This window comes from Ceratotherium simum, chromosome 22 (genome assembly GCF_057802395.1).
Source record: "Ceratotherium simum simum isolate JZ-2026a chromosome 22, ASM5780239v1, whole genome shotgun sequence".
In the NCBI taxonomy this organism is placed as follows: domain Eukaryota; kingdom Metazoa; phylum Chordata; class Mammalia; order Perissodactyla; family Rhinocerotidae; genus Ceratotherium; species Ceratotherium simum.
The window spans coordinates 1-53,362 of NC_141921.1; the positions used below are offsets into that span (position 1 = coordinate 1).

Consider the following 53,362-nt stretch of genomic DNA (forward strand, 5'->3'; position numbering starts at 1 on the left):
AGAGCAACCGGGACTGACAAGAAGAAAACTCTTCTTGACTGCGTTCCTGAGTTTTCTCCAATTCTATAGTCTTACTTATTTCTCTCACTCCTCTGACTACACAGAAACTTTCTGTCTCTTCTGGTTGCTAAATATCCTTTTCATACCATTGTACTGTCTACCTCAACCTCTTCCTCTGAGAAACAGTGAATAGTTTGTTTACTTATTACTACTGTATGAGCACTTAATCATTTCATTGCAAACCAATGACAGATACAAGAGGACCACATCTTGTTCACTGCTATATCTCTAGTGCCTGGGTTCACTAGATGGAGCCTGGTACTGATAGGTGCTCATAGGGCCTCAACACATATTTGTTGGATGGATGAATATGTGAATAAATGGTAGGACCCTGATTTTTATATTCCTTGTACCTTGATTGTGTACCTGTATGCATAATGCATGATACTGAATGGTGAGTACTCCAGGAAAAGAACTGATCTCTATTCTGGAGTTACTCCTCATTTCCATTGCCAATTGCCTTCCTCTGGTTCTGCCTGGCTCTCAGAGTAGCAGTCTCCCCCTTCCAGGGAAGGGTTCTTCCCTAATACCCCTCAGCTGTCCTCACTGTCCCCAACATCAATTAGACAATGCCTGATAACTTCACCTGGCATGCTGCCACACGTTGGCATCTGGATTTTCCACCCCTAACAGATACCCATGTATCCTCTCAGATGTGCTGCTGTTAAGCACCAGCTGACGAGTGCCCAGATAGAAACCATCTGCTGAGTTGTTAAGGAAAGTTCAGTAAGCAAAGGAACTCCAGGAAGTTTAGCAAAAAAGAGCACCATACTCATAGAGAGTGAGCGACCAGTTGGCCCCTCTGACACAAGGCTCATTATGGCTATGTTAAGCATGCTTCACTCGCGATTACTAAGCGCTTATTGTTTCATGGGAGGCCCTTCTGGTAAAGCCTGCCCTACGTGCTTCTCCCTAGTGCAAAGGTAGCCCCAGAGCACTTCATTATATCCTACTGTCACATTCACTCTGTCTGAACCACAGTCTCATTAGGGACCGGAGGTGTGATCAGTTGAGAGCACCAGTTCAGTTCAATCTGTATAATACTTTTTGAACTTTGTATTGGGTGATAGTCAGTCAATGGTGAGCAAAACAGACACTGTCTCTGTTCTTATGGATTTTATAATGGATTAGGCAAGCAGCCCATGGTCTGGTTGACAAGAGATGGGGAAGCCAAGTGGGAGATCCAATCCAAAGTAGTTTTCAAGAGGGCAATAGCAGTCAAAGCAAGAATATCAAAACCAACACTTAAAACGGGAGCCAAAGCCTGCTGATACTAAGACAAGCGCTGGAAGTTAAGCTGGACATGGGATGGGAAGAGAGCAAGGTCAGGAGAGAAGCCAAGGAAGTCCTGAGTGACTAATAAGAGTGAGGCTGAGGCTTTGAGAGCTTGCCTTAAAAGCCATACATTTCTGGTGCACAGAGGCGTCAGAGATAGTTTTTGAAGAAAGAGGCAGGTGGGATCTTTCACATGTTTATTCATTCATTCAGTATTTGTTAATTTAACTACTACAGCACTAGACCTTATGCTATCACGATCCAAGGAGATACATGTAAGTGGGCTCTAAGCCCAGAGTACAGGAGTTATACGCAGACTCTAAGAAAAGAAAGATAAAGACCTCATACACCAACACTAAAATATTAAGACACTCAGAGAAGCTTCCTGATTTAGTTATCTGAAATAGATATGATTTTTTTGCTTTATTTTCTAATCTTGATAGGACCTTAAGAGAAATTCTATGGAAGGTTAAGTTGGAGGGACTATGGTTTTTTCAAGCTTAGAATAATGCAGGGAAGGTAGCATTTTTGTTCCTGGCCCATGAAAGCCACTTACCACAAATTAGACATACAAACATTACTCAGGAAAAGCTTTAGAGATAAATAAAAAAAGAAGGTTTGGTAAAGGCAGTATCGTATAGTGGTAAAGAACACAAAAATAGGAGTAAAATTGATCCGAGTCAATATGCTTGGTCTTGCTAAGCAGGCATGCATCGCTTAACAATGGGGACATGTTCTGAGAAATGTGTGTTTAAGAGTGATTTTGTCATTGTGTGAACACCACAGAGTGTAGGCTTATACAAACCTAGATGGTATAGCTAACTACACACCTAGGCTATGTAATGGTACTAATCTTAAGGGACCACCATACGATCTCATTGATCCGTCATTGACTGGAAATGTTGTTATCAGTGCATGACTGTATTGAGCAGTTGAGTGACCTTGGGCAAGTTACTTAACCTCTCCATGCCTCAGCGTTTCCTTAGCTGGTGTGGAGACTGTTTTCAAAAGTGGCTGCAGTGTTCCCTCTACACACTCTTTACAAAGTGACTTTTTGCCACTCCCTGCCTTCTGCATAAGGAGGATTCTAGTTCCTCTCCCTTCAGGTTTGGGCTGGTTACTTAAGCTTTTACCAATGAGAGATGTGGTGAAAAAGTGATGCTTTGCCTTAATCAAGAGAGCTTACAGGCCTTAGAGGCTTGCAGCTTCTGCTTTCACCCACTTGATGTTAGCCACCATGGCAAAGAAACTCCAAGCTAGATTGCTTTATATGGTGAGAGGCTATGTGAGAGAAAGAGGCCATGTGGAGGAGAATCAAGGTGCCCCAGCAGACAGCCAGCATCAAGGCCTCAGATGTTAACTGAAACCATCTTGGATCTCCCAGTCTCAATCAAGCCACTGCAGGCAGCACCACATGTAACTCAGATGAACATCCTTGCTGAGCTCTGGAAGTCCAAAGTCCTGACCCGTTGAATTGGGAGCAACGAAACGGCTGTTGTTCTCAGCCCCTGTGGTTTCGGAATGATTTAGGTACCTGCTACAGCTGGTAAATAACACAACTGTCTAATTCATTCTATATACCTCACTACCACAAGAGGTGGCAGAGTTGGGTTAGCAAAACAGACACAACTCCATGTACTCCAGGTATAAGGAGTTCGATATAGAAGTTAAGAACTTACACATCCATTGGAATAGCTGGGAGAGCAAATGTCAGGGAAGTCAACATCTGAAGAGTCAGCCTGAGGAACTGAAGTGGGTGGTTCTAAAGAGCTTACCAGAAAGTTGATGAAGATATTTAAGAAGCTCCCTTAGATTGTGTCAACCTGTAGCAGCAAAGAAAATGGTCTCAAGAGCTTGTAGGAAAACCTCTGAGAATCCCTTATCTGACCCTGCTATGGCTGCAGCTGGCTCTGGAGAACAATAGCTTCTCCTCCCCTTCCACTTTCCAAATCTCCTGCTAGTTCTGCTCATTGGCCAGCTCTAACCTGAAACCCCATGGGAAGGGGATTCTGGTATATGGAGTCCATAGCTTCTTAGAGTCCTTAGGTGGAGTGCTAGCGACATCAAGTTGACAACAGAACATTGAACCCAAGGTGCAATTCATTAATTGTTAGGAAGTCTTGATTCTTCTGTTCAGTTTCTTGAATTGGACCATGCCCCTCCCCTCCCTTCCCCCTCAAAATCTAGTCAGGTCAGATGATAGAGAACAACGTAAAAAGAAAACCTGGGTATCCGAGAATGTTCGTGAGATAGTCCCCTCTTTCTCCCTTGAGTGGTAGCCGGGTAGAAGGGTAGGTTGGGTCAGGCCCTAAAGACTCCTGATGCCATTTTGGAGTGTTTGGATCCTGTTCTTTAAGTCAGTACTTTCCAAAGTAAGTTAGCATTTGAACCAAGGGTTGCACAAGACGCTCCATTGGGATGCTGAAAAAAATTTTGAACCGCTATTATTATTGCTACAACAGCCATTAAATGAAGTACCAAAATAAACTGAAATAGAGGAAGACAGTTTTGAAAAAAGATTTTCAAAAATAGTCAAGTACATCCAATCACATTGCTTTCACCATAGAATATGATTAGTAGGGTAATGAGATTTTTTATACTGTTAATAAAAATATTGTAGTATTGTTTTTATTTTTAATTCTTTAATTTTTATTTTTATGTGTATATAACATACATAATTTATGACCATAGTACTACATATGTATGGTTTATAAATACCTAAATAAATCCATGTTGTGGGTGCATGCTGAAAAGTATTTTACTAATAGATGTGCATAATCAAAATATTTGAAGGTCAGTCTGCAAGTAATGGAAAGCCATTAGAGAGTTTTATGTGAAATAGCAGCCTATTAATGTTGATTTATCACTGTGGCAACTGTTTGGAGAACAGTTGAAGGAGAAAAAGAATGGAGACAGGGAAAACATTTAAGAGGATGTTTCAGTAGTCAGGATGGGAAATAAGGGTGGCTGAACTAGTTGCTTTCTATTGTTTATAACTTTTGGGGGGCTGGCCCTGTGGCTTGGTGTCTTGACATGAGTACAGCTATGTTTGGCCGCTCCATTGACCTATAGCCACCAGCACACAAAGAAATAAAAGCTGCTTTCTGTGTGGTGGGAACTGGCCTTTTCCCGGGAACTGGCCTTTCTCCCACGGAGAGAGTTGCAAGTTGTAACATTTCAAGGCTCTTGGAGCGTCGTAGCGCGGGATGGACTGGCCATCTGTGCCGGGCTAAGACGATAACCAAAGAGAACAATGCACGTACACAACTACTGGGCTGGGACGTTAGCCAAGGGGCTCAGTGCACGTACGCCACTGATAACCATTTTGTGCATGGGAACACTAGATGCTTGCTCTGTAAACTCTGTAACTGCTTATATAAACTGCTGGAAACTGAGACCTGCTGAGAGGTCCACCTGTGGAAGGGACACCTTGCCCAGGACGTGTGATCCTTGCCCAGCCGCGTCGATTAACAGGGCTCTCCCGGCAGTGGGGGGTGGATGTTGTGAGTAATTGATTTGATATGAAGTAATTGATTTGATGTGTTCTCTTTTCTGTCAACCTGGTGTTTCTCTTTCCGGTTGATTTGTGTCATTTCTCTTCAGCCGATGTGGATGTTTTCCCTTTCCAGTCGGGCTGATGTTTTTTCCCTCTTAATATTTGACCTATTCGGATCTGTTTGCAGACTATCGCCTTTACTATCCTCTATATAATAAAATATACCTTCAGTCCATTTGTTTGGAGTGGAAAGTGTCTTTTACATCTCCGATCGAATCCCTGAACCTCTCATAACACTTGGCAGTTAAGTGCACGTGCTCCGCTACTGGTGGCCTGGGTTTGGATCCTGGGCGCGCACCGACGCACCGCTTCCCCAGCCATGCTGAGGCCACGTCCCACATACAGCAACTAGCAGGATGTGCAACTATGACATACAACTATCTACTGGGGCTTTGGGGAGAAAAAGGGGAAAAAAAGGAGGAGGATTGGCAATAGCTGTTAGCTCAGGACCCGTCTTCCTCAGCAAAAGGAGGAGGATTAGCATGCATGTTAGCTCGGGGCTGATCTTCCTCACCAAAAAAAAAAAAAAAAACAAAAAACTTGAGATAAAATGTAATTAAGAATATTGGAAAGCAAGGGATACCAGCTTTCTAGTGGGTTGCAAGTCTTAGGGTCTGGGATGCTTCAAAAGAAGCACCGCTTTCCTCCCCAAATAACTCAGGCTCTTGGTGGCAAGGACACTGGGGTCACACAAAAATTTTTAGCTGTGTTTTCAAAGATTATTGGGATTTCTTCTGGTAGAAAGGGAGGCAAAGGGTATTCTAGGCCATGGGATCATACATGCAGAAGCCCAGGGTGAGGAGTGTGCAGGGAATAGAGAGATGCCCTAAGAACCCAGGATGAAAAGGTTAGCTGGCCCCAGATTACAAAGGGCTAGGAACGCCATGCTCCCTAAGGAATTTTTATCCTGTGATCAGTTTACACAATGGATATTCTCTAGAAAAATACTGGCAAGGCGAGAGTCTCATCAGTGGCCTTAGATCTGGGGACATAGTGATTGGAAGGAAACAAGGATATAGCAGAGTTCTCCCAGTAACTACGAGGTGGGGCTTGCTTCTGTAATTTCACTTTATGACCACATGGACGGTCTCAACCCATAGCATCCCAGAAGCTCTCTGGCTCAGCTCAGAGATTTCAGTGAAATCAAATTTCACCTGAGCTTTCCAAATAATTGCACTCTCAGGTGCTGTTCTGCATTGCCTGTCTTTGGGACAATGCACTTTTCAAAATTATGTGTTTTATGAGTTTTCATTAAATAGGGCTTGGGATTCCCCAGGTCAAATTCTAATCTGTTCTTTAGTTTTGAAACTGCACAGACGACATTCCATAGAACCTGGTACTGCAGCCACTCACAGACCTTGTAAACATCATTTGTTTACAAAATTCAGCACACCGTGAAGTCTAACCCCATGCCCTCATTTTTATAGATAAGAAAAATAAGTCCCAAGGAGGGGCGTGGCCAGAGGAAACAGTACCACTGGGAAATCAAAGTAGCTAGAGAGCTAGAATGGGTGTGGTGAGGAGGGCAGATTGCTTGAGTCTGAATCCTGTCTTCACCTTAATGGATGACTAACTTCAGGCAAGGTCTTTCTCCTCCATGCCTCGGTTTTCCCATCTCACCTTCCTCAGATTAAATTAGTTTCTAAAAATGTTTTTTAAATGCTTCAAATGTTGCCAGTACTTAAGAAGTACCACATACTTTAGGTGTTATCATTATAATTTCAAAGATTATATTTTCACATTTAGAAATTCTATTAGTACTAATGTAAATATAACAGTTTTTTATGTGTAAAATATCCCATTTTTACCTTTTGAAATCTAATCTTTTCATTATCTTTTTAAATATTTGATCTACTTACCTTATGACTCTTTCAGATTGCTTTATATTTTGTATTTCCTAGAATATGAATTTTTCTTCTTTTCTTTTTTTTTGCATCTGCTGACACAGTCAGTCAACAAATATTTATTGAACATCTATTCTGTGCTAGTCATTGGTGACATCGCAGCAAACAGAAAAGATTAAAATCTGTGTGCTCGTGGAGCTTACATTCTAGTGGGGAACAGAAAGAGAGAGAATAAACAAAAATCAGAGCATGTACTATGCTAAATGAGAATTCGTGCTGTAAAGAAAAATAAAACAGGAAGGGGAGGGAATTGCAGTTTTGCACAAGGTGGTCAGAAAAATCCTTCTTGAGAATGATGATTTCTGAGTGAGACCAGGAGGAGGTTAGGGAGAGAGCCGTGCAGATATCTAGGGGAAGAACTTTGCAGGGAGAGAAAAGAGCAGGTGCAAAGGTTCTGAGTCAGGAGGGTGCGTGGCATGTTCAAGGAAGGTAGCACGACCTCAGTAGACTGAAAAAGGGGGAGAAGAACTGATAAGGTCAGAGAGATTACAAGAGCCAAGATGATATAGGGCCTTTCAGGACATCATGAGGATTAAAGCCATTAGACAGCCATTTTGAGGAGTTGAATGATATGATCTGATTTTTTTTTTTTTTTTTGGTGAGGAAGATCAGCCCTATGCTAACATCATAGGATCTGCCAATCCTCCTCTTTTATTTTTGCTGAGGAAGACTGGCCCTGGGCTAACGTCCATGTCCACCTTCCTCCACTTTATATGGGACACCGCCACAGCATGGCTTGCCAAGTGGTGCGTCTGTGCGCGCCTGGGATCCGAACCAGCGAACGCCGGGCCGCTGCAGCGGAGCACGCCAAGCACTCAACTGCTTGCGCCACCGGCCGGCCCCTGATATTGTTTTTTAATGAATTGTCTGGTATGAATGTGCATAAATGTTCAAAAGGCAACCACAGAAGCAGGAAGACTGGGCTTTTGCAATAATCCACATGACAGGTGAGGATGACTTGTGGAAGGATGTTAGCAGTGGAGGTGGTGAGAAATGATTGGATTCCAGATATGTTTTGAATACAGACTCAGTTAGATTTGCTGATTTACATTTGAAGTATAAGAAAGAGAGGAAATGAGTATGATTCAACAGTTCTTTGGCTGAGAAGCTAGAAGGATGGACTTCTCATTTCTGAGATCTGGAAGACTGTGAGAGGAATGGGTTTTATACAATCCTAATCCAGTTAACACCAAGATTTTCCTTGTAATTGGCTAGACGAGCTGGTTCCCTAGTTTATAATGAAAATCAAACTTAAAAGATTAGCCAGAAAAATACGAAACAAAAGAAAGTTGTGGACTAAGACTAAAAATTTATCGAAGAAAATAATTAAGCTTCTGTAATTTCAGAAAAGGCTTGTATTAGCACATGGATAGATAAAAAGATCAACAGAACCAATGGAGGGCCCAAATAGTCTTAGATAGATCAGTTGAAGGGATAGATGATAGACAAATAAAAGAGAGAAAGAGAAAGAGGATTTTACTTTCTAAAAAAATAAAAATAGCATTTTAAATCAGTAGGAAGAAGATAGATGAGTTAGCAAGTTGGATAGCCATAGGGGGACATGAAGTTAGATCTATACCTCCTTCTCATAGCAAAATAAGTGTCAGATGGTCAAAAATATTAAAGTAAAAATTAAATCATATATGAATTCAAAGAAAATGTGGGGAAATTATATTATATTATATTATTGCAGTTGAGATGGTTTTTCTAAGCATGACACAAAGCAATAAAGCCCTGAAAGAAAGGTTGATAATCCTGCCTCCGTTAAAAACAACACTTCTATATGGTAAAATCACTATAATCAAAGTAAAGACTAGGAAAAATGTGAGGAAAATATTAACAACATAAATAATAGATAAAAGTCTAGTTGCCTTAAAATACTATGGTACATACAAATCAGTAAGAAAACAATCAACTAATAGAAAAAAAAAACTCGGTGAAGGTCATAATTTTAGAGAAAAATAAATGCAAATGGCTTCTACAAAAATATGCACAACATCACTTCTGAGCTTAAAAATAATAAATAGTAACATTGAAATCAAATGCAATCATTTTTTATTTATCCAATTGGCAAATAATCATTAGTTCTAAGTTGGCAAGCATGTGGAGTAGCAGACACCCTCGTACCTAGGTGATGAGACTGCAGAAAATCCAGTTACATTTATCAGTATTTAAATGAGCATAGCCTTTGATCCAATTGTTCTACTTTCATGAATTTATCCTGTAGACACACTCACACAAGAACTTAAAAATGCAACCACAAACGTCCTCCCTGAAGCATTGTTTATCATATTAAATGGCTAGAAACAACATCAATATTCATCGTAGAGGCATTATATGCAGCCATTTTTTTAAACTGCATAGATCTGTACCTACGTTTAGTGATTGCTGAGACATTTTGTTAAGTGCAAATTGCAAGGTTTAGGATCATATCTATAGTAAGCAATGATTTATACATGAAAGGATGACTCAGAAAACAGACGCATATACACAGGCAGCTGCATTCTGAACACTGTCTCCCCTTCAGCTCCGGTGCCTTCCGCGCACCACAACCAAGCTTTCTCTCTCACCACTCACCTGGGATACTCTGAAATCACCACTGGTTTCCATATCGACAACTCCAAGTGTCACTACTCTGTTCTTATCTTACCTTGTCTCCACACATTCAACACACTGACTATTCCTTCCTTCTTGAAAATCTTTTCTCTTATGTCCTCTGTGATGCCAGAGTCTCCTTTTTCTCCTCCTGTCTCCTATACAGGCTGATGATCTTTCCTGCAACGCCTTTGCAAGATCCTGCAAGCTTCTGCCGCTAAACCTGAAATCGTGGAATGTACTTGTCCAGACTTGCTGACTTGCCTGTTTCCTCGCTAAACTTCAGCTTCTGAATGTGTTTCCAGACTTGTTTACCCTTAGGCTCTCTACTTCTGAGAACAATTTTCTGACCTCTGCGTTGCTCCAACCACATATTCCTCTTCCTCCATCCCTGTTTTCTCATGACCAGTCTATATGCCTGTAAAACTTTTGCTAACTATCATCTGCACTTTCAGACTCTCTCTCATGGGGGTAATTATGAAAGGCTTTTTCTCTGTTTCTCCATTTGGCTGATCTTTATTTCAGGACTCTTGTTGGTTCCTTCTCTTTTCCACTGCTAAGTGTTGTCATTCCCAAGAGTCTCTCCCGGGACCTCTTTATTCCTCCATGCATACTATTCCTAGGTGACATCATCCAATCCCATGATTTAAAAATATTTCTTCTGAACACCAGACCTCCACTTTCCACTGTCCACTTTACATGTCCACTTGGATATCGAATAAATATATCAAATTTAACATAGCCAAAGGAGAATTCTTTATATCCCTACCCAAACCTGTCCTTCTTTCAGTTTTCCCCATCTCAACAAACAGCACCACCACCTACAATCAAAACATTAACCTAGTTTTGCTTAATTGTTAAAAAGCAGATAATTTACCTTTCTGTGCCTCCATTTCTTCATTTATAAAATGGGGTTCATAACAGTACCTACTTGAGTGTGGTTACTATAAAGCTACAGTAATCAAGACAGTGTTGTGTTGGCAAAAGAATAGACAAATAGATCAGTGGAGCATACAGACAGCCCAGAAATAGACTCACCCAAATATTGTCCACTCATCTTTGACAAAGGAGCAAAGGCAATTCAATGGAGAAAGGGTAGTCTTTTTAACAAGTGGTGCTGGAACAACTGGACATCCACATGCAAAAAAAAAAATGAATCTAGACACTGACCTTACACCTTTCATAAAAATTAACTCAAAATGAACCATAGATCTAAATGTAAAATTCAAAACTATAAAACTTCTAGAAAATAATATAGGAGAAAATCTAGGTGACCTTCGATTTGGCAATGAGTTTTTAGATACAATGGCAGAAGCACAATCCATGAAAGAAAAAATTGCATATATCAGTTGAATGTATTTGTGTGAGTCTATTTCTGGGGTCTCTATTCTGTTCCAGATCTATTTGTCTATTCTTTTGTTAACAGCACACAGTCTTGATTATTGTAGCTTTATAGTCAGTCTTGAAGTCAGGTAGTGTCAGTCCTCCAACTTGTTTCTTCTCCTTTAATATTGTGTTTGCTACTCTCAGTCTTTTGCCTTTCTATATAAACTTTAGAATCAGTTTGTTGATTTTTTTACAGACTTACAGAAAAATTGAGTGGAAAGTATAGAGAGTTCCTATATACCCCTTCACTGCTCTACAAACACATTTTCACTTATTATGAATATTTTACATTTGTTGCAATTGATGAGCTAATACGGATATACTATTATTAACTAAAACATTAGGCTTGATTCTTTGTGCTGTAGATACTAAGGGTCTTTTGCCTTTCCGTAATCTTCAGAATCAATTTGTCAATATCTACAGAATAACTTGCTGGGATTTTGATTGGGATTTCATTGAAAAAAAATATATATATACACACATGTATACATATAATGTGTATAGTTGTACATATATTTGGGAAGAACTGACATCTTGACAGTACTGTCTCCTTATCCATGACCATGGAACATCTCTCCACTTATTTATATGTTCTTTGATTTCTTTCATCAGAGTTTTGTAGTTTTCCTCATATACATATTTTATGTATTTTGTTAGATATACACCTAAGGATTTCTTTCTTTTGTTTTTGTTTGCTTTGGTGCGTAAATGGTATTGAGTCTTTAATTTCAAACTCCAATTGTTCATTGCTGGTATTTAAGAAAGAAATTGACTTTGTATATTAATCTTGTATCCTGCAACCTTGCTATAATTGCTACTAGTTCCAGGAGACACTTTGTTAATTCTTTGGGATTTTCTACATAGACAAATGTGGCATCTGTAAACTCAGATAGTTTTGTTTCTTCCTTTGCAATCTATATGCCTTTTATTGCATTAGCTAGGACTTCCAGCACAATGTTGAATAAGGTGGTGAAAGAGGACATTCATACCTTGTTTCTGATTTTGTGGAGAAAACATCTAGTTTTTCACCATTAAGTATGATGTTAGCTATAAGGTGTTTGTAGATGTTCTCTGTCAAGTTGATGACATTTCCTCTATTCCTCATTTGCTGAAAGTTTTATCATGAATGGGTGTTAGAATTGGTTAAATGCTTTTTCTGCATCTATTGATATGATGGCTATATTAATTGATTTTCAAGTATTGAATTAACTTTGCATACTTGGAATAAATCCCACTTGGTCATGGTGTATAATTCTGTTTATACATCACTGGATTTGATTTGCTGATAATTTGTTGAAGATATTGGCATCTATGTTCATGAGAGATATTGGATTTCCTTTCTTGTAATGTCTTGTCTGGTTTTGTTATTAGGTTAATGCCAACCTCATAGGATGAGTTAGAAAATATGCCCTCTGCTTTTATAATCTGGAAGAGATTGTAGAGAATTGATATACTTTCTTCCTTAAAATTTTGGTAGAATTCATCAGTGAAACAATCTGCGTCTAGTGCTTTCTTTTTTGAAAAGTTATTAATTACTGATTCAATCTGTTTAATAGAGACAAGCCTATTGAAATGTCTATTCCTCCTTGTATGAGTCTTGGTAGAATGTCTCTTTCAAGGAATTGGTCCATTTTGTCTAGGTTATCAAATTTGTGGGCATAGAATTGTTCACACACTGGTGCTGTACCAGTACCATAAACTACTTCCCTTATTATACTTTTAATGCCCATGACATCCGTGGCTATGGCCCCTTGTTCATTTATGACAGTAATTTGTATCTTCTCTCTTTTTTTCTTAGTTAACTTGGCTAGAGGTTTATCACTTTTATTGATTGTTTCAAAGAACCAGCTTTTGGTTTCTTTAATTTTCTCTATTTGTTTTTCTTTGTTCTCAATTTCATTGGTTGTTGCTCTAATTTTTATTATTTATTTTCTTCTGCTATCTTTGTATTTCATTTTCCCCTTCTTTTTCTAATACCCTAAGGTAGGAGCTGATAGTGTTTATTTTAGATCTTTCTTCTTTTCTAATATATGCATTCAATGCTATATATTTCCCTCTAAGCCTTTCTTTCACTGCATCCCCAAAATTTTGATGTTATATTTTCATTTTCATTCCATTCAAAATGTTTTTTGATTTTTCTAGAGATTCTTCTTTGAGCCACGTTTATCTTAGCGGTGTGGTGTTTCATGTCCAAGTATTTTGAGGTTTTTCACCTATCTTTCTGTTATTGATTTGTAGTTTAATTCCACTGTAGTATGAGAACATACTTTGTATGATTTCTATTTTTTATATTTGTTAAAGTGTGTTTGATAGCCCAAAGTGTGATCTATTTTTGATGAATGTTTCACATGAGCTTGACAAGAATGTGTATGCTGCTCTTGTTGGGTGAAATATTCTATAACTGTCAGTTAGATCCGGTTGATTGATGGTGCTGTTCAGTACCATGAACTATATGTATATAGTCAACTATATGTTGTATATGTCAAATATACTTCAATAAAAAAAGATATTTCCAGGACTATCATAAAAAAATTGCTGACAAAGTGGTATTGCAGTCTCTACTATAAGAGTGGATTCATCTATTTTTCTTTCAATTTCATCAGTTTTGCCTCAAGTATTTTGAAGATATGCTTTTGCGTGAATACATGTTATGGATTGTTATATCTGCTTGCAGAATTGACCTTTTATCATCATGTAATGCCTTTTTTTATCCATGATAATTTTCCTTGCCCAAAAGATATCACTTTTGTCTGCAATTAACATAGCTACTCCAGCTTTCCTTTTATTGATGTTAGCATGGTATATTTTTCTCCTTTCCTTTGATTTCAATCTATCTGTGTCTTTACATTTAAAGTGGGTCTCTTGTAGAAAACATACAGTTAGGCCTTGTGGGGTTTTTTTTATTGTGGTAAAAACACCATGAGATCTACCTCCTTTACAAAGTTTTTAAGTGTACACTATAGTATTGTTAACTATAAGTACAATGTTGTACAGAGATCTCTTGTACTTTTTCATCTTGCATAGCTGAAACTCTGTGCCCATTGAACAGAAATTTCCCCATTTTTTCCTCCCTCCCGCCCCTGGCAACCACCATTCTACTTTCTTCTATGAGTTGACTATTTTAGACATCTCATATAAGTGGAATCATGCAATATTTGTCCTTTGTGATTGGTTTATTTCACTTAGCTTAATGTCCTCAAGGTTCATTCATGGTGTAGCATATGACAGGATTTCTTTCTCTTTTTTATGGCTGAAGAATATTCCATTGTATGTATAACCCACAATTTCATTATCCATTCATCCATTAATGGACATTTAGTTTCTTTCCACATCTTGGCTATTGTGAATAATGCTGCCATGAGCAAGGAAATGCAAGTATTTCTTTAAGATCCTGATTTCAGTTCTTTTGGCTAAATACCCAGAAGTGGGATTTCAGAATCATATGAAAGATCTATTTTAAACTTTTTAAGGAAACTCACACTGTATATCATAATGGCCATGCCATTTTACATTCCCACCTACGGTGCACAAGGCATCCAATTTCTCCACTTTCTCGCCGCTGTTTATTATTTTCTGTTGTGTGTGTGTTTGTGTTTTTAAATTATGGCCATCTTAACAGGTGTGAAATGATACCTCATTGTGGTTTTGATATGCATGTCCCTATGATTAGTGATGTTGAGCATCTTTTCATGTACCTGTTGACCATTTGTAAGTGTTTTTTTACATTTTACAAATGTGTATTCAAGTCTTTAACCCACTTTTTTTTCCTTTTTTTTTTTTTTTTGAGGAAGATTGGCCTTGCACTAACATCTGTTGCCAATCTTCCTCTTCTTCTTTTTTCTCCCCAGAGCCCCGGTACACAGTTGTGTATCATAGTTGGGGAGTTGCAGCTCCTCCGTGTGGGACACCGCCCCAGCATGGCCTGATGAGCAGCGAGCAGGTCCACGCCCAGGATCCGAACTGGTGAACCCCAGGCCGCTGAATCGGAATGCAAGAACCCAAACGCTATGCCATGGGCCAGCCCCTTTAACCCATTTTTAAATCAAGTTTTTGTTTGTTTGTTTGTTTTGCTCTTGAGATATAGGAGTTCCCTATATATTTTGGATATTATCAGATATGTGGTTTGCAAATATCTTCTCCCCTTTTATAGGTTTCCTTTTCACTCTGTTGACCATTTTTCTTCTGGTGCAGAAGTTTTTAGTTGGATGTGCTCCTACTTTTCTATTTGTGCTTTTGTTGTCTGTGCTTTTGTTGGCATATCCAAGAAATCATTGCCAAGACCAACGCTATGAAGCTTTTTCCTGTATGTTTTCTTCTAGGAGTTCTATACTTTTAGATCTTATATTTAAGCCTTTAATCCATTTTGAGTCGATTGTGGTATATGGTGTAAGATAAAGGTCCAATTTCATTCTTTTGTATGCGGATATTCAGTTTCCCCAGCACCATTTGTTGAAGAGACTGTTCTTTCTTCATTGTTTAGTATTGGCTCCCTTGTTGAAGATCATTTGACCATGTGTGTGGGTTTATTTCTGGGCTCTCTATTCTGTTCCATTGGTCTGTATGTCTGTTTTTATGCCAGTAGCATCCTGTTTTGATTACTGTAGCTTTGTAATATGTTTTGAAATCAGGAAGTGTGAGGTCACCAGCTTTGTCCCTCATTCTCAAGATTGTTTTGGCTATATGGGTCCTTTGTGGTTCCATATGAATTTTAGGATTATATTTTCTGTTTCTGTAAAAAATTCCATTGGGATCTTGATAGGGATTGTGTTGAATCACTTTGAGTAATATGGACATTATAACAATATTAAGTCTTCCAATCCATGAACCTGAGATGCCTTTCCATTTATTTGTGTCTTTAATTTCTCTCAACAGTGTTTTATAGTTTTCAGTGTATAAGTCTTTTGCCTTCTTGGTGAAGTTTATTCCTAAGTATTTTATTCTTTTTGATGCTGAACTAAAATTATCTCCATTTGCAGATGACATTATCTTATATGTAGGAAACCCTAAAGATTCCACACCAAAAATCAAATAGACAAATACCTGTTAGAACTAATAAATGAATTCAGCAAAGTTGCAGGATACAAAATTCACATACAAAATCAGTTGTATTTCAATACACTAATAATGAGCAGCCTGAAAGGGGTCTTGTTTTTTTAATCCACTTTAACAGATTCTTTCTTTTAATTAGTGCATTTAGGGCATTGATATTTAAAGGGGTTATTGATAAAGTTAGATTAATATCTACCATATTCATTACTGTTTTCTATCTGTTGCTCTTGACTTTTTGTTTCTTCTTGGTCTGTCACTCTTTTTATGCCTTCTCTGGCTTTAATTGAGCATTGTATATAATTCCATTGTCTCTTCTGTCTTAGCATATCAGTTATATTTCTTTGTTTAAGCTTGTTAAGTAGTTGCCCTCAAGTTTACAAAATACATTTCCAACTGATTGGAATCCACTTGTAAATAACATTATACTGCTTTATCAGTAGTGCAAGTACCTTATAACAGTTTTCCTAATTCCTTTCTTTTGTCCCCTATAATATTGCATCATTCATATCACTTATCTATAAGCTATAATCACTGAATACGTTCTTGCTATTTTTATTTTGAACACACTGTTATCTATTAGATGAATTAAGAATAAGGAAAATAAAAGATTTATTTTACCTTCATTTATTTTCTTCTCTAATGCTATTCCTTCCCTTACGTAGATCTGAGTTCCTGACCTATATCTTTTTTCTTGTTTCTGAAGAAATTCTTTAAACATTTCTTGTAAGGCAGGTCTTCTAGCAATAAATTTCCTCAATTCTTCTTTGAGAAAATCTTTACTTCTCCTTCACTTTTTTTTAAAGCTTAGTAATTTAAGATTTTCTTTTATAAAAGCATGTTGGCAAATATTAAAATGTTATACTTGCAATTTACTTGTAATAGAAACACAAAACACAAAACACCCTATGTTAAACACTGGTCTCCCATGCCTGACTCTATTTAAATATTGAGTATTTTATATTTTATAGAAAGGAACTTTCAGAGTTTTGTCAATACTTATAGTATGTACTACTATTCCTCATCAAAATGTTCATGAAATCTAAATTACTGGTATTAAAAGTAGTAATTTTTCTTCTTGAATATTCTAAAAAATGCAAGTTTAGATTAGCCCTCAGATTTTCAGGTCATTAAAGATATACAAATAGAGTACCCAAGAATATTTTTAATATATTTAGGTTAAGTTTGTTTACATTTATGACAGAAATGTCTTCAACTTTCAAATAATGAAAAAAAAATCCTAAAAAAACCTGAAAGATATGATGGGCCAAGTTACTTCTTAGTTAAAAATAATACATCACATCAATCAATTTTTATTCTAAATCCTTAAAAGCATTCAAAAAAATTTGTGTCTTCCAATTGTCAAACAATGTATTCATGTGGTAGAAAAAGATATAAAACAACTAATAAAAATAAAAAAATCAAGCTACTCTAATTCCTAAAATAAGATTTTTGCAAATTAAGAAATTATTGTTGTTGCTGAGAAAATATGCGTTACTTTTAATCTCAAATTCACTTTAAATGCTTGACATATAATTTAAAGCATAAAAATACTCTAGCTAAATTATTTGTTAATATTTATAGAGTGTTACTTCTCTAGATAGACAGGTTTCACACGATTTTCCACTAATGCTGAAAAAAATAACATGACAGTTGTTATCACAATTAATGATTAATTTATTAATGGAGCACCAATTTAATCAGGAATTCACATGGCACAGGACCAATGAAGGGACTAATCCAATAATTTCTCACTGTGCAATTCTGCCCATTAGTAATATTAAACCAAGAATTTGATTAATATTCTACATAGTTGCTTTGCATGTTTCCATGTGTGTGATTTGATCAACAAAAAATATGTACACATATCAAGCTTTTTCCTTTTTCTTTCTTTTTTTCCTTTTTTTGTAGAGCAACTCAATGATTCAGGAGATTGGTTAGTACAAGACAGAGAACATAACGGGACAAGTACAAATAGCACGTAACATCAATGGCAGTACTCACCTCATACGGTTATAACTAAGGATATTAACTTTTGTGTTATTCACTTCTATTTAGAACATAAATTAAAGCCATTAACTGAAGCCTGCAGTGTATACACAATACATACACAACCTTATGCAAAATACTTTTTAGAAGTCATATTACGTTTTAAAATATTAGGAACCAAATACCTGTGTTGATTTGTAGTTTGACTTAAGGAACAAGAAGAGAACAATATTCAACTAGGGAAGGTTATGCTGATAATAAATTCTTCAAGTTAAAAATTCCTTTTCCTTTGTACTTTCCACAGGCTACACAATGTTGCTGAGAGTAACCATTAGGAGAAAAAGTGCCAATCACAGCTTTAAGACCTTACTTAAGAAGGAACAATGAGAAACCAAATTGGAAGGTGAAGGTACATCTTTTGTTTTCAAATAAGTGGTCTTAATTTTTCTTCTTATAGAAGAAGGTTAAATCAGTTTATTATAAATATATCTAAATCATTAATTTTTTCAGCTTTTAGGTACAGTCCAGCACTTCATTTATACAAATGTGTGAAAAGAGGTCAGTAGAGGTTATCTAATTGTAAATCAATTGTAACATCATCCATTCAAGTCCATGGCACAATCTCTCACCTGCAGCATTGTTTTTAATGGAAAAAAAAAAAAAAAAAAACCTAAAAGGGGCAAAAGGGAGATAACAAACCTAAATGTCCATTGCTATGAAAATGGATAAATAAATGTGGTGTAGTGATAGAATACCTTTTAAAGTGAATGAAATAAATCCACATCTATCAACGTGGATTGATCTCCAACATAATACTGAGTTAAAAAAAAAAGCAGTTGTAGAATAATTCCTTTAAAAATAACATTTATGTAAATATTAGGAATACTGTATGGATGCATAACGACTGCAGTAAAACAGGACGATATGGGCTGGAAGGATACAAGTTAAGCTCTGACGACTCTCCCTCGGGATTTCGGAAAGCTAGAAAAGAGACTTCAATTCTGTTTCATTTCGTTTAAAAAAAAGATTTTAAGCAGACTGTGTATAAATATGTTGAGTACGTGAGTGCATGCTATACTATTCCAGAACTGTGCTTCATGTTCGGAGTATCTCACAAACGGTGAGACACAGGTAGGCACACACAGGATGGCATGGAAGGTTGGAACCTGGGGGCCTAGCACTGTCCCTGGCGCTTCAGAGGAGGGCTCGCACAGGGCAAACCAAAAAGGACAAAGACTAGGACATCTTCCTTCAAGGTTAATTAAGCACTAGGCTCAGTGCCAGGGGCTTGGATGTAATGCTTTCGAATCTTCAAAACAGTCACAAATACAGGACCTCCTTGAGATGTTTTGCAGACCGGTGGATTCGTTTATTCACCACACATTTGGTACTTAATCTCTCTGTCTCAGTTTCCTCAACTGCAAGATGGGACTAAGAAGAGCATCTGCCTAATTGTCAGAATGAAGCAATTTATGGAAAGAGGCGACTGCGCTGCCTGGCACAGAGGAAGCACCGAACAAATGTCAGGTGCTGCTGTTATCACGACCAGGCACGGCTCCAATCCTTGGGCGAGACAGTGACTGAAAACCACGGAGCTCAAATGTCTGTGGCGCTCTGGGATGCACTGAAACCATACACCCCGGAGCCCCAACGCTCTCAGAGAAAGACTTTCCAAGTGCGGGTTCTCCCGAGAGTCCAGCGGCCGGAACTGGCGGTGGGAGGGCCAGCAGGGGGACAGGGGGGAGGGGGACGGGGGACGGGGAGGGGCGGAGTGGGCCGGAGCGGGAGGGGGCGGTCACGGGCGCGGCAGGAGGTGGGGCCAGCGAGGAGCGGGGACAGGGTTCGGCGGGCGGGGCGCACAGCGCGCGGGGCGGGGATGCGGGGGCGCCGCAGGGACAGGGGGACCGTCCCCGCTCAGACCGCGGAGGAGCGGCGGGCGCTGAAGCCATGCTCGCGGCGACGGGCTCCCTGGCGGCGGCGGTGTGGACGGCGCTCCATCTGCGCGCTCTCCTGCTGGGCGCCGTGGCTTTTTCTTCTCTGTGCCCGTTTCCTCACAAGGCGGCGCCCGAAGAACTACCCGCCGGGGCCCCCGAGCCTGCCCTTCGTCGGCAACTTCTTCCATCTGGACTTTGAGCAGTCGCACCTGACGCTTCAGCAGGTAGGAGCCGGCCTGACCTGACCCGCAGGCCGAGGGCCGTTCTGGGGACGGAGGGCGGGAGGATGGGTGGCTCTGCCGCTAGTGTCTGTACCCTGGGAAAGCCGCGCTGAGCCACCTCTTCCTCGCCATCAACTGACATGTTTTTACCTGCCCTTTCTAGGGGTGAAATACTGTCAACTGTTTACTAGTTAGGTGCTAGACGTGTTATGTTCCTTAACTCATTTAATTGGGTGTCATGTTGATTATTGTTGGAATATTCTATTTATAATATGATCACCTTGTCGCCTTTAATATGATTATCCTTGAAAAAAATGCTGTACTTTCCCTCTCGGAGGCTCCATTTCCCGTGTGTCAAGTGACGATAATACCTAAATCCTGACCACTTTTCCACTGAGTTGCTCCCACCACCACAAAGGCTGAGCCCCTCACCTGCTGCCTCTTCTCCCTGCAATCCACTCTCTAAAAGTAATCACGTTAAAATGTCACTCCTCTGCTTAAATTTTCTCAGTGCTTCCTGCTGCTTCCCAAAGTTCAGACGTCTTAGGGAGCTACATGGAACCCTTCTTGACCTAGCCTCTTTCCACTTTATAATCATCTCATCAGGGGTCCCTAACTGCGGCCACTCTGAATTCCTTAAAATTCCCTCCAACATCCATCATTTTCTCAAGAATCCTCAGCTGGTTTCCTGCCTCTCTGCACAGGGAACTTGCTGAGAGACAACACTGGGATAGGTGGATGTGAAGATTTAACAAAACAGTGAAAGGTCAGTATTAACATAGCTTATAGTAGGTGCACAACAGATATCGGTTCCCCTTTCCCTAGAAATGCCTAGAGCACTTTAAACACATGCCTGTATCCTCAGGTACAGGTGCAGAAGATTTTATCACTTTCTGGGAGAAACACCCAATTGGTAACACTAAGTGACAGGATCAGACACAGAGTTTTAAAGCTAGGCTCCTAAACCTGTACCTTTGTTTAAGAAATGTGCTGTTTAATTTCCAAATATGGGGAGAGTTTCCTGCTTTCTTTCTGTTAATGATTTCCAGTTGGATCCCAGTATGTCAAAGGACGTACTTTGTATAATTTCAGTTTTTTAAAATATGTTAAGGTTGGTTTTGTGACCCGAGATACAGTCCCATGCATACTTGAAAAAAAACTGTAGTCTAATGTTGGGCAGAGTGTTCTGTATATGTCAATTTGATCTTATTGGATGATCATGTTGTTTAGTTCTTCTATACCCTTGCTGATTTCTTATCTACTGATTCTGTCAGTTACTAGGAGAGGCGTGTTTAAGTCTCCAACTATAATTACAGGTTTGTCTATTTTTCTAGTCAGTTCTGGTAGTTTTTCCTTTATGTATTTGGCAACTCTCTGTATTTGGTACATACACATTAAAATTGTTATGCCGTCTTGGTGAATTGACTCTTTCCTTATTATATAATGTCCTTTTTTATTTTTCTTGGCCTGGACTTTATTTATCTGATATAATATAGTCAGGCCAGCTCTCTTTTGATTAGTATTTGCACAGTATATGCTTCTCCATTCTTTCACTCTTACTCTACTTATATCATTATATTTGAAATGAGTTTCTTGTCGATAGCACATAGGTGGATCATTTTTTTTTCATTCTGCCAATCTTTGTCTTTTAATTGGTGAATTTAGATCATTTATATTTAATGTAAGTATTGATATGTTAAGATTTAAGTCAGCCATTTTATTATTTGTTTTCTATTTTTCCCTTTGTTTTTTATTCCTCTCTTTCTCCTTTCCTGTCTTCCTGGGAGTCACTTGAACATTTTGTCTAGGAATTCCATTTTAATTTATCTGTAGTGTTTTTGAGTATATCTCTTTGTATTATGTTTTAAGTGGTTGCTCTAAAGATTACAATATGCAAACATAGCTTATTGCAGTCTACTAGTATCAACATTTTACCGTTTCAAGTGGCATAGAGATACCTTATGACCATCTAGGTCCCTTTACCCTCCCCGCTTTATAATATAATTGTCTTAAATAGTATCTCTTTGTACATTGAGAACCACATCAGATAATATAATTTTTTTAACTGTCAAACATTTTGTAAATTCAAGAGGAGAAGATTAGTCTATTATGTTTACCCATTTATTTACCCTTTCTCTTGCTCTTTCTTCATTCCCAGTGTTCCAAGTTTTGTACCATTATCATTTCCTTTCTATCTGAAGAACTTTCTTTAGCCATTCTTTTAGAGCTGGTCTTCTGGCAAAAAAATTCTCTTAGCTTTTCTTGATTTAGGATTGTCTTTATTTCACATTCATTTCTGAAGTATATTTTCACTGGATATAGAATTCTAAGTTGACAATTTCTTTCATTCAACATTTTAAAATGTTGTACTACTTCTTTATGACCTCTGTGGTCTCTGATGAGAAATCTGCTGTCATTTGAATTGTTGTTCTCAATAGGTAATAAGTTGTTTCTCTCTGCGTGCTTTCAAGAAGTTTTCTTTGTTTTGAGTTTACAAAGATTTTATTTTGCTATGTCTTGGTGTTGAATTCTTTGGGTTTGTTGGGTTCACTCAGCTTCTAGGACCTATAGCTTTGTCTATTACCAAATTTGACAAGTTTTCAGGCATTTTTTCTTCAAATATTTTTTAATTCCACAGTTTTTTCCTTTTCTTCTGGGACTCTTGGACACTGATCGCACAAATGTTAGATCATTTGTTATTCTAACATAGGTTCCTGAGGCTCAGTTTTGTTTTTTTTTCTCTGTGTTGTTCAGATTGGATACTTTCTATTGTTCTGTCTTCAATATCACTGATTTCTTCTGTCATTAGCACTCTGCTATTGAGTTGCTCTGTTGGGTTTTTCGTGGAAGTTATTGTATTTATCAGTTCTAAAATTTCTCTTTGGTTCTCATAAATATTTTCTTTTTCTTTGTTAAGATTTTCTATTTTTTAAATTTTTTTGAGAGTGTTTGTAATTGTTTTCCAAAACATATTTATAATAGCTGCTTTAAAATCTCTATCCTGTAGTTCTAATATCTGAGTCATCTCAGTATTGGTGTCAACTCAGTCAAGTTGAGATTTTCTTGGTTCTTGGTAAAGTGAGTAATTGTGGACTATATCCTGGACATTTTGTGTATTCTATGACTCTGGCTACTATGTAAATCTTTCATCTTGGCAGATAGTCAACCTGTTTTGTGGATTGTGGTTCAAATGCCAATTTAGGTTAGAGAGCCTCTGCAGTGCTGTGCTGGTCTACCCCACTTATGTATTGCTCCCTCCCACAGTACTCCACCCACCATCTTATCAGTGCAGGCTGGAGAGAATAAGGATAGAGACAAAAGACAGGGACCCCTCTGGGTAGAGTAGCCTCTTCCTTACTGCAAGGGGTGGGGATGGAAGTTGGAGATCTACCCGTATCTGCTCCATGGGGAAGGGACATCTCCTGATTTCTGTCAGAGAAGGGTAGAAATCAGAATTTTGTCCCTAGCTCCTCAAGGGAGTGTCTTTACTGGAGTTCAGGGGAGACAGTCACAATTCAGTTCACAGACTCAGCAGGGGAGGGGCATCGCCTTATTGCTGCAGAGGTAGGGTGAAGACAATTTCCACCCATATTCTCCAGTGCTGCAGCACCCATCAGGGTGGTGAACAGTCACATCTTTTTCATGGTGTTTGCCTCCACAACAGGGAGGTAGAAAGGTTAAAAGTTCTGTCCTGTGGGCCACCCTTTTTCTAGTCCGTTGACTAGAGAGATCAGGCTTTTCTCGGAGTTATTTTTCTGTGCCAGTTGGTATCCTCATTAGGAGAAGGAGTAAAATGGAATGCTTTTTCTCACTCTTGTCTGGAATCAGAGCTTTGATCTGAACCCTTGCTTTACCACTAAGATAGATATGACTAGAGAAGTTAAGTGATTTGCCTAATGTTATAAAACTGGCCAGTGATGATACTGAGGCTATGATCTTATCCCTGGCCCAATGATTTTTCATCACAACTTTTATTGTATTTTATATAGGTTTGCATTTTTTACAGTTTTGGTTGTAAAACAAATGGAGTGAAATGGTGTGATTTAGTCATAATTAAATTTACATTCTAGCAATTTGGAAACAGTAAGTACCAACTATCTGCTAGGTCTTGTATTAGGATTATATGTTCATTTTCATTTAATCTCCACAATAAATACACAAGTTAGGCGTTGTCTCATGGTGTCTCCATTTTACCACTGAGGAAACAGGTAGAAAACAGTAAAGTGATTTGTCTGAGTTATACAGCATAAATAATGGCAAAACAAGGACTTGAACCCAGGACTGTTTGACTGGTACACCTGTTCTCCCCTTCTGCCACTTGACTTTTCATTATATAGTTAGAGAAGATAATTGATTTATTCATAAGTGCATTTATTCAACAAACATTAAGCATATATGGGAGGCACAGTACAAGAAGTGTATGATGAAACGTGCGTGTAAACTCGTGGTAACCAAATGAGATCTCAGGAGACGGGATCACTGTGAGTGGGAAACCCCGGGGATAACGTCTTGCAGAATATTCAAATAAATTGGGCTGAACTTTAAAGGAATGTTAGGTAAGTGGCTAAGTGATGTAGGGGACAGGAGATTTTAAATGGTGGAAAGTGGCATGAGCTAAAACAGAGTGAGAGGCAGTGAAGAAACTGGCCTATTTGAATGGCATGAGGGAAACTTCTTGTTTTTTTCTCCCTATTCTAAACTTTTTCTGCCATAGCTGTATGGCTTATTAAAGGACCATTTATTTAAATCAGAGAAAATCTTATTGCACTAAAGTGGAAGAATGTAGATAAGGTAGATAAGTGTATTAGTTAGGATATACATTGAACTGCTTGTCACAAAGAGACCCTGCAATCCAGTGGTGTAAAAAAGATTGAAATTTATTTCTCTCTCACAAATGAGTTCAGCTGCAGGCAGGGCGTCCAGGATAAGAAGGTTGCTTTGTACCACGAGGTCATCCAAAAACTGCGGTTCCTTCTGCCTTGTTGCTCTTAGTCCTGCAACACCGTCATATATGACTTCTGGTCCATGGGAAGGGGAAAGGGGGAGGTGGTGTGCAAGCAGCTTTTGTTTAAGGATGTGACCCATAAGATGCACACATCACCCCTACCCATGTCCCATTGGCCACACGTGGAGGGAGAAGCTGGGAAATGGGATTTTGGATTGGAAAGTCACGTGGCCAGCTAATACTTAAGGAGCTTCATCACTCAGAAGAAGAGAGAGAGAATGTCTGCATCCTTTTGTTTAAGGATGTCTTCATTCTTTTGTTTAACACACAGAGTGAGTTAGAACAAGTTCAAACTTTGTACCCACTAGCTATGTGCTAAATCTCTGTGCCTCTTTTTCTGAAAACTGGGACTACTTTATAGGGTTATTATAAGAATAAAATAAGTTAATGACTATCAATTTACTGCCAGGGTGCCTAGCACATGTTTGATGCCTATTTCTGTATCTACCAGTCTCTTCCTTTGTTTAGAAGTTTATAGCAACAAACTCAAGGAAAGCCAGTTATTGGCTGCATACCAGGCATGACTTGTCTGGCTTGATTGCTGGATCTATCAATTACTCTTTGGCCTCCGCCCCTCTGCTCCTTTGTCAATATCTTACCAGAGTCTTTTTGCTAAAATACACTCCCAAATACGGTGATAACAATAAATAATTTATTATTAATTCTAGTATTGTGGTTACTTATCACAACAATCCTAAAGATGGGAACTAGTAACATCCCCCATTTTATAGACTTAGGAACTGAGACACAGAGAACTTAAATAACTTGCCCCAAAATCACACAGAAAATAGCAAGGGGAATCTAGATTTAAATGGATTTGAGAACTTGAAAATCCAAGCTCTTAAGCACTCACTTACGTCACCTCTCCTCTTCAGACATCTTCAGACTTCTAATTACAAGCAAAACAAGATCCAAAATATTTTGCCTAACGTTAAGACTCTCCTCATTCTAGCTCAGATTACCTTTCCAAGCTTGTCTCCTATCTCCCTATTCAGATGAGAAGATGCATTTTCCAGGAACCTGTCCTGGCCCCTGGTCCCCTTATGTGCTTCCTAACTTTCTCCCATCAAATAATTTATTTTACAGAATGGTAATAATAATAACTGATCATCTGTATGCTTCATTAGATTGTTCTAATACAATCATTAGAACAATGCATGCATTTTTTGGGCCTATTAGAATGATATGTGTGCCTGTGTGAACACACACACACACACACACACACACACTGCTTAGTGCTGGTGAGAATTCAGAGGAACAGTCCCTCTCATCTACTGCTGGTGGGAGTAAGAATTGGTATACTTTTCCTTTTCCTCCTTTTGTGTCTTTGTTCTGTTGGTTCTTCAGTTTAAGAACTTAGATTAAGTGGAATCTTGCTCAGCATTACGTCTCTTGGTAATCATGGTTCAATCTCTTGTTTCACTACCCTCCACTTCTAATTTTTCTTTATTCTAAATGTTTATTTTGCTTCACTTTATTATTTAAGTGCTTAATCCTACATTTGAAATGTTTATCCTTTGTATTAAATTTCCTGTCTCCTTTTACTTTTGTTTGCCTTTTATAGCTCCTATATTAATCCTTTTCTCTTTATTTTTCTGTTTTCATTTCTGATTTTAAGGCTGTTTTAGCCTCCTGAACAATCTTATTTTTTAACCTCTTTTGTTCCCTCACTGTCTCTCTCTTTTCTTTTAGTGACTTGTTTATTGTTGTACATTGAAAAATATGCTCTACCTTACAAAGTCTTTTCATATGCCCCCTGGGTCATTCATTTACATCCATGTGAAGCAGTTAGCACAGTGACTGGCACAGTGCACTTAAGAATTGTTAGACATCACCATAGTCAATCCCAGGCCTCCGGGAGGTCATTTGACCTATCCATGTTTACACAGTTGATCATACCATAAAAGTTTTTGATCTAGTCCTGTTGAACTAGTAATATACGTGGGCAGAGAACTAGTAGAGATGGAACTCTGAAGAAGTTCATTTCAGTAAATACTGGTGGAGTGCCGAGTCCCTTCCAAGTCCAAGCTGAGAGTCTAGGATGTATATGTTGTCAGTCAGGAGTCATTTAGCTTAACCTGATTTTTTCAGCCATTCCAAAAACATCCTTTTGAATATCCTAAACTAGTCAAGAAATCCCTTCTGTAGAGCCTAAGCAGTTCACCCAGGCATTCAGCAAGATGAAATGAAAAATCTGCTTGATATATATGGACTCATTCCTGCCATTTCTTATAAGCAAAGCCGTGTATTTAGAGGTATGCCAGCTTGAGATGGAATCTTGGCTCTGCCCTTTCTAGAAAGACAGGACATACTATGCTAGAGAGGGACAAAGATTTGATGGAAGACTCTGGGCCAAAAGAACAACGGAAGGACTGAGTTCAGGCTCGGCCTGTGATGTGGGAGCAGAGTGGTGGAATCAGACTAAATCCATCATGTTTGCTCTTATGAGGCAATGGGGTGGGACACTAAGGGTGACGTGGGGGAACATAAGTGCATGGCAGTTGGGGAGGAGGGGCCACAGACACCTGGAGAAAATGAGCCCTTCTCTTTGATGCCACTGCCTGCAGCTAGACACAGCCTAGGCAGACAAGAGGCAGGGGCAGGGTCTACTTAGACTCATCTCTTGAATAGACAGGTCAGGAAAGACTGTGATTAGGACCATTCACAGTCATCCAACCCATACTTGCACATACCTGCACATTGTACATCCTCGTGACACACCTTCACATTCATCTATTCTCTCTTCCTCCCCACCCTCCACTCTCACTCTCATTCTTAGTTTTACTCTCTCATTCCCACTAAACTCTAAGGTCCTGGCACCATCTCAGGTCCATGTCTTTGTCCTCAAATCTTACATAATGCCTGGCAAATTCCCTCCACCACTCAGTAGCTTTGTCACCTTGGCTACCTTACTTCAGCTACAACACATTTTCCTTTTCTAAAAGACAAGGAAAATCGTTACTACTGTAGGGTGGTTGTGAGATTAAATGAGATGAAACATGAAAGGTGCTTAACATGGCACCCAGGGACTGTGGCCGTCTGTGACCACGAGTGCCTTCCTCCCGCACATCGTCTATGTGCTCTTGTCCTCTCTGTCTCCATGAACGTGCATCCACATCTCTGAACACAGCCCGTTCATTCCTCAGAGACTTGAGTGGCTGTGCGCCTGGTGCCAGGAAACAAAGTCCCTTTCACATTGCTACTCTCATTCTTCCTCACAGAACCCTTTGAGGGAGGAATAATTTTATGCTTTTTATAGCTGGGGAGCTGAGGCTCAAAAAAGTGAAGCAGCTTTCCCAAGAGCCCACAGCTAGTGAACCATAGAGCTAAGATTCCCACACAGCTCCAGAGCTAGCCTGCTTTTCTCCGTACTTGGCCCAAGCCCTATAATGAATTCTCTATCATCTGGCATATGTTGAGGAAGGGGAAAATCTCTTCTGGTTAAACAGATATGATTTACTAAGAAATCCATGCCTGCTACACCAGACATATACTAAACGTATCCCAGCCTTCTTTGGTGAGTCATGTGCTGAATTTTTTCCCTAAACCTGCACTCCAAGGTGCTTGAGGTTAGAGACCTTGTTTATTTTATTATAGTTACATCCTCATGCCATGTTCTCAGGACACATGGTGGATGCTCACTTAATTTATGGAGGTTGACTATGTGAATGAATGTTTTATAAGGAACGTCTGTGTCCTATCGAGAGTTAAATATGAGTCTAGTTGAGAGGAGGAGAAAAGAAAACAGGGAGGAACATTCCCATCAGACTAAGGTCTACACGCATATCCATGCACACACAGACCCCCCTCAACACAAGCCACCAGCTACACACACCCCCTCCATTCCTGGACACACACATGTGCATATTCAATTGTGACTATTTTACTGTTTTTCAGTTTGTGAAGAAATATGGGAACATTTTTAGCCTGGATTTCGGTGACTTGTCTTCAGTTGTTATAACTGGATTGCCCTTAATTAAAGAAGCCCTTGTCCACCAGGACCAAAACTTTGTGAACCGCCCCGTAACCGCTATCCGAGAACGTGTCTTTAAGAAAAACGGTAAGTTTCTTGACCAATGTAAGATGTGTATGTTTGATATTCTTATGGTCTCTTAAAGGTGCCTCTGTGACTATAATTCTCCAACTCTCCCAGAGACCAGGCCTGTTATAAAGTTCCTGCCATGAAAGGAGCTGGGGGCTCACATTCCCCACTGAAGGCACCCTCTCCGAGGATTCAGCAGGGTCAGCTCTGATGCCAGGGATTGGGGAGAGGCTGCATCTCCTGTGTGACCTGACTCTGGATGCTTTGATAAAGACGTAACCACATCACTCAATGATGTGACATGTTTTTTAAGCAGAGGAAGAGGCAATATGTTCTCTCTTTTTGTTTCCCACTCCACATCTCTTTCCCTAGGAAAATGGATATGGATCTGCTTCCTTCTGCTGCTTAAGTAATTCCTTCTTCTTGCCTGTAGTTCCTCAGGCTTTATCATTGTGGCTGTGCCCCACAGGGTATCTTGAGTCTTCCAGCCTATGTTAGAACAGTTTGCATGAATACTTAAAATTATCATTGAAAAAACTTAAACATTTAAAAATCTAAATGAAAACTCAAATCTATTACTCTACCAAAGCACTGTTTGTTTCAGGTTCTTACGAATTCCTCTTTGAAATATTTTATCCATTAACTCTCCATCCATTCACTCTATTTTATCACGTGAGGCACAGTGCTAGGTGCAAGTGATGTAACAGTGAGGAGAACACATAAAATCCATGTCCTTATGTAACTTACATTCTCTTCAGAAAGACAATGTCAATTAACTATAATAATTTCAAGCCTTGGTGTTAGGAAGATATGTGCAGGATGCACTTATTAGGGGTATCTACTCCAGTCCTGATTCAGGGAAGGCTAATGCAAGTAAATGACAATTAACTTAATAAAGTGAAGAGGCCATCAGGTAGAAGGAATAGAATATGGAAAGTCCCTGAGGTGGAAAGATGGACAGTGAACTCGAGGAATTGAAAGGCGGCCAGTGTGACAAGTACAGGGATTAAATGGAGAAAGTTAAATGGACATGAAGCTGTTGAACTTGACCAGGAATAGTTCATGCAAGTTCTTGTTAAGGAAGTTGGTTTTATCCTAATAACAATGGAAGCTCTTGAATGATTTTAAGTAGAGAAAGGAATCATTGTTATTTACTCAGTACATTTTAAAGACTCATTTAGGCTGCGATGTAGAGAATGGAGAACAGGAAGCAAGAGACTATTATAGCATTTTAGGTTAAAGAAGGTGGTAGCTTGGACTAGAGAGATGGAAAGAAGTGACAGTATAGTAGGTTAGATCAAGATAGTGGCCATGAAGATATATGTATTTAAGATATCCAGGAGATAAATCCAGTAAGACTTGATGCTCTAGATGGAGGGAGAATGAGGTGTTGAGGTAGACACCCAAATGGGTAGATGATGGAAAGAAGGAACATTTGGAGGAGGACAATATGTTTGGTTTGGCTTGAGTGACAAGTTGTGTGGAGAAAATCATGAATTCCATCATGAATATGCTGAGTTTGAAATGCCTTTAAGTTGGCAAGGTCAAGCAGACAGCTGTATATGTATGTCTGGAACTCAGGGACAGAAATAGATGGTCACAATCAACACATGTTATTGAAAATTTTAGGAGTTGATGAGATTTCCCAGAAGTGGAGTACAGGGTGAGAAGAGAAGAGACTTTAGACCTTATCTTGAAGAACGCCATCATTTTACAATTTGATAGGAGAAGGTGAACTCGCAAAAGTATGGAAAGCTCTCTGCTGGAGAGTGTGGTGTCCTGAGCACCATTGGAAGAGAGTGTTTTAAGAAAGAAGTGTCTCATGCTGTCGAAATATCAGGTAAAATGATGTTGAAAAGTATCCCTGGATTTCTCGACAAGGAGGGCCATTTAATTTAGATGTGGTGGCCAAAGCCAGATATTGAAAGGAGTTAAAGAGTGCTCTGGAGGTGAAGAAATAAAAGGAATGTGGCCTTACCTGTGTTATAAAACTAAAGATGGTCTGTTGAACACACTAAGATGTTTTTTTTCTCCTTTGCCTGTGCTGTTCTTTCTGCATGGAATATTCACTCCTCCTTGCTTTCTTGAGTCATTCCTTCATCTTTTAAGATCATTTCTTTCATCTCTTATACTTGTAGGATAAGACAGATACTTAAATATACTTGTGTGACTAGTAGTCAAAGCATGGGCTTTAGAGTCGGGCAGACCTAGATTTGGATGCCTGTTCAGCTGCTTACTAATTCTGTGACCTTGCAAAGTTTACTTTGTCCCTGTGCCTCAGTTTTCTCATCAGCAAAATGGGATGCGGGGGTATAATAATTGTAGCTACGTCATAGAGTCTTTGTGAGTACTAAATTACATAATGCATTAAAAATACTAAAGTGCCTGGCATTGCAAGCAAGCAGTAAATGCTAGCCATTGTATCCATTGCCTTGGGATTGTTTCTCTGAATAGTTTTCAGGTGCCTTAATGCCCTTCTCCTTCCCACCAATGCACATCCTCATACCATTTGCCACATATTCACATTATAGAATCAGAATGCCATGATATTGCGTTTCTTTTTCCCAGGATTGATCATGTCCAATGGCCAGGTATGGAAGGAGCAAAGAAGGTTTGCCTTGACAACGCTAAGGAACTTTGGTTTAGGAAAGAAGAGCTTAGAGGAACGCATTCAGGAGGAGGCCCACCACCTTATCCAGGCAATAGAAGAGGAGAATGGTGAGTGTTCCTAGGACAGGTGCGGGAGATTGTGGCTCATTCATTCACTGAACAGATACTTATTAAACACATAAGCGCCTATCCTGTGCCCAGGACTGTGCTAGGCTCTGAGGATATAACAGTGAACAACTAACCATGACCCTGCCCTCGTGCAGCTCTAAGATTAAGCACAAGAAGATGGGTATTAAACACATTACTGATTTTAAACCCTGGTCATCAGTTTGACTTGCCAGGCATTGACTGAGTACTTGGTGTATGTCAGACCCAGTGTAGGGTGCTGTGGCCAGAGCCTCATCTGTGGTTCTGTACTCAGTATGTCATATGTCATACGCTCAGTAGAAAAAAGAAACAAACCAATCTGAAAGATCCTTCTCTTCTTCCGCCTCCAGGACAGCCTTTTAACCCTCACTTCAAGATCAACAATGCAGTTTCCAATATCATTTGCTCCATCACCTTTGGAGAGCGTTTTGAGTACCAGGATGATCAGTTTCGAGAACTACTGAGGTTGCTGGATGAGGTCACCTATCTGGAGGCGTCAATGCGGTGCCAGGTAAGGGCTTCTCTTTCCATATCTTAGATAAGGATATTGGGGCTGATGTCAGACACAGAAGGGTTGTTCTTTTTTTTTTAACATTTTTAAATTGACTTCAACTCAGACTTATTTGGAATCAATCTGTTTATGGTAGTGTTTTTGATAATATTACTAAATATTTACTATATACCAAAAACATTTCTAATATTCATGTAAAGTACAGAACTTTACATGACATATACCTATGCATCTATGTTGTTTTATTTAAAAAGCACGTGTTGCCATTGCTTTGAGTCTCCTCTCCATGTCCCTCCCTAACCCGTGCATCTCCCTCCTCCTTCAGGTACTCTTCTGTGCCGAGCTTCTTACTCGGCAGACTGTATTAAGATTCATCTGTGTTAGTTGCTCTTTTGTTAAAATTCTGAGTAGTATCCCATAGTATGGATATGCCACTGTTTGTTATTCTGTTCTCTATTCATGGACAGTTGGGTTGTTTCCAGTTTTTGAATGAGGCTGCCATGAGCATTCCTGTACAATTGTTCGTGTGGACACGTCTCCTCATTTCTCTGCATATACACCTGGACAGAAAAGATCCTAAAAGTTTCCAAAGTGGTTGCACTATTTACATGCACATCAACATTTGATGTTATCAATCTTCTAATTTCGTAGGGTATAGATCTTTGGGGTATAGATCTTTGGGGTTCAAACCTCACTACTTTCTTGGTGAGCCTGCACTCTAATTTTATTACTCTAGGCGTTGAGTCTGTCAAAAACTCTGCTCAGGGGCCAGCCCTGTGGCCTAGTGGTTAAGTTTGGCGTGCTCCGCTTTGGCAGCCTGGGTTCGGTTCCCAGGAGTGGACCTATACCACTCGTTGGCGACCATGCTGTGACAGCGCCCCACATACAAAAATAGAGGAGGATGGGCACAGAGGAGATCTTCCTCAGCGAAAAAAAAAAACAAAAATCTTCTACTCAGCTTCTTGGTCTCTCAGCCACTTTTCTGGATTTGGAAGACGCTTCTAGGGGAAAATCGGCCCCAAGTGTTGTGGTCACCTCTCTGGTATCTAGAAGTGGATTTATTTTTATTTATTCCTGACAAGCATCTTTGCCTGGAGTTTTATGGACCCATCACACCAAAACTGTTAAAGCAGTTAGCATGATTCCTGGCACATTAAAAGGGCATAATGAATGTGACCTATTATTATTGTCAATGTTATTTTGAATTCCTTCTTCTCACTTCTAGTCATGGTAGTCCTCACTTCAGTAATTCCATTTTCTTTTCTCCTATTCAGACAGAACCTAGGAAGTCATGAGAGTTCAGTGGGTACCCAGCTGACTTTTCTCAGGGAAAAGAATGCCTGGGAGGGTAAGAAGAGGCAATAGGGTAGGGGTAATAAGCATTTCTTGGAGTCCCAAAATAGACCATGCACTTTGATGGACAACTATACATACTTTATCGCAGTTAATTTTTACAACAACCCCGTGAAGATGAAATGGAGCATCATGGTGTGTGTGCGAGCAGATATGGGACTGTGTAAGCAAATCCAGATAGTGGTCCACTGGCTCTGTGCTTAATGGAGCTCATGTCATTCGGCCACGAGAATAACCCTGGGGCCCCATTGGCAGCTAGTTAAACTAAGGAGCAACAAGTCACATCATCATCTTTATAATTATTACCAAAGTATTGTAGCTGGAAAGCAGCAGAACTAATAGTCAAAGCCACGTCTGTCTCCTTTTACGTCTAGGCAATTTTCCACTATCTTATGCTGTTCTCTACCAGAAATTATTAGAGCAAATGTATTTTAAAAAAACACTTTATTTCAGTAAAAAATATCTTACCCCTGTGGAGATTGCGTCTTAGTGGGGCAGAGAGTTACATATGTATGTTTAACCTGTATATATGTATGTGTAAAATCTCACACAGACACACATATTAGTGATAATTGCCATGAAGGAAAATAAAACAGGATAAGGGAATGGAAAGAGGGTGACAGGGGTGCTGCCACTTATGGGATCCTTGGCTAAGACTCCTACAAGGAGATGACATTTGAGCAGCACCTTAATGAAGTAGGGGGCTGGAGTTATACAGATTTCCGAGGAAGAACATTCTTGGTGGAAGGAACGGCAAATGCAGACACCTAAAGAGGCACATGCTTGATGTCATGTGCCTCCAGTCTGCAGCTGGACTGGAGAGAGTGACGGAGTGAGATGGCGGGGAGTGATAGCAAAGGAGGTGATGGTGTGTGCAGGGGCCAGCTCAGGCAGAGCTTATACGCCCAGAGAATGATGGAGAACTTTATCTGAGTGTCATGGAAAGTCATTGAAGGAGTGAGAGCCAAAGAGTGAAATGATCTGATTAGATTGTTAAATGATCACTCTGGCAGCTCTGTGGAAAACAGACTGGGAATGGGGTTCAGAATGGAATTAGGAAGACTGTTGGAGGTGATTGCAACATCCAGGTAGGAAATTTTGGTGGTTTCTGCTAGGGTGACAAAGCAGTTGGGTGGTGAGAAGTGGTCTGAAACTGGATATATTTTGGATGGAGCACTGAAATGTTTTGCCAGAAGGATGAAAAGAGGGATGAGAGAGATAGGATGACCCTAAGGTTTAAGTGTAAGCAAATAAAAGAGATGGAAAGAGAAGATCGTTTCTGTTGTCTTAAAAGGGGAAACTGGCACCACGCTGTCTCCGTGATTGTCTTGTTTTTTTCAATTAGCTCTACAATGTCTTTCCACGGATAATGAAGTTCCTTCCTGGACCCCACCAAACACTCTTTAGCAACTGGGAGAAACTGAAATTGTTTGTTGCCCGTATGATTGAAAACCACAAGAGAGATTGGAATCCTGCCGAAACAAGAGACTTTATTGATGCTTTCCTCAAGGAAATAGAAAAGGTGAGGATACCAAAGTTGTTTCCTATGTTTTGTTCTTAACGAGCGAATGAGGGTAGACTCAGTTCCTATTGCTGCCGTGACAAATTACCACAAACTTGGAGTCTTAAAACAACACAAATTTATTCTCTTACAGTTCTGGAGGTCAGAAGTCTGAAATCAGTTTCACTGGGCTAAAGTCAAGGTGTTGGCAGGGCTAGCTCCTTTTGGAAGCTCTAGGGGAGAATCCATTTCCTTGACTTTTCCAGCTTCCCATAAAGGCTGCCTATATTCCTTGGCTCATGGCCCTTCCTCCATCTTCTAAGCTATCAATGTAGCATCTTTTCTGCTACGATCTTTACATCTTCTCTTTATGACTCTCTTGCTTCCCTCTTATTAAGACTCTTGTGATTATATTGGGCCACCCACTGGGATAATCCAGGATAATCTTCCCATGTCAAGATCCTTAATTTAATCATATCTGCAAAGTCTCTTTTGCCATATTAGGTAACATCCACAGTTTCCAGAGATTAGGAAGTAGACATCTTTGTGGGTCATTATTCGGCCTACTACTTTAGAGGCAGTATTTCACAGTGTGTAGGAATAGCATTAACTGAAGACTGATGAGGCAGTTAGAAATAAAAATAAGGGTTTAATGGCATTTGTCTTGAGGCTGTGGGAATGCCCAAATACTGCCTTTTCATTGTCTCTTTACCCTCTACTCACATCTGGAGGAGCTATACACAAAAGGAAAAATAAGAATTTAGCCTCAGAGCACTGTTTCATTGTTAGTTGGTCTTATGCCCAGTTACCTACCCCTCTCCTCAGCCCCCAGTGCAGAACACAAGCAAAGCTGAGTTGGAGGCCAGAGTTTAGCTGAAGGCCTGAGTGGGACCCCATATCATTCACTTTCCAACATTATAGGAAAGAAGCAGGAAAAAAAGCCAAATTGGATATATAGCCTTTAACACAGAAAACTGTCTGGTTAATGTACATCACTGCATCAGTGTCATAACCTTTGACTCATCAGATCATTTGTTCCTCCTCCTGGAGTTGGAAGAATTGTGGATTTCTTTCCATATCCTCTCTTTTTTCACCTAATTGGCATAACATTAATAGAAGCATTGATTTCTCAGAGGAGGAGGAAACTTCACTTGGTATGTGGTGTGTGTATGGGACCACACATTAAGAGGAATGTTGACAAATTGAAGCTTCCAGAGGAAGGAGGTAAAGATGATGGAGTGCCATGAGGAATGGTTGATGGAATCAGAGAGGTTTAGCCTAGAATGGAAAAGATTAATGGGGAGCTATGAAAATTGTTGTACAGAAGAGGAACTCAGTCTATTCTTTCTGGTGTCAGTACAACCGTTTGTTGAGTGTTTGCTACATGCCCTTCGCATCTCACGTAATTTATAATGTCATCTTCAGGGGTGTGTATGGTTATTTCTATTTTATAAAACAGGAAACTGAAGCTCAGAGAGGTTAAGTAACTTGCCCTAGGTCATTCAGATGTGAATGATGTGGCCGATACTGGAACCCAAGTCTGTCTTCCCACTGTACTAATAGCTTTCCCAAATTATAGGCATAAAGAAATAATTGTCTTGATTTTCATCCACCCAAGCTAACAAAAGCTTCTAGCACTTGGGGCAGGAGGATGCTGATGATATTGCTGTGATAAGCCTCTGCCTCCTGAGATGGCTGAAGGGAAAGTCATTTCTCCTGGGGATCGTTCCTTCCGTGATCTCTCCCTAGGATGATGCCCCTGTATGTTGTGGCAAGCAAGAACCTTCTGAATAAACCAATAAACATTGTGTTTTCTAGTATAAGGGCAATGCTACTTCAAGTTTCCATGAAGAAAACCTCATCTACAGTACCCTGGACCTCTTCTTTGCTGGAACCGAGACAACTTCGACAACGCTGCGCTGGGGTCTGCTCTACCTGGCCCTCTACCCAGAAATCCAAGGTGAGCATGTCATTGAGTGCACCTGGGACCAGACAGAATGGTGCCTTCTGAAACATCCTGCCCCAAAGGCAGGGCCAGACGATAGCATGGTAGAATGGAAAGATAGGTAGGACAGTCACAAGGCAATGTGGACTTGACAACAGACACGTTCTTCAGTTTATCTGTCAGGATTGTGATGGGTCGATGTAATACAAATATAACAGAGTCCATGCCCTCAGGAAACTCGGAGTCTAGTGGAGAAAGCAGTGAAGTCAGTTGACATTGTGGTGAGTTCCAGGAAAGGGTTACATTCTCACATGAGATGTGGCCATAGCCTTCCCTTCTTTTAAGTACAGTGGTGTGTCACTTAATGATAGGGATACGTTCTGAGAAATGCGTCATTAGGCGATTTTGTCATTGTGCAAACATCACAGAGTGTACTTACACAAGCCTAGATGGTATAGCCTACTACACACATAGGCTACATGGTACTAATCTTATGGGACCACTGTCGTATATACAGTCAATTGTTGACTGAAATGTCGTTAATGTGTCACGTGCCTATAATGCCTGTGGATAATGTTCAACTTCTCAGTCTCGTATATCATACCTTCTGCTGTGCCTCTTTCTGCCTTTCCAGCCCCAACTCCAGCCACCCCCATGGTGGCCTCACTGAACTGCATGTCGTTCTCTTTGCACTGTCCTCATTTATGCCTCTGTGCCATCGCCCCTGCTCTTCCCTCTACCAAGAGTGTGTTTCCCTAATTTCTCTACATGCTAAAACCACTAGCTCTGCTTGAACAATCTGCTCAAATACAACCTCCTCTAAGATGGGTCCCCACTCTTCTAGGAAATTAGTATCATTTTCTTCCTCTAGAGATGACCTAGTGCACCTCCATTACTGTCCTGAACACTCATAATTTATGTATCTTCCACACGAGCGTAGTCCACTCAAGGGCAGTGGCTGTTGTAATCGTTTATCTTTCTCCAGATCCCAGGACAGTTTGAGCACATGGGGAATGGGATATGTTAGGATACAGGTTTTCAAACTATGGGTACCAGTTTATAACAGGACATAAAATCCATTTAGTGGATCAAGACCAACATTTTTCCCTAAAATAAAAACAGAATAGAAAAGATCAGAGTGCCTCCTATGTACTAAGCATAAGTTTGTTTATGAAACTTTATTTCTTTCTGTTTATATGCATAAATGTGTGTTAAATATGTGTGTATATTTAGTTTGTGTGTCCTGAGTCATGATGTAAAATGCATTTTTAACTATGAATTACATTTTTAAAAAGTTTAAAAGCTTCCTAATTAGGATATAGATTTGGCTTCTGTAATAGAGACTTCCAAATAGCAATGGCTTAAAATGATAGAAGTTTTATACCCATGTTGATAGCAGCATTATTCACAATAGCCAAGAGGTGGAAGCAACCCAAGTGTCCACAATGGTTGAATAGATAAACAAAATGTGGAATACCATGAAATATTATTTAGCCTTATAAATAGGAAGGAAATTTTGGTGCATGCTACAACATGGATGAACCCTGAGGGTATTATGCTAAGTTAAATAATCCAGTCACAAAAAGACAAATCTTGTATGATTCCACTTATATGAGGTTCCTAGAGTAGTCAAATTCATAGAAACAGAAAGTAGAATGGTGGTTGCTAGAGGCTAGGGGAAGCAGAAAATAGTGAGTTATTGTTTAATGATGTGTTTCAGTTTTGCAAGGTTAAAAGTTCTGGAGATTGGTTTCATGACGATGTGAATATACTTAACGCTATTAAACTGTACAGTTAAAAATGGTCAAGACGGTAAATTATGTATGGTGTGTATTTTACCACAATTAAAAAAAAATTTAATGGACAGTAAAAAAAAAGGGTAGAAGTTTATTTCTCTCTCAGGTAACAAATCTAAGCTGACTCTGCAGAGCCCTTTGGGTTCCAGGCTCCTTCCAGCGCATTGCTCTGTTGTATCTAGAATGGTGTTCTTGTTGGCACTCTCAGAGACAGCTCACCACCAGGGCTGCCTCTCCCAGCAGAAAAGGCAGAGGAGAAGGGAGCACACACCCTTCCTTTAAGGGCGTGTTTCAAGTATTAAACATCCCTCCTACTTACATTCTGTTGGTCACACTGGGTCTCAGGGAATTTGGGAACTGTAATCTTTAGCTGGGCAACCAGGTGTCCAGCTAAAATCTCTATTATTGTAGAAAAAGAGGAAAATTGGGGGACAATTAGAAGTTTCTGTCATTTGTTGAGTGCTCACCTAAATCAGTTCATGTAAATTTCAAAACATCCTTAAGATGAAGGTTTCTCCTCACTAATAAGAAGAGAAAACTGAGGCTCAGAGTTTAAGTAACTTGCAGCAGTGACCTTCTAGGACCAAGAGTTTGCAAGGAGATTTGTGTTTCACCTGGGCCTGCTCTCCACTCTTCCATAGCTCCTTGAGGAATTAGAGTCTGTAGGGCCTACTGTAGCTTGAGCCATTTTGATCCTGGTGATTCCGTTCCTTAGCTTAACCACGCTCAAGGGAAGTTATGAAATCACTTAAATAGGACAATAGAAACGTCTCTTCTTTTCCAGAAAAAGTACAAGCTGAAATTGACAGAGTGATAGGCCGGTCGCAGCAGCCGAGCACGGCTGCTAGAGAGTCCATGCCCTACACCAATGCCGTCATCCACGAGGTACAGAGAATGGGAAACATCATCCCCCTGAACGTGCCCAGGGAAGTGACAGTCGACACCACCCTGGCTGGATACCACCTGCCCAAGGTAACTAGGGACTTCCAGCCTCAGATCTTCAAGCTCATCTTTTTAAATGGTAGGAATCTGAACATGGAAAGTGATATGTATTCTTGTCCTGAGGAATCACTTAAATGGGGAGAGACATATATTATACCTGACTTAATACTAGTTTTTTTTTTTCCACGTATAGTCTCAACTAGATATTAATAGTTATTATGGAGGAGAAGGAGGATTTCTAGGTCAAATATTTTTAGGCAGAGACTGCCTTTTCCTTGCTGGGAGATTTCTCAGCATTTTTACTAGACTATGTGAGTCTTTGTGGGGCTACAGCGGGCAGCAGGTCTCAGTCAGACTCTGCCGTGGAGTCCTTTTCTTTGCCTGGTAGAGCATCTCACAGGACTCATCTCACAGTAAGCCTGCCAGACTTACTTTGGAAAACTCTGCTTCACAATCTTGGGGTTATAGAATATTAAAATATGAAGGGACATTTGAGACCACCTGAGCCAGCATCACATTAATGCTGGTATTTCTAACATAACACCTCCCCAGCCATTTTTCTAGCTTTTACTTACAGCCCTGTGATGGGACTGTCTCACAAGGGAAGCCAATCCAAGTGTGTGCGGTATTAATTATGAGAAAGGGAGAGAAAGGAACCAGTGCTTATTAAGCAATAATTACGTGCCATGGACTATATAGGTTCTTTCAAAATGTCTTAATCAGGCCTCAGAGGAGGTCTGTGATTCGTATTTTATAAGTTGGGAAGTCCAGGCTCATAAGATTGAGTCTGTGTAAGGTCTCTCAACTGCAAAATGATAGGAATTAGGTTCCAGAACAGACCTGTTCTGATTCCCAGGCTTAGCTTGTTTGTACTACACCGTATTCTCCACACAGGCATTGCTTTACTTTGACTTTGAACGAGTCTCCCTGCAGTTGTTCCCAGAGGTCCATGATGGATTCCGTCCTCAAAAAGGAAGTTCTGATTTCACTCTGCCCGCTGGTCAGATGCTCTCAGCAGTCAGCTCTCCGGAGCCCACCTCGTGTCCTCTATGCACACTGCACATTCAGTCCCCTGACCTTCTCACTGCCTTGGTCAGACTCTGTGGACCCATTCAAGTTTGCCTGTGTCCCTCTGCATGTGTCGTACCTGGGGACGATCTAAGAGGCTGACCCAGAGGAGCTTGCCCATCGGACACCCCTTGGTCACTGTCCCTGCAGAGCCAGGAAAGGCAGCTATTCCTGCAGCTACCGCATCCACTGTTTTCTTACTGATTGACCATCTCTTGGGTGAAGGCTGAGGTCTAAATTATTTCCTAGATACTGTTTGTCTTTTTTGAGCAATTCTTTTAGCTCCAGGGAACCAGCCCAGCTCAACAGACTGGTTCTACCACTGATTTTTAACATTGACTTTAATAACCATCCGGGAAACTGAGAGATCTTATTGACCATGTGTTGTAGAGGCTAGGAGCCATAGCTTTGATGTCAGATAGACCTAGTTCGAATCATGGCTCTACCTGCTCCCACCATGTGACTCTGCACACGTTATTTAACCTCTCAGAGCTTCAATTTCTTTATCTGTGAAATGCATTTAAACCTACCTCACAGGTGGAGGTAAAATGAGGTCATGAATGTAGAACATTTAATCTAGTGCTTAGTATAGAAAGTCCTCAAAATAGTAGTTATTGTTTTTTTATTAATTCAACAAATGTTCATTAAGCACCTATAATGCTCAGGTCTCAGAAAACAACCCTGAGTAAAATAATCATGCAAGTATGTATGTACAAACCATGATAACTGCCCAGAGGGAAAAACTCACTGGTTTCTGTAAAGATGCAGGCTAGCTGGAGTGGGGAGTAGGGGCAGGAGTGGTCAGAGAAAGCTTCCAAAGGAAGTGATGTTTGAACTGAGGATTAAAGCATGATTAAGAGTCAGTTTGGTGACAAAGGAGGAAGGACATTCCAGGCAAGGTGAACAGTGTGTAAAAAGGCATGGAAATGAGTGGGAACAAGGCATTTTTGAGAAACTGATTGACGGCCGCTGTAGTGGGAGTGCAGGCAGAAGGAGAGTGGCCCAGACGGCTCACGTGATGGGTCTTTCACCTAAGAGTGATGGGAAGGTGTTGAAGGATACCAAGTTCAAGGTATGGGTGGGTGGGTGTGACATGACTAAATCATGTTCAAAGCTCACTCTGCCTTCAGAGTGTGGAGCAGATTGAAAGGGGAAAGAGAGGATATGGAGCATAACTAGCCAGCTATAGCCTGGACTAAGATGGCAGCGGTGGACACAGAATGGAGGTGACAAAATCAAGAGAAATTTAAAGTAAAGTTGACCAGCCTCGCTGAAGGGTTGCATGAAGGCAGAATGAGGGAGAGGGAGGCATTAAGGAGGACTCCTGGGTTTCTTGCTATGTGCCTGGATGGATAGTCGTTCCTTTCACTGGGTGACCTGAATCTATTATTAATCCTCCTGTGGAGTGTACTGGACATTGGAGGGAAGAGAATGGAAGAAACAGAGATGAGACATCTTCTACCTTGGTAGAGCTGCCATAGTTACCACTTCACAGAGCAGCTGGGTTGGTTTTGGTACAGTACTGACTGGCCAGCTGTTGTGTTATTTTCTCATCGATGCGTACTTGTCCCCTCCCAAGTCCTAAACTGACATGTCCCTTTAGAGAAGATCCATTCTACAATCAAGAGTAGCCACACTTCCCTGGTACAATTCTCACCAGGTAATTCCAGTTCATCATTGTAAGTTGTCCCATGGCAAAGAGCACGGTCCTGGGAATTGTCTCAGAGATGGTGGGTTGGGGAGGGTGAGGGAGTTCAGACTGTGGTCAGGTCCTGGCGTGGGAGCCCGAGGACTGCCACCCCTCTGCGTAGGTGTGTTGCTTGGATCAAGCCTTGCCTGAGTCTTCACTGCCTTCCCTAGGGGACCATGATCCTGACCAATCTGACTGCACTGCACAGGGACCCTACAGAGTGGGCCACCCCCGACACGTTCAATCCGGAGCATTTTCTGGAGAATGGACAGTTTAAGAAGAGGGAAGCCTTTCTGCCTTTCTCAGTAGGTGAGTTGTAATGAATAGGAGTGTGAGAATCCAGAGTTCCTTTCTCAGTCCTTCCCCACTGTTTTCCCTGTCGTCTTTTGCTTTAGTTGGGAGGTCTCCAGATAGCCCTGCCCAGCGTGACTCGCTCTTGCTGTTCATTGCACCTTAGGATTCCCTAAGCTGGCATTGCTTCAGGCTGCCCTTACTTCCTAAATCCTCGCTTGCCTCTGATAGAGATTTCAGCTGCACTTTGTTCTGTCCCCCAGAACACTGGGGACAGAGACTCAGACCCTGCCTCTTGCTCACAAAGAAAGTTGGACATTGTTGTCTTTATGGAGTTTTAAAAAATGTCCCAAGTTCTTTTTAAGGGCTACCTACTCACACAGAACTAGAGCCAGTTTAAAATAAGGAGATGGGGAGGGGGCAAGGAAAGGGGTTTCTTGCTTTTTGTTATGGGCATCAGGAGTGACTCTGGATGCCCTGGGCTTAACTAAATGGGATTCTCCTGCTTAAGTGCTCCCTGAAGATGTCCTTTTTAAATTTTAATTACCTTTTAAAAATCTAGTTAATGCATTTACATGGTACACAACTTGAAAGGTACAAAAGAGGATGCAGTGAAAACTCTCATGTTTCCAAGCCAGCCAGTTCCAAAAGGGTATTTTAATTTACAACATTGTAAAATGAATAACATACACTCTTGGCATATTAAAGGTATTGAGTTAGGTATGTTGCATGGATTATTTCAAGTAATTTCCCAATAGCTTAATTCTATAAGTATTTCCTGGGCATATATTATGTGTCAAGCATTCAGCCCTGAGGATATGACAATGAAAGAAGTAGAAAAAACTGTTCTCACAGGGCATGTGTTCTAATGCAATACAAGGTTCAGATTACTGTCACCACTGTAGAGATAAAGAAACTGAGGCTTAGAAGGGGAACTATGGCATCTAAAGTTATAAAACTCATGTGGCAGAGCTAGAACTTAGTGTTAACCAGATTTACCAGAAACTAAAGCTTGTGCTGTCCCTCTCACTATCTCCTAAAAAAAAATAACTAAATGCTGCACAGCATCTACACTGTGGAATGCATGCTAGTGTGCTTACCATTAACTTAAAATTAAACATAGATTGACTTTCTGAGACCATGATGACACTAAGTCTCAGAAAGGGAGGAACTGGAGTTTGAACCATGTTGGCATGGCCCAAAACCTGTGTGCAACACTGTCCTGAGTGTATCTGGGCCAATTCTGATTAGATCGTCTTTGTCTTTCTCCATCTAGTTCTGGGTCACCTTTGCTCACATTGGACAAGTCACTTCCTAATATGAAAGCTGATATGAGATGTAGCAATACCTTCAGTCTTCTATCTCCAGTAGCTTCACGTTTTGTATTACAGTACAACGTTTCAGCTATATATTTCCAGTATTATAATTATTCTTGTCTAACTGGTGCTTTGCTATTGAGAATTGTATCACATTCTCTTAGTTAAAGGCTTCATTTGCAAGAAAATTATCTCATTTAATCCTTATAGCAACCAAATTATTAATAGTTAGGCAAGAAACGAATCAGTATCTCTTTCTGAATATAAGGAAACTAAGAATAAGAGAATTGTTTCTTATCCAAGATCATGTGCCCAAGGAATTGGCAGAACAGGGCCTAAGATTCAAGTTTTTATATTTCTAATGTAGTATTCTCTATAGCACAACTAGAATGTAACTCACCTTCCCACTTAGTGGCCCTTCCACTTTAAGATTCACTGAGTTCATATCATATGTATCAGTTTGCATATTGCTGTGTAACAAACAGTCCAAACTCAGTGGCTTAAGACAATAAGTATGTTTTATTGCTCACAAGTCTACAGGTCAGCTAGGTAGCTCTGCTGATCTTGGCTGGGCTTGCTTACATGTTTGAGAGGTCAGCTGGCTGAAGGCTGATCTAAGATGACTTCACCTGGAACCGTGAGGCTCTTTTCCATGTTCTCTCTCATCCTCCAGCAAGCTAGCCTGGCTTGTTTACATGGTGGTGATAAGATCCCAAGAGGGAGAATGGAAGCACACAATGCCTCTTAAGGTCCAGGCTGGGAACTGGCACAACATCACTTCCACTGCATTCTGTTGGCCAAGGCAAGTCATAAGGTCAGCCCCAATTAAGGAAAGGAGAAAACTGTACAATTTTTGATGGGAATGGCTATGAAGTCACATTAAAAATGATGTGGCTACAGGGAAAGGAGAGGAAATCAGAGCCATTTTTGCTATCAGTTGGTATCACTCTGTCTTGTTCTGGCTGAGAAGAATGAAATTCAGAGAAGGCAAGCAATCTGGAGATTCCCACAGAAGGCGTAACAGGTGAGGACTCGTTAAAGAGAACAAGAAATAGAAACTTGAAAAATCCAGTGAGTCAACAAAATGTCAACACAACTGTCTGGCTTTTGTTCCACCACACTCTCATCTTTGGCACAGAGTTGCTTTTCCTTGTTCTTGGCCCAGCACTTTCTAGAGACAGCCAGCCTCCCTGGAGGAATGAGATGTGGACAGCTTCTTCCCTTCTCTTGGAAAAGACCACCAGGTGTGGAATTACAACATGTGCATAATCAAGGCAGACTGCAAAGCTGTTGTTGCAAATTCATGTTTTCTTTTCCTCATTTAAGTCCTTTCTGTTTGATCCAACAAAGCAGCAGGCAGCTTCATGAAAGGCAAGAATCTAGTTTCTCATTTTTCAAATAAAATCGTTGGATCGTAGGAGATAAATTGGGAAGAACTTTGCCCAAAAAACCTAGGTTAGTTCTGTCATTTTACTAATGAGGTAATTGCCCTGGTTAGTTAGTGATAACCAGTGAGTTGAAGCCCCGAGGAGAAGGTCCAAGTTTCCCGTAATCCAGGCTGAAGCTTAGAGATCAACTAGTCCTCGTTTTCATGCTTTTGAAAGCAAATTCATACCTGCCACCTTATTGGTATCCTCAGCCAGCCACATAACATAGTTGGGAGAGAGATTATCTCACGTGTTTGACAAGTGATAAACGTTTAGCTGTGTGAGATTGAGTTTATCCACAGCCCACAGCTGGTTACTGATGGAACCAGGACTTTAACCCTGGTTCCTGACTCTGTGGGTCCAGTTTTGTCCTGATAAGTGGATTCTTCAAGGAGTATTCTTCTTGGGTATTTGCAATACTGCTGATTTGTTATTCTAACAAATTTCCTCATCGCATTCTTTGTAACGGGTAAAGAGATAAGGATGAGGGGAACAGAGGGCATTAGACACACGTCGGTGAGAAACACAGGCACAAAACAATGCAATGACAACAGCATTGTGAAGCACATTTACATTTACTGCACACTTTGGCAGGTCTGATCTAACTTTCTTTCCTCAACAACCCCTTATCAGCAGAGGACAAAATGGAGGCATGCGTACACTAACGATTTCCAAGAGCATTTCGTTACACGGGAAAATACAAGGCAGCGAATGCAGCACATAGAGTTAACTATGGACAACAATCCAGTGATGGTGTGCAGGGGACTCCCCACAAGGACAGTAGGAAATATGTCAAAGTGTTAACAAGGGTGTGGTGTGGATTTTGGGGTTGCAAACATCTTTTACATCTTTTGTTGTCTTCTTTATACTTGTCTTTTCGTGCTTTTTTTTTCTTTTTGCAGTGACTATGTATTACTTAGGGAGGAAGTAAGTTATTACAGACACACACAAGAGAGATGGTGGTAGTGACCACTGTGGGGTGTTATAGCCCAAGGAGGGTGAGGCGGGATTAGCAAAGGGGAGGGGGCAGCTGAAACCTAGGGCAGGTGTCAGAGCACAAGGGAGCTGAGGCGGGGTTTGCACAGATGGCTGGGGCAGTAATGGGAGCTAAGTTATATGTCAGGGTTACTGATCCAAAAAGAAAACATATTGAGGATATTTGGCAACCATCAGAGTAATAAATAATTTGGCCAAGAAATAGCGATAGAAACCAGTAGATGAAAGTTCAGTGAGGAATGGTTTATTAACATAATCTCAAAGTATTTGTTAGTTACAAAGAGAAAGAGAATAATTTTATAGGGGAGAATTTGGTAGACACCTTAATCAAGTGATCACAGTTACATCACCAATAATGGGGTAAGTCAAAATCTGAGCCACCTGGTAGAGTGAAATGAGAAGAACACAGTATCACTTTGGTGATATTCCTCCCCAAAATGCATAGCCTCACAACCTTAATCTGATCATGAGGAAACTTGAGAGACATTTACCAAATAATTGGCCTGTCATCTTCAAAAATGCTCAAGTCCTGGAAGTTGAGGAGTCACTCGCATGACAGCCAAATCTAATATGTGACATTCAGCTGGATCCTTTTACAATAAAGGACATTATTGGGACAACTGCCCAAATCTGATTGGGATCTGAGGAGAAGATGATCTGAATGAGAAGAAGAGTTAATGCATCAGTTTTGATCTCCTGATTTGGTGGTTCTATTTTGGTTATGATGGAGAATGTCTTTGTTTGTGGGAAATACATACTAAAGATTTCACGGGTAATGTAGGCAATTTACTCCCAAGTAACTCATGAGAAACAAGTTCTTTGTTTTATTCTGGCAAGTTTTCTGCACTTTGAAATTATTTTAGAATAAGAGGCACGATATGGAAAGCATCCCAGGGAAGAATTGTGATATACAGAAAGCTATTTTAGTAATGCTAGCACCCCAAAAGCCTTATTTAAAGGTAGTGCTTTAAACCGTCTTTGTTTTTTGAGAATTAACCAGATGAAGTTAATGAGAAGCTATTTTACAGCTAGAATGTTTATTATTATCCAGGCGAAGTGTTAAAATACTTGGTTTTGCTGTGTGAATTATTAAATTATTTGGTCTATTTGGATTCACTGTGCAGCCCGCACAATATATAAAATAAAATCCCCGTCTTAAGCACACACACACACATTTCCACTAGTGCCTGGAGACATTACTCAATTTACCCCAAATCCTGTGGCTGGAAAGTGGGAGGAGTTGAACTGGATCTCCATCCTTCTGCTTCCCGTTCTGCACTCACGTCACAGGTAGTGGAATGTGGACGGGACGGTGCCAAGTGTGAGCCATGGAGTGAAGGATCCAGCCTAGGGTCCACGTCAGAAGCAGAGGCCCTTTGGGGGAAGGGCCGATGTGTGTAAGGAGGACTGCTGAAGGAGGAGGCTGAAGCAGTTCCAGTGTGGGGCCATCCACGTCAGTGAGGTCCCCGGTCATTAAGGGGGAAACGTGTTGTAGGGGTAAGGTGCCTTTACTTTAGAAACCCTGCTCTGACATTTACTTGCTTATACTTTGGGACAGTTTTCTTTTAAGGATTGAAAACAATTAACAGCGAGTTTTGTTGTTGTGTTGTCTGCTTTTGTCATTGCTGTCTGTTAATTTTTGAAAGCCTTTAGAGTAGACATCCACTTTCCAGGTCAACCCAGGCCTCCCACTTCTATCGTCCTATGCCCTGCACCTTCACCCCTGACCCCTGAAAGCATTGGAGTTTGTGAGTCCAGACTTATGCTTTCTGTGCTTTGGTTAACCCAGACGGTTGTCAGATTGAAGGAGTCACTGTACATAAAGCCCCAGGGCCTCGCAGGCCCTTCCTCTGCTCAGGTTTTAGAAGATGTGGTAGCAGGTTTCATTTCCTGTTGGGTACTGACACCACCTGGGAAGGTAACTCCTCTTCTGTTCTGGTCTTTCAGGAAAGCGGGTGTGCCTTGGAGAACAGTTGGCCAGGTCTGAGTTGTTTATTTTCTTCACTTCCCTTGTGCAAAAATTTACCTTCAGGCCTCCAAACAATGAGAAGCTGAACCTGAAGTTCAGAATGGGCCTCACCGTCTCCCCAGTCAACCACCGCATCTGTGCCGTTCCTCGGCGTGAAGGGGTTGGGGAGGGAGAGGAGAAGGGAGAGCAGGAGGAATAGGCACGTCCTCGGAAGGCTCTGGCACCTGCTCAGAAGTGAGGGGACAGAATGAAGGTGGCTCCGAGGAAAGATCATAGGAATTGAGCTCAGAAGAAACTGGATCCAAACCACAGCTTTGCCATCTCGTCCGACGTAGCCTTGAGCAAATCATTTGTGTTGTGAATGAGGTGAACAGAGAATAATCATTCCTTCTCTAATGGAAGAATTGCTGTAAGAATCATAGGAAATAACGGACTTTAAGTGGTTTGGAAACCATAAAGCACATCATAAAAGTTATAGCTGTAATCTGCCTCCTTTCTGCTTCCTTCCTTCAACATGGGTTTGCTTCTGGCCTGTTGAGATGGCTCAGGTCAAAGTGGTGCCAAATGGTTGATAAGAGTTACAAGTTGGACCCTGGGGCAGCCACAGAAGTTGGCCATAAAGGCTCTCACGCTTGACAGCACTGTGCGAGCTTTATTTTGCTTCTGCATCAGAATGGGCCTCTGGGCAGTCAGCTGGGCAGGTGTTATTCCCTATTCATAGGCCGGCTTCTAGGAAGAAGCAGTGTCCTGTGGTTTACCTAGGGAAACATTACCTTGGCCTTGGACCCAGGACGAGTAGAGTGTGACCACAGTAAACCAAACCTGGAAGACAGGTTTGGGGAACAAATGTGGAAATATTTCCTGTCTTTAAGGAGACCTCCTTGCTTTAAGTCCTCTATCAGGCATTTATTCCCAAGCCTTTTCACACTGGATTTAACTATGTGGTGAATGTGATCTTTTCTTGCAGATAGCTTGTCAGCCTTTGAAGGCAAGTATTACCAGCCTCAACTCAGCTGAGCCCTGGTAGAGTCTTTTTTAGCAGGGAACCAGAAATGCCAGAGTCCTGCTCAGTCCTCCTGCATGTGGTTGCTCAGGGGAGATAATGGCCATAAAATGGAAAGCCAGGTAACACTGATAGTCCATGGAGCTTTGACAGCAACCTCAATGCAAAGAAACACACAAAAAAACTGGTAAACTGGACTAAACTGTACAGAAGATCTTTTTTCCTAAGGTGGTTAGTCCTAAGTAATTTAAATAGCTCAGAACCAAATGGGCCATGAGCCCATAGGGCTTTTCTTTCCTGTTGTTTGGGATTCAGAGAAAAGCCAATTCAACAGACACCATAAGAAAGGGAAACAGAAATAGGGAGAAAGGAGAGAAAGAGAGTGAGTTTGGCTAGAGCTAGTCTGAGCTTGTCTGGGAGAGCCAAGAGTACGTCTGGAAGGAAGGGTTGGGTTTCCTAATGTGTGGGAGGAGGATTTGGTCCCACTTGCCTGGTAGAAGAATAGGAAGTAAGGACCCCACCGCCACGCATGTGCACTTTCTTTGTAACCTGCTGGAAAGTCACATCTCTAGAAAACACCCAAGTGATAGTCCTAGAATAAAACCAGTCAAATCTGGCCCTGAACTTCCCGAACAGCTTGTCTTCCCTTTCTTTTTTTTTCCCCCCAATCAGATCACCCAAGGAGGAGACTTCTACTGTACAAAATACTTTATATTATGTGCTCAGGCTCCCCATTGGTAAAATGAAGGACTTTGTTGAAGTCGTCTCTGAGTTCCATACCTGCTCTGCTCTCCGTTTTCTGTGATTTTAGATGGGCTGGGTTCACCACTCCTGGGGAATAACTGTAAAACCATTGGGTACGCACCTGACCTACTAGATGGAATGGACGCAAAGCCAAGCAGAATATGGCCACAATTAACCAGAAACCTTGGGGAATAGATGACTGGGAGTAATTGAATTTTTTAGCCATGTGAAATGTCTCCTTTTTTTCTCAAAGCTCATTTGAGTATGAAAGATGTTGTCATCTGCACTTTTGTAACTCTCTTACTCCCTTTCCATTTTGGAAGCTCCAGGGCCCCTTACCCTCTTCCTTTGTATCGGTGTCTGACACATAGTGTGGAAGCATATGACATTTTCTGTGGCACCATGGATGAGGCACAGACTTTCCTGAAAAGCAACCCAGGCTGTGAAACTTCTCTCCATGCCTGTCCTGCAAAGAGACACAGACACACGCGTGCTGCAGTGTAAACTTAAAATCAGGTTGGAGGTCGGAGGACTTAGAAGCGGAGAAGGAGCAGGGCACACAGGAACCCTGAGTTCGTATGGAAATGTGCCCAGGTTGGGCATAGCTGGACTGCATGCACCAGGGAGAGGGTTCACCAGAGAGACCGCCTCACAATGCCCTGCATATTTATGAAAGGGGAGGAGGCAGGGGCTGGCTGGGCGACTGGCTGGGTAACAAGGACAGCTTCCTGGGTGAAGAAGCAGCTTGTCAGAACTGGGAACTCCAGAGCCCTAGGTCTGGTGTCAAGCTGTCCTGCCCCTGAGCATCTGAACCAGTTTGTTGCTAGGCTACCAAGAGGGAAGGGAGAGGGTGGCATTGGAGATGAGTGTCCAGGGACATCCAGTTTTGTCTCTCCTGAACCCTCTACTGTGACTTGCAGCAAGACATTTAACCCTGCAAGCCTCCATTTTCTTCCCATAAAACGTGGGTCTGAGAGTAAAAACCTCACTGCGGTGGTGAGGATAAAATTCGCAAATATGGAATCCTGTCTGTGTAGCAGATTGATGGCATGGGACTCAATAGGGCACAAGGAAAAGGTAGCGTTATTTCCACCCCACACCCCCACCACTCTGAACTACTCCTTTATGCCTCTGAATGAAATTTTGGGCAGGGCCCATCGCTTTTCTCCTCACCCTTAGATAACAAATGCTCATCTTGTCACATTCATTCCCAAGAAGACTCATTTTGGTCGTTACAATTTGCAGCCCAGTAAGTACACAATTTACATAACTTCCTATTTTAGTTCAGCTGTGAACCCTGTTTTAGGACTGGAAGGGGTACAGGTGAGGTAGGTGAGGGTACAGCCAACACTTCTCTCAGCACCATGTGCTTCCTCCTTCAAGACCCCCGCGCAGCGCCCTGGACCTGGATGTGCTTCTCCTTTAGCTGACGCCCCTCTACCGCTCTTGGGCATCTCTAATTCAGCTCCTCCTTAGGCCATGTTACCCCTCCCGGCAGTCCTCCTGCTGGGATCCAAGATGACCCCAAGCTTGCTGTGCCATGGGATCCACATTAAGTCCCGCACCTTTGTCACATTATGCCACGTTGATGTGGGGGATCAGAATTGACCACACCAAAACGTATCTCCTTGGCTTGATTATTTTTAAGGATAAAAGACTCTGAAAGAAACTTTGACCTTCCACCTAACTGCCTAAAAGAATTTAAGGTAAAAGGCCTGTCCCCAGGACAAGCCATTACCATAGATAAGTCTGGGTTTGATAGACTGGGAGAATCCTTGCTAAACCCATTTTTATTGAAGTTCTCTCTCTGGGTCACATTGATGGCCCAGCAAACACTTGTTTATCAAACATTTGCTTTTCCATCTCCATGTAAATTGCCTTTCTCCCCTTTGAAGTCCCAAACCACTACCTCCAACATTCTCCTTTGTCTCTAGCTGAAGATGATATTTAAACTGGCAGCTCGGCCATTTTGGCAGGTTACTCAGTTTTCCTGGGTTTCTTCCATGTATACATGCTATTAAACTTTGATTTTCTCCTGTTGTTCTGTCTCATGTCAATTTAATTCTTAGACCAGCCAGAAGAGGGTAGAGAAATAGTTATTCCTCCCCTACAGTTATGTAACATGGAGTTCCCTCCCTAAGAGCCCTCTCTTGGGCCACCACAGTTGGCCTCACCCAACCTCTTGCCTATAGGAAGTTTCAAGATTCCTTGTGACACTGGTTCTTGGTACTCCAGGACCTCTAAAAAGCACAGGTAAATCCTTCTTGGTTGAACCTCTCACATGATGAGGGGAAACTGTGCCCATTCCCTCCTTCATAGGGGATGGGTAGGAAGTAAGGAGGTCCTTCTTCTCAAAGAAAACCAACCATAGTAAAGTGGCAAAATAGATTTTACTCAGGACTGTTGCAACAGGAGAAAAGAGACTTTGGTATAGAACTGGGCCCAGTTCCGAATACAGCATGGACAATTGGCCATTTACAGCCAAGGAGCAGGGTGGGAGTCAGTGGATGGGAAATTACCAGGAGGAAACACCAGGGGTAAGGGAGGATTCTAGTTAAACTGATTTGACAAGATTCTTGCTGAAGGCTGGCCAGGGAGATCAGATATGGAGAGTGGGGTGTTCCCTCTAAACTGACTTAACGAGATTCTTGCTACAGCTTGCAAGCCCAAAAAGGACAGATGCCAATGTCAAGGCCTAGAGGGCTTAGAGGAGCCTGACTAAAGTTTACTCAAGGAGAGCGTCTCTGTCACCCCTCACCACAGAAGTCTCCTCTCTCCCTTGGCCCTTAATTCTCAGCTATTACAACCCTCTATACAGGCGTGGGCCACAAGGGTCACAAACACAGTTTTCAGATGCGGAGGCAAGACCCACATAGGGTTTCAAGTGCCTTCCTTAGAACTGTGGGCTTCCCCAGCACTTGGCATGCACTGTTTGGCCTGCAGCAATCACCGTTTCTCCAGCTGAAACTGAGAAAGGAGGAGCCCCATTTTCACATCCTGTTACAAATATAATATCCAGCCCACGCTAAGACCTTGATAA

At 40.9% G+C, this 53,362-nt stretch overlaps 1 protein-coding gene and 1 long non-coding RNA gene across 2 annotated transcripts; one reads left to right on the forward strand and one right to left on the reverse strand.

Moving 5' to 3' along the window:
- Positions 1 to 2,637: 2,637 nt before the first annotated feature.
- LOC147914036 (uncharacterized) lies at positions 2,638 to 10,044 on the reverse strand. Its single transcript, XR_015555724.1, has 4 exons — positions 9,373 to 10,044; positions 6,751 to 6,941; positions 3,560 to 3,756; positions 2,638 to 3,158 (listed from the first exon to the last, which is right to left on the reverse strand). It is a non-coding gene; the product is annotated as an uncharacterized LOC147914036 (long non-coding RNA).
- A 9,682-nt stretch (positions 10,045 to 19,726) lies between these two features.
- On the forward strand, positions 19,727 to 53,114 carry CYP2J2 (cytochrome P450 family 2 subfamily J member 2). The gene is given in 10 exon segments (XM_087445830.1): positions 19,727 to 19,839; positions 19,841 to 19,969; positions 28,869 to 29,031; positions 31,582 to 31,731; positions 32,121 to 32,281; positions 34,980 to 35,156; positions 36,954 to 37,095; positions 39,661 to 39,848; positions 42,747 to 42,885; positions 48,554 to 53,114. Coding segments are annotated over 10 exon segments (1,551 nt in total). The 5' UTR covers positions 19,727 to 19,758; the 3' UTR covers positions 48,775 to 53,114.
- Positions 53,115 to 53,362: the final 248 nt, after the last annotated feature.